At 38.0% G+C, this 72089-nt stretch overlaps 1 protein-coding gene and 1 non-coding gene across 2 annotated transcripts; both read right to left on the bottom strand.

The window, feature by feature from the left end:
* Positions 1–41879: 41879 nt before the first annotated feature.
* Positions 41880–41986, bottom strand: LOC144999142 (small nucleolar RNA R71). Its single transcript, XR_013660662.1, has one exon. It is a non-coding gene; the product is annotated as a small nucleolar RNA R71 (small nucleolar RNA).
* A 28086-nt stretch (positions 41987–70072) lies between these two features.
* Positions 70073–70396, bottom strand: LOC145046334 (putative mitochondrial protein AtMg00820). Its single transcript, XM_078994617.1, has one exon. The coding sequence runs from the start codon at positions 70394–70396 to the stop codon at positions 70073–70075; it is 324 nt and encodes a 107-aa protein (XP_078850743.1).
* Positions 70397–72089: the final 1693 nt, after the last annotated feature.

The following is a 72089-nucleotide window of genomic DNA, read 5'->3' as shown; positions in this document are numbered from 1 at the left end:
GAACCCCCTCTTCGGTGTTCCTGGCTGCCTTCTGGGTTTTGTGGTTGGGGACCACCTCCGGAGCCACCAGGATTCATTTGAGACATAGCTGCCACCATTGCAGCAGTCAGAACTGTTTGAAGTGATGCGAGATCAAATTGAGGAGAAGGAAGTGGCGGAGGAGGATTATCGTTTTTCTTCGAGCTGGGTCTCTTTCTCGGAGGCATTTTGATCTAAAAAGATCAGGAAAGAGAGGATTTTAAGTCCTCTGAATTGAATCAAGAGATATTTAACAGGGGATATCTCATCAAGACAGATATAGCATCATACTAAGCGATAAAGCAGGAAAGAGTTATCAAGACAGAACATTTTATCGCTAGTGGAATGATCAAGCAACATTGCGTATACGAGGATTTTCTACGAAGGTTTGGCTCGAGAAATACTCCCATAGTATTTCATGGTTCGCTGCAACGGCGATTCGTTGTTTGAGATATTAGGTAAGTTTTAGGCATGCTGCATACCACAGTCACTCCCAAGCACATGTTGGCTGTGTCTCGAATGAATATAGTTGGCCAGGCTATATTGACCCTAGACACGACTACATAACTGTCTAGGTTTAACCGCAGTGTACAACACCCATTTACTTATGTTTTGTTCTACTTGAAGTTATGGATTTCGGCGGTTCGGTATACTTGTATACTTTTGAAAATACTTGTAGTTTTGAGGATATTTTTAATTCAGAGCACTGAGGCCCTTTAGTGTTTATAGTTTTATACCATGTAAGGTTTGGTATACTCTGTTCACTATAAACAAGGGCTCTGATACAAATCTGTCACACCCCGAACACCAAAGGCGGAAACGTCTCCGGGGTTGACTACCATGTTGTGTATCAATTCCAATGTACATAGTAATCACATTAAACAAACATTACGTTACATATATATGAAAGTTTACATTTGTTTCAAAAGTAAAGTTATACAAGATATACATATGCATTATATTAACAAAAGTTGAGACGAGTCTTCCACACACTCCATCTTCATCAAAAGAGATCACCGGGTACCTGTCTAACTTGGACCTGAGAATACAAGCGGTTTGAAAATCAGCATAAAGCTGGTGAGTTCATAAGCGGTTTTGTTTTGTGAAAATGTATCGGTTTCCTTTAGTTTCCGAAAAGATTTGTTATCCAAGAAAATCCCATATTTTCTTATGTAAAGTTGGTTAAGTTATCATTGGTTACCAATTCGGTTATGTATTGTATTTACCCCAGGAAAATCCCATATTTTCCTAATTGTAAGATCAATGGTATATCACAAAGTATAGTTTAACACACAAAACTATATAATGAAAATCTTGGGATCACTATCCCGAAAGACATATAAGTTAGTTTGAGATATTCGAAAGTACAGGTTCAAGATCATGGGACTTTCATCCCGGACTAACACGAGATAAGTTAATGTATATATGTAAATATAGATTTGAAACCATAGGATCACTATCCCGAATAAGATACAATTTTTAGAAACCATGGGATCACTATCCCGTATAAGATATAGATTTAGAAAACCATGGGATCACTATCCTGTAAGATATCGATACGAAACCTTGGGATCACTATCCCGTATAAAGTATAATTAAAGACCATGGGGAAAGACATTCCGTACAAGTTGTAGACATAAAACCATGGGATCACTATCCCGAACTAGATACCAAATAGTTTAGTTAACACCATGGGATCACTATCCCGTATAAGATATAGATTTAGAAAACCATGGGATCACTATCCCGTAAGATATCGATACGAAACCTTGGGATCATTATCCCGTATAAAGTATAGTTAAAGACCATGGGGAAAGACATTCCGTACAAGTTGTAGACATAAAACCATGGGATCACTATCCCAAACTAGATACCAAATAGTTTAGTTAATACCATGGGATCACTATCCCGTATAAGATATAGATTTAGAAAACCATGGGATCACTATCCCGTAAGATATCGATACGAAACCTTGGGATCACTATCCCGTATAAAGTATAGTTAAAGACCATGGGGAAAGACATTCCGTACAAGTTGTAGACATAAAACCATGGGATCACTATCCCGTATAAGATATAGAAACAATACCATGGGATTACAATCCCGAACGAGATAAAGATTCTGAACCCAAACTGTGAATAAGCTGGTATTAATAGATATTGTGAGTCGGGTAACCATACTAATACGACAACGTGACCTCCTTGACGTTTGTCAGACGTCGAAAGATATCCAAAAATTTGTCACCCTAGGCGTGCCCGCCTAACTGTAGCTAGCAGTTAAGGTGTGGGATTGTCAGTCCCGAATAGATCTATTCACAATTTCCGCGCTCTCCCTCCAGGAGACTCTGGTTACACTTCCGGGGAGGATTTACTGATCATCCATAAAGGGTAGTGACTATCTCACAAACTAGTACTAAACTATTCACATGGTTCTTGTAAGATATCGACATACAGAAGATTATGAAACATAGTACCGTAAAGTATAGATACATACATGAAATTATCGGATAATACATTCAAATGATACGGAGATAAACTGAAACAGACATAGTTTATCTAATAACTTGGTATAGATATCAGTATACGATAGAAAGAACAGTAAAGACCCCCAAATTATTCCCATAATAATTTGATTAGTTTGATTGTTTCCTTAACTAAAATCCATTTAGTTGAAATCGAATAGTCATTCCTTATGCTCAGCATAATACATAAGGAGTAAAAGAGTTTATAGATTTGTCAAAGGTTGTTTGAAACACATCAATGTTGTGATTGGAAAACAGTTTTAGTTTGCTTGTATTCCCCCCCTGAAAACATTGAAAACAGTGAAAAAGTCGTAGGGGTATGAACTCACCGGACGAGATACGAGACGGTTTGGATGCTAAGAGTTGATCCGGAACTTGTAAACACACGAGGTTCCTAATTATGATGTAAAGATACACATTTGTATCTAATTAGGACTTAGATTGATTGTCGGATAGGGACCAATGCTTCAGGTCGCGATAACACTCCGATACAAGTGTTTGGTGGGACCCGGGTGGCGTTTAGGGACATGAATGACACAAGGGACATGGGAGATGAGTTGGGACATCAAAGGAACACTCCCTTTAAGGGAGTTTACGGCCAAAACACCCTTCCACATGAGTTTACGGCCGTAAACTCATGATGGGTGGTTTATGGTGCCTTTTGGACTTCTAACACTTAGGGGATAATTTCTAGACTTGGTTTAAGGACTTGGAATGATTACTAAACATCAAATAGATCCCTTTTATGGGAGTTTACGGCCTAGCATAGCTCCATGGCCGTAAACCCCTATTTTTCAAGAAAATGATGTTAAATGGTTCCAAAACAAATCACATGTGATTGGTAGAATTAATCCAAGGCCTAACATGAGTTTGCAAGGGATTTATGGGGTGTTTATGGAGTTTACGGCCCATGAAACCCCTTTTATGGCCGTAAACTCTAGTATATGGTGTTCCAAGGTGTTTCAAGGTCTAAAACTTGCATGAAAGGACTTCTAAAATTCATCTAAGGGCCTTAGGGGTGTGTAGTTTGCATTCTAACACCAAATATTTTGGAGTTTACGGCCCAAGAACAAGTCTTGGCCGTAAACCCTTAGAAACCTCACAAATGATGTGTTTTAGGCCCTCAAACTATTTTTGGTTGGTCCCTTGATTTATTCCAAGGCTTTTGGTGGTGTTGGATGGCTTTCTAACACCTTAAAATGGGATTTATGGCATGTTTTGGGGAGTTTACGGCCCAAGAACTCTCCTTGGCCGTAAACTCATCTAAATCCCCCAAAATTCATGTTTCAAGTGTCCAAATGCTAGAATCAAGGTCCTATAATTCATATCTAAGCCATAGGAGTGATTTCGAAGGGTTTAAGGGCATGAAAACCCTAATTATATGAGTTTACGGCCCAAGAATGTTCCTTGGCCGTAAACTCCTTCAAACATCACAAAAATTATGTTTTACATGTTTAGAGTCCATATCTTGAAGTCCCATAGCCATATCTAAAGTCCAAACTAGTCAAGGAAGGGTTTAAAGGCTCAAAACCCCTTATATTTGGTGCTTACGGCCTAAGCATCTTCTTAGGCCGTAAACTCACATACATTGTCCAATTTCATGTTTAAATCTCGAATTTGAAGGCTAAAGATGCTATAGATTAAAGCTAGGGAGTTACCTTAAGGATTTGAAGCCTTAAAATTCAGTTTTGGACACTAAATCTTTGGATTTTGGAGAGAGGTTAGAGAGAGAGTAGTGAGAGAAGGAAAAGCTTCAAATGAAAGCTGAAACTCGTTTATATAGTTCCCAAAATTTGCACGCGGTGGAATTCTACCCGATAGCGACGCTAAACGCGGCTTTTGGTCGCACCCGATTGAGTTTCCGTCACCCGACGGGAACATTTTTAAAACTTATGAAATAATTGTTTTTGGGCGAATAACATAAGTTCCTGAGTGCTTTAGACACGCATTAGGATAAAATAAATATATAAATTATACAAATAATTTCCAAAGAGAAATCGGAACGAATCCGATAACGACGACTTTTTCCGGGTAGAACGGGTTTTTGGCGATGAATAAATTTCGGGTTGTTACACCTGATGTTACAGTTCTCCCCCACTTCAATTAGATTTCGCCCTCGAAATCATTCCATAACCACTTATAGATTGAAATTATCAACTCGAAAGGCACTACCAAAATTATCTTCATACTACACTGATGTCTTTCTTTATGGACACTCGAAACCACATAGAACTTCCAAAACCAGAGTTTAAACCAACTCTTTCATCGCTGAAATACTCCTTCCTAATACTCGGAAACTCTAGTGGCCTAACCCGCCGCCAGACTGCCTACTCGAGTGATCACCATGATATTCGCTCTTCGAATATCAACCCTATTTACCCACTGGCTCTCTGATTCTCACAAGACCACATCCAACAACCGACTATCACTCCTCCAAAGCGATCATGCTAAATCATACGAATCATGCACCATGAATAAAAGGGTTCACACTCCACCGGGCACATCTACTAAACTGCTATTAGAAACCATCCGAACAAAGATCCCCCAACAGTTGCCCTCAGACACAAAGTCATAACCATGCTCGCTCAGAAGTGTCCTCAAAAATCACATTAATAAGCTTCAGCTTCAAATTCCATATCTCTTTTAATACCAAACGAGGTCTGACCTCAACCCCATAGTTGAACCTCCATGGTTACCCGTAACATGATCCAAAATGTCTCACTGAATTTCTCCTTGCATCAACTATCTTGGCCCAGTGACACACAAGTCACAAAGACCTCTATACCCCAAATGGATACTTTACTCTCAACTGGAATCGTCTCGTGTACCACATGGTATTTCCCGTGCCCACGAACCGACCCTAATCAGGTATAAGATATTGGGTGACAACATAACCCCCCTCCTAACATAGAATCCATCTCTAAATCCGAAACTCACCCCGCCTTCCTGACGCATCACCAGAGCCAAACTCAACTTGAGAGTTTGGTTTGCCCCAAAGTTGGAACTACGCATCCCAACAAAACAATCATCTCATAACTCATGACGCGCAACCTGCATGCAAACCACCTCTCTAATTCCCTTTGGTTGCGACAACCACCACTCAATTCGGGATATAGCGATTTCTGACAAAGACGGAGACCCTAGTCTTTTCCCTGATCCAACCACCAGGTTCCAAAAACTCAATACTTGGACGACCCAAGCCTAAAACTCTTCTGCATCATACTATGATTGGAGAACACTTCATCATCACACTTTCTTTCCATCTAGTGAGTACTATGGCTCCCCGTAACATAACGATGACCTCTTGATGACTACTGAGTACTACGACTCCTCGTAGCATCACAACAGCCTCTGACTAGTGAGTACTACGGCTCCCCGTATCACCACAACACCCTCTGACTAGTGAATACTACGGCTCCCCGTAGTATTACAACTCCCTCTCTCTGACTTGTGAGTACTATGGCTCCCCGTAGCATGACAACACCCTCTGACTAGTGAATACTACAGCTGACCGTAGTATCACGACTCACTCTCTCTGACTTGTGAGTGCTATGACTCCCCGTAGCATCACAACACCCTCTCTCATAACCCCATAATCTCATTCTCATTACAACACCACACTACATCCACTAACTCATGCTCCGCAGACTATCATAGATAGCTACACACACTTGACCCAAATATGCATCACAGACTCTGACAGCACTCGAAGGGCTCCCGCTGGAACCGTAGATACTTGATATACCACTTGGCGCATCAAACTCAAGATTCTAAAATAATTCTGAAATCAGGACATCGTACTTTGATTCCTCGGGGCACTAACACAGAATGTTAAAATGTTTTGTCCCAACCACTAGTCTCCTACTCCCATCATCTTACAGATACAACAATACATTCCCTCTGAACCCCATAATTAATTCTTCATTTTACCCAATGCACAACTTCGGTGTATCCAAATACTCAATTGGAAGACAGAGAAAACGCTAACGCTTCAGAACACGCTGATGATCTTTCCGAAATTCCTTCCTTTACTGCTCAAAACCCTTGGAATAATAAACATACCGGCCCGAAAGTTGGCTGCTTGATCATCTTCTATCTACTCCCAAAAGGGGCATATACAATCCATACTTCGACTTAGAAGTTCTCAACTACCCATACCCTCCTTACGAGCCTTCTACGCAGAATGGCCCTGACCACTACCAGGTTTCTGACCATTGACCACTTGCCGTGGAGACACTCATTCTTTCTCAGTCACGTACTAGATGTATTATCTTGCTCTGTACATCTCCTCAATCACCAATAACTCCGGTCTCATGAATTTATACCACAGGTCTCTAAATCTCACCTCCTAACCGCTCTTGAATAAATCTATGCTTCCTTCAATATGATGCTAGGTTCTCCCCCACTTAGGGTTCGAACCATCATCAATTAGCGCACAAACCATCCCACAGACTGTTTCCACTAGCAACATCGCACCTACCCTTGGAAGGTGCTACGCAACGCCCGATAATCTCCTTTAAAGAGATTAAGAAACCTCAAATACTTTAAATCTCAGATGAAATCCTCAAGAACTTCTCTTCACGACTGCCTCTCGCTGTTCAAAGTCTCATACCATCACAATACCGAATACCTCCACTGTCTAGTAATATCACTGACTCTTAGACTGAAGGAATAAATCATTATACTCCTCAACCTCAACTTCTCAACCCACATTCCAACACATGAATCATCATAAGAACAGGGACTCCACTCCCATACTCAATACCCATCATAGACAGAAGAGCCACTGCCTTGATATACTCGTCTGGATTACCCGCAGATACCGCTACCACACGCCCTACTATACTCAATTAGGGTGCAACGTGGTCCTTGACCACCTCAGTCCCGACTGACTACACACTCATGATATATCCTTACCTCGCAGCAGACATGCTTCCTGATACTCTGGTGGTAAGTCGACATAAATGTCAATCCACAGGGTTTTACTCCTACCCCTAAAACTGAAATCTCAGACCTCTTATGTTTCCCACTAGAAACGGAAATAGCACCACTTAGATCATAGAACGTGACAACTCTTCTATCGTCTGGTTGCTCAACTCAGACCACAATCCCCCATAAACGTCATCTCTACTTATCCTTGAGTTTCGCGACTACATCTGACATCTTACAAAAAATGTTTTAAAATGCTCTCGACCTCCCTCTCAAGGGATGCCTCTTCAGACTCAATCATGGCCCTCAGGCCTAAAAGCCCATCGTGTCCAATTTCCACCTAATTAATCATGACCGGATAACCAGAGAACCACAAGCATCATTCGCTACGAACCATGGTACTCAGCCCATGACATCTCTTCTCAACCTAATACGATGTATGGTACTTGAACCATAACATCACCCCTCAATCTGCTAAGATGCATGGTACTCAAACCATGACATAACTCCTCAATCCGCTACATGGCACTCGAACTATGGCATCACTCTTCAATCTGCTCCGATGTATGGTACTCGAACCATGACATCACTCCTCAATCTGCTCTGATGTATGGTACTTGAACCATAACATCACTCTTCAATCTGCTATTTAGAACCTTTAGGATACTCCCTGTATCGAGTATGGGTCCTCTACTTTCGGTAGTACGGGCCCATACGACCTACCACATCTACCCATACTTTCCACACGGACCATCCCAGAGCTCCTAAGTAGCTACTCAACCTTCTCGTTCACTAACTCCGTCATGCATGCTCGCTTCTCAGCAAAAGGCTCTACTCTTCCAATGTACTCTTCTGACTAGGGTTACTCCATAGGCTCTTCCTAGGTTCTCACACTTCTCCACCATCAGCTGCTGAAGAGCTCCTAACGATGCCAGCCATCTACCTCCTCAATATCGTCATATTCACTTAGTAGCTGACTCCCATCATCGAGAGTTCCACAAAGCACGAAGCAAGCAACATTTTGGCATAGAATCATCTCCTTCAGCATGTAAAACCTCCTTAGATTATTATTATCCACTCACTTTCCACATACTCGAAGGATATCACCGAACTCTAACAACTTCGCCCCACATGGCATCTGGCTACCCTTTCGGCATGCTCCTCCTATACTCATATAGACACCTCTTCTAGATTAATCCTCTACTCGAATCCTCTAAAAGAATTCCTGCTGAACACTCTTACTCAACACATACTCGAAATTCAAGAATTTATAAGCCAAGGAGACAGTGGGAGGCAGATTGATCTTGAAGAAATTCAAGAATCAATTGGTGAAGGAACCTCAGACACTAGCAATCAACCTGAGGAGGAAACTCTTGTTGATCCAGCTGACGAGTCTGTACCTCCGAGGCGTTCCACACGGGTTAGGAACACACCTTCATTTTATTATGGTTTTCATATTACTACGGAAGGTGATACGTTCATCAGTGATAGTACACTGGTAAATTTGGATGAACCCAACAGTGTTAAGGAAGCCATGGCAGGCTCGGAGTAATATGAAAACCAGGCCGTAAAACAGTCGGGTGCAAATGGATCTTCAAGAAAAAGACATACATGGAAGGAAAAGTGCATACTTATAAGGCCCGACTGGTTGCGAAGGGTTTTACTCAAACTCAAGGTATTGATTATGATGAAACCTTCTCGCCGGTAGCAAAGATTAAGTCTATTAGGGTTATGTTAGCCATTGCAGCATTTCATGATTATGAAATATGGCAAATGGATGTCAAAACCAGTTTCCTTAACAGAAAGTTGGCGGAGGATGTCTACATGAAACAACCAGAGGGTTTTGTCAGTGCAGAGTACCCTAATAGAGTATGCAAGCTTGAGAAATCCATTTATGGATTAAAACAAGCATCTCGTAGCTGGAATCTTTGTTTTGATGAGAAGGTAAAAGAGTTTGGCTTCTCGAGAAGCGAAGAGGAGTCTTGCGTGTATGTCAGAGCTAGTGGGAGTGTAGTTAGCTTCTTGGTACTGTATGTGGATGGCATACTACTCATAGGAAATGACATCCCAACCTTGCAGGAGGTTAAGTCCTGGCTTGGGAAGTGCTTTGCTATGAAGGACCTAGGGGAGGCTACCTATATCCTAGGGATAAGGATATTAAGAGAAAGGAGTAGAAGACTAATTGGACTTAGTCAGAGTATCTACTTGGATAAGGTGTTGAAAAGGTTCAAGATGGAGAATTCCAAGAAAGGAGATTTACCGATCCAAAGCAATACCAAACTGAGTAAGACTCAGAGTCCGATCATGTATGCTATGACTTGTACCCGTCCTGATGTGGCATTTGCTTTGAGCATGGTCATCAGGTATCAGGGGAACCCTGGAAAGGCTCACTGGATAGCGGTAAAGAACATTCTCAAGTACCTGCGGAGGACTAAGGATTGGGTCCTTACCCTTGGTGGCAGTGATGACTTGAAAGTATTAGGGTATAGTGATGCTGGTTTTCAGACTGATAGGGATAATTTCCGCTCACAGTCGGGCTGGATCTTTACCTTAAATGGAGGGGCAATTTCTTGGAAGAGTTCCAAGCAGGAGACGGTGGCTGATTCGACTTGTGAATCAGAGTATACAGCAGCGAGTGAAGCAGCGAAGGAGGCGATATGGCTAAAGAACTTCATCGGAGACCTTGAAGTTGTACCAGCTATTAAGGAACCTATAGAGATTTTTTGTGACAACAATGGTGCGGTTAAGCATTTTCAGCATGCGAGACGCATCGGGCTGAGGGACGATATTAGTTTTGCAGATTAGATAGTTGTTCCTGAAACTTGTAAAATGTAATCGACGTTTGATGATGAATAAAATTTGTGATTTATTTATGAGTAAAGTGTTACTATCATTGTCAGTTATTTACTATTGTTTCAGTTTTGCATGTTTTGACTTCAAGAATAATTAATTTATTCAAACCTCCACAATCGATCATACGTCGGAAGTAGGTATGAATCAAGATTGTCATGAATTGGGTTTGTAGATGCCTTAAAGGTGTTTAGACATGGCAATGGTTGCTGCAACATTCATGAGTACTCATAAGTTATGAGTATTGGTATAAACCCACGCTCACTTGTATCACTTCATGGAATTTATCTCGAGTGATCGTGAGATGATAACATCATATAAATCTTTAAACCTAGAGATATGAGTTGTTACCTATGAATTGGTTATGCATTGATTGCACGTAAACACATCAGTAACTTGATGTTATAAAATGTGCCTTTGTGTACAATTCAATAAGTAGTAGAACAAGCATATCAGTCGAAGTTTATCTGTTCCTTCTAGAAATAGAAGCGATATCTGCGCCCCTCGATGATTTTGTGTTGACCCATGTACCAGGATTGGTCAGAACTAAACCGATGTGTTTAGTGAAGTTCTTCGTCAAGCAAATCGAAAAGTCGAGAAACAACTGCTAGACAATAAGGAAGACATAGTTCCATGTGTTTGTCCAGCTGATATCATGAGAATAGAGGATTATGTGATCACTTATCTAAAATGGCGCTTCATAGTTCAACAGTGTCTTCATAGTTCGAGGGAGTTTTCGAGAGCTACGATTGCTGGTTGGTTCCTGAAGTTATTGGCAAATACAGTTATTAGACTTATCCAAGTGGGAGTCTGTTGGATAAGGTGTCTAAGTCCATAACTTATTTGGTATATACTTGACCCGACCGGCATGGTCCATTTGGGTTGCATCTCATCCAAACTATTATGGATAATTTTATGAGAGTTATACACATATGTTTATTAATATATTATAAGTTATAATATATTAATATGAAGTTACGTTATTTAATTAGTTTTAGTCTTAAATTAATTATGAATTAATTTAGAGATTAAAAGCAAGACTAATTAGATTATGGGCTATTTGTTTTATATAGTGTGGCCTAATACTCATTTGTTAATGGGCTAGGCTTATGTGGAAGTCCATGGAGCTTTTAACCTATGGATCCTTGGAAAGGAAAAGACATGGGTTATTAGGGTTTCACCCTAACCATGTACACTATATAAGCATGCTTATGGAGTATGAAATGGAGCCTAAGAGAAAAATAGTGGAACTAGTGTGTGTGTGCATGTGTGTGGCCGATTTTATACAAGGTGTATACTCTCTCAAAGTTTTCCAAGAGTTTGTGGTGTTTATATTCCATTTGAGGCATTCACACTATTGGTGCTTGGCCCTCAAACTCCTTAGAACCAAACTCACCAAAAGGTATGTAATCTCTCCTAACTCTTTTATGTTGAAATGTTCCCCATGCCATGTTAGATAGGTTATAAACCTTGGAAAATTATTATTTAGCATGTATTTAGACAAACATAGATCCAAGGTTTATTAGGGTTGCATGCACACTTAGGAAGTGTTAGATTGCTCAAAACCCAACAGTGGTATCAGAGCCTAGGCTTGCTTGTTTGATACTTGATGCAAAATAGTGATAAAAGTCGAAATCGTTGCTGTCTGCATGGTGGATTTGCCGAGTCCATTGGGGGGACTCGACGAGTCCAAGGCAAATTTCAACCTACTCGACGAGTTAGTTCATGCACTCGACGAGTAGGATCGAAAGAGTGCAGATTCTCGACCTTTGCTGCTGGAAATGGAATAGAAACATTACCCTAAATTGTTTTGGTGTTATAAAACTTATATTAGTTGGTGTAATGGTAGTTCTAATCCATTTGCAATAGCATATATCAAAATTCCATGATTTTATGTGTTCATATAATTCTTGAATTTTTGATGATCATGTTCATGTTCTTATGAATTTAGAAAATGATAGGAATTATTTGCTGAATTGTTTAGGATTAGTTCTTTATCATTTATGTGTTTTAATGGAGTCCATAATTTGTTCTCAAGTTATGGATTTCCAAAGGTCACCTTTATTTAACACACACTTAAAACACATAAGTTACATGAAAATGAAGAGTCTTCATTTTTATGAACCTTGAATTCATAAGTTATGAAATGAAGAGTTTTGCAAAGTTACAAAACTTGCCCTCAAGTTTTGGAATTTGTAAAGTTTCACACACTTTAATAAACTTTAATTCCAACCCTTAGAGTTTTAATAGTTAAAATTCAACCCTTATACTATTTATAACATTAATGGTTAATTATTATATATATGTATAAGAATAAGTCGTTTTACCGTTAGTAGGCCTCATTCACGAAGCCGGTCTATAAGGTGGGTATAAGGTTGTTGCCTATAAAATGGCGACTTAATGGGTGTATACTCTCACCTACCGCTTGCTTGATCGGTGGAGGGTCGTTAGCCGAACGAGTAGAACAATGACTTTAAATCCTCATTAAAAGTATAATGAATATTATAAAATAACTAAACTCTTTTAATTCCCAATCTTAGTTATTTTAGGAAAATGTGAACATGGTGCTAGTCCATGGAATTCACACTTTGTACCTTACCAAGTCGTTGGTGGAGCATGTGTGGTTAACCGGCACACTAACTAGGACTAGTAAGGATCACGAAGGGTGACTTAATGTTTGTCATAGATCAATGAAGTGTGTGTAGTTAACCGGCACATTGATTAGGTGATAATATTAAGGGTACCAAGTGAATTAGCATGGTTATTCACACCTTGTTTTGTGATCCTCGGCATCCCAGTCACAAAACTTGAAGGGCACAATCGAGATTGAAACATGCCATTGAAAAGTTCAATGAATCTCAAAAGAATCTAGGAATTTCAAATCCAATTAAACCTAATAAATCATTTCGTTTTCATGGTGGAAATTGGTGAATCGTCATTCACCTACCTTTCAAATATATTATTACTTAGATTACGGCATCCCTCTTCTAAGTGTAATATATTGTGATTGGATCCTAGCCTTAATATTACATTAGGGTGTCTTATTAAGGATTCTATATATCTAATCTAAACTTACTCTCTTTTCAGATGTCTTCCAACACTAATGCTTCAGGCTCAAACCCAACTGGTTCTTTCTCTCTCATGAATCTTTGTGGGAGCGTCATCTTTGATGGTTCCAACTTCATGGATTGGATTAGGAACATCAGGATGGTTACTCGTTACGAGGACAAGGAATATGTCCTCGATAAGGAGTTAAAAGAACTTGATGAGTCTACTGCTACTCCTGAGGAGATCGCTGAATTCAGGACTCATGAGAGAGATGCTACTAAGGTGGCATGTATCATGATGGCCACGATGACAGCCGAGCTCCAAAAGTCATATGAAGATTTCTACCCTTTTGAGATGCACCAAGACCTGATGGAAAGGTACCATCAGAGTGCTCGTCAGGAGCGGTATGAAATAATCTCCTCCATAATAACTACCCGCATGAAGGACGGTGAATCCGTCACGGGCCACATGCAAAAGATGCAAAGGTATGTGGACCGTTTGCTGAAGCTGAATGTTAACATCCCCGAGGAGTTGGCAATTGACATCATTTTGCACTCCTTGCCTTCTTGTTATGATCATTTTCGAATGACATATCATATGAACAAGGAGGAAGTTACCCTCAACAAGCTTCAAGGACTCTTGAAGACCGCGGAATCCGGTCTTAAGGGTAAAGCGGTTGTTACCCCTACTACTCTTACTCTAACATCTACCCCTGTTTTAGCTATTGGGCATGGCAAAGGGAAAAAGAGGAAGCACCCTTCGAAGGGTACCAAGGGATAGTCTCTTGAAGGCTCCTCATCAAAGACCAAGAACGGTTCTGCCACTCCTTCTGCCATTCCCAAGGATGCTGAATGCTTTTATTGCCATGAAAAGGCACACTGGAAGCGAAACTACCCTAAGTACTTGCAGGATCTAAAGGATGGGAAAGTGAAACCCACATATGCAGGTATTTACACTATATTGTCTAATTACTCAACATACTCTAACTCTTGGGTGCTTGATACAGGATGTGGTATTAACATATGTTCTGATTTGCAGGGCCTAAGAAGAAGTGAGGATGTGGAGCACGGGAAGATAAACTTGATCATGGGGAATAGGAAGGCTTCACCTGTTTCCAAGATTGGAGTTTATACTTTGTTGCTTAATAATGGGTTAAAATTAGATTTGAATAAATGTGTGTACTCGTCTGAAATGGCGTGGAATATTATTTCTTTTCATGCTTTGTACAAACAAGGTTTTACCTTTTCGTTTGATAATGAATGTGGTGGTATTAATGCTTTCTTTAATAATGTGTTTTATTTTAAAGCATTACCTTGTGATGGTGTGTATGAAACTGTGTCGATTGTAGACAACTTAGGAAATAATGTGTTGTATATTGATTCTTCTACTAGCCTAGATAAAGCATCATTGTGGCATTGTCGTCTTGGACATGTAAACAAGAAACGCATAGGCTAACTCCAAAAGAGTGGAGTCTTGGAATCATTTGACCTTAAATCGGATGATAATTGTGAATCTTGTCTACTTGGAAAGATGACAAAATCACCCTTCACTGGAACTTGTGAGAGGTGTGAGGGTTTGTTGGACCTAATACATACTGATGTATGTGGACCATTAAAAACGGCCACAATGGATGCTAATTGGTATTATGTGACTTTTATTGATGATTATAGTAGATATGGGTATGTCTACTTAATCAAACATAAGTCAGAAACCTTTGAAAGGTTTAAGAAATTCAAACAGGAAGTAGAAAATCAATTGGGCAGGAACATTAAGATGCTTCGATCCGATCGAGGTGGTGAGTATCTTAGCATCGAGTTCCTTGACCATCTTAAGGAGTGTGGGATTGTCTCACAATTGACTCCTCCCAGGACACCACAGCTGAATGGTGTAGCTGGGAAGCGTAATCGAACCTTGTTGGACAAGGTTCTCTCTATGATGAGTCGAGTTTCGTTACCAATCTCTTTTTGGGGGTATGCCTTAGAGACTGCCGCCCATATCCTTAATCTAGTCCCTACAAAGAAGGTTACCAAAACACCTCATGAGATGTGGACTGGGAAGGTTCCCAATTTGGACCACATCAAAATTTTGGGTTATGAGGCTTTCGTGAGGCGTGAAACTCATGACAAGCTTGAACCCCGAAGTGAAAGGTGTATTTTCATCGGCTACCCACAGAAATCCTTCGGTTACCTCTTCTACAGACCCAGTGAGAATGTGGTCTTTGTAGCAAGAAGAGGGATCTTTCGCGAGAAAGAATTTATAAGCCAAGGAGACAGTGGGAGGCAGATTGATCTTGAAGAAATTCAAGAATCAATTGGTGAAGGAACCTCAGACACTAGCAATCAACCTGAGGAGGAAACTCTTGTTGATCCAGCTGACGAGTCTGTACCTCCGAGGCGTTCCACACGGGTTAGGAACACACCTTCGTTTTATTATGGTTTTCATATTACTACGGAAGGTGATACGTTCATCAGTGATAGTACACTGGTAAATTTGGATGAACACAGCAGTGTTAAGGAAGCCATGGTAGGCCCGGAGTCTGCTAAATGGAAGGAGGCTATGGACAGCGAGATACAGTCCATGTATGACAATCAAGTTTGGAACATGGTTGACCATGTACCAGGCCGTAAAACAGTCGGGTGCAAATGGATCTTCAAGAAGAAGACATACATGGAAGGAAAAGTGCATGCTTATAAGGCTCGACTGGTTGCGAAGGGTTTTACTCAAACTCAAGGTATTGATTATGATGAAACCTTCTCGCCGGTAGCAAAGATTAAGTCTATTAGGGTTATGTTAGCCATTGCAGCATTTCATGATTATGAAATATGGCAAATGGATGTCAAAACCGGTTTCCTTAACGGAAAGTTGGCTGAGGATGTGTACATGAATCAGCCAGAGGGTTTTGTCAGTGCAGAGTACCCTAATAGAGTATGCAAGCTTGAGAAATCCATTTATGGATTAAAACAAGCATCTCGTAGCTGGAATCTTTGTTTTGATGAGAAGGTAAAAGAGTTTGGCTTCTCGAGAAGCGAAGAGGAGTCTTGCGTGTATGTCAGAGCTAGTGGGAGTGTAGTTAGCTTCTTGGTACTGTATGTGGATGGCATACTACTCATAGGAAATGACATCCCAACCTTGCAGGAGGTTAAGTCCTGGCTTGGGAAGTGCTTTGCTATGAAGGACCTAGGGGAAGCTACCTATATCCTAGGGATAAGGATATTAAGAGAAAGGAGTAGAAGACTAATTGGACTTAGTCAGAGTATCTACTTGGATAAGGTGTTGAAAAGGTTCAACATGGAGAATTCCAAGAAAGGAGATTTACCGATCCAAAGCAATACCAAACTGAGTAAGACTCAGAGTCCGAGTACAGAGGCAGAGATAGCTGAGATGAGCCAATTACCGTATGATTCCGCAGTTGGCTCGATCATGTATGCTATGACTTGTACCCGTCCTGATGTGGCATTTGCTTTGAGCATGGTCAGCAGGTATCAGGGGAACCCTGGCAAGGCTGATTGGATAGCGGTAAAGAACATTCTCAAGTACCTGCGGAGGACTAAGGATTGGGTCCTTACCCTTGGTGGCAGTGATGACTTGAAAGTATTAGGGTATAGTGATGCTGGTTTTCAGACTGATAGGGATAATTTCCGCTCACAGTCGGGCTGGATCTTTACCTTAAATGGAGGGGCAATTTCTTGGAAGAGTTCCAAGAAGGAGACGGTGGCTGATTCGACTTGTGAATCCGAGTATATAGCAGCGAGTGAAGCAGCGAAGGAGGCGATATGGCTAAAGAACTTCATCAGAGACCTTGGAGTTGTACCAGCTATTAAGGAACCTATAGAGATTTTCTGTGACAACAATGGTTCGGTTATCTTAGCCAAGGAACCAAGAGATCATGGCAGATCCCGACACATTGACAGAAAATATCACTTCATAAGACACAAGATTGAAGAAGCACTCCTTGTGACAAGGAGGATATCGTCGGATGAGAATCCTGCAGATCCCCTTACAAAGGGACTGACGAGGGTTAAGCATTTTCAGCATGCGAGACGCATCGGGCTGAGGGACGATATTGGTTTTGCAGATTAGATAGTTGTTCCTGAAACTTGTAAAATGTAATCGACGTTTGATGATGAATAAAATTTTTGATTTATTTATGAGTAAAGTGTTACTATCATTGTTAATTATTTACTATTGTTTCAGTTTTGCATGTTTTGACTTCCAGAATAATTAATTTATTCAAATCTCCACAATCGATCATACGTCGGAAGTAGGTATGAATCAAGATTGTCATGAATTGGGTTTGTAGATGCCTTAAAGGTTTTTAGACATGGCAATGGTTGCTGCAACATTCATAAGTACTCATAAGTTATGAGTATTGGTATAAACCCACGCTCACTTGTATCACTTCATGGAATTTATCTCGAGTGATCGTGAGATGATAACATCATATAAATCTTTAAACCTAGAGATATGAGTTGTTACCTATGAATTGGTTGTGCATTGATTGCACGTAAACACATCAGTAACTTGACGTTATAAAATGTGCCTTTGTGTACAATTCAATAAGTAGTAGAACAAGCATATCAGTCGAAGTTTATCTGTTCCTTCTAGAAATAGAAGCGATATCTGGGCCCCTCGATGATTTTGTGTTGACCCATGTACCAGGCCTGGTCAGAACTAAACCGATGTGTTCAGTCAAGTTCTTCGTCAAACAAATCGGAAAATCGAGAAACAACTGCTAGACAATAAGCAAGACATAGTTCCATGTGTTTGTCCGGCTGATATCATGAGAACAGAGGATTAGGTGATCACTTATCTAAAATGGCGCTTCATAGTTCAACAGTGTCTTCATAGTTCGAGGGAGTTTTCGAGAGCTACGATTGTTGGTTGGTTCCTAAAGTTATAGGCAAATACAGTTAATAGACTTATCCAAGTGGGAGTCTGTTGGATAAGGTGTCTAAGTCCATAACTTATTTGGTATATACTTGACCCGACCGGCATGGTCCATTTGGGTTGCATCTCATCCAAACTATTATGGATAATTTTATGAGAGTTATACACATATGTTTATTAATATATTATGAATTATAATATATTAATATGAAGTTACGTTATTTAATTAGTTTTAGTCTTAAATTAATTATGAATTAATTTAGAGATTAAAAGCAAGACTAATTAGATTATGGGCTATTTGTTTTATATAGTGTGGGCTAATACTCATTTGTTAATGGGCTAGGCTTATGTGGAAGTCCATGGATGATCCATGGAGCTTTTAACCCATGGATCCTTGGAAAGGAAAATACATGGGTTATTAGGGTTTCACCCTAACCATGTACACTATATAAGCATGCTAACGGAGCATGAAATGGAGCCTAAGAGAAAACTAGTGAACTAGTGTGTGTGTGCATGTGTGTGGCCGATTTTATACAAGGTGTATACTCTCTCAAAGTTTTCCAAGAGTTTGTGGTGTTTGTGATTCCATTTGAGGCATTCACACTATTGGTGCTTGGCCCTCAAACTCCTTAGAACCAAACTCACCAAAAGGTATGTAATCTCTTCTAACTCTTTTATGTTGAAATGTTCCCCATGCCATGTTAGATAGGTTATAAACCTTGGAAAATTATTATTTTGCATGTATTTAGACAAACATAGATCCAAGGTTTATTAGGGTTGCATGCACACTTAGGAAGTGTTAGATTGCTCAAAACCCAACATATCTCACAACAAAAAAGTAAGGGTATTTTGGGAAATCACCGTTTGGGCTCTGGCTTATTGTACACACTACTCTTTCTCGTTTTCTCTTTAAACTCTTATTTGCTTTAGAAAAATCATTTCTTTGAAAACCTTTTCTCAATTCCTTAGTTTGAGTCCATATTTACCCGAAGGTGCATCCGAATCCCTCAAACCAAGGCTTTGATACGAACGTGTAACACCGAAATTTTTTCAAAACTAAAATTTTCATTTAAAATCGCTTAATCTTAAAATCTCATTTTGATTAAACTAAAAAACAAAACTCCATATTCAATTAAATAATAATCCAGGATCCTCAAAAACATAATTCTTCCTCTGGTGTGTACAATCGAGCCAGTGTCGTCCCGTGATCCTGAGAGAAACCTGAAAGACATAACACATAACACCGTAAGCACGAAACTTAGTGAGTTCCCCAAAATACCACGTACAACACATACGCCTTTCCAGGCCATAACTCAATGGGATCTTCCAATCCAAGTGTCTTAGGGGATTTCCATCCCATAACTCTATTGACCTTCCGGTCCGTGCTCTGTTGACCTTCCTGTCCATATCATCATACTCATATCATAACATATTACATGTACAACATACATCACATTTTCATCATACACATAAGACCTTCTCGTCACACATAATTATCCAATCGGGTAAGGCATAGTGAGAAGAGTCACCTGGCAAGCAGAAAGCAGTTATCTTTACACTTGAATCTCGGAATCACCACTGCCTAGCACATAAGGCAAATATCTCTAATTAACACTCGAAGTCTCAACTCTAATTAAGTCGGCGATTACTCTTACCCTCTCTAATCGGTAGTGGGTAAAAGACCATTTTAACCCTCCAAGATCTCTATTACTTATGTTGACCAAACCCCAAAGTCAATTGAAGTCAACGGTCAACTCTGACCACACTCGTCGAGTACACAAGGGTGACTCGGCGAGTCCGTGTGTGTCTTCTGAATCCTCCAACGCCTCACTTAACTCGTCGAGTGGACCTTCCACTCGACGAGTTTTCACTAAATTCGAATTGAGGGGCAACCCGACTCGACACGTCGAGTCTTCCCATAGACTCGGTGAGTTGCTCCCATGAAAACACTCATCTGACTTTCTGAGGTCAGATCTGATCCTCTAATCCATAGATCTGGCTTCCTTACAACCAATAACCACGTAAAGGCCGAGGCTTGACATACATGCAAAGCTCACAAGGCTTTTCTTGGAGAAATGGCTCCTAAAATGGCATCAAAGTCTCATCCCCTCAATGAACAAACATAAAGCATATAGAATAAGGCTTTATGGACCCCTATGGGTCCATATTTGGGATCTCTCACACAAAGGGACCCTATACACATCACTACAAGCCTAAGAAAGGTGTAGAAACCCTAAAATCACCAATCTTAACCTAAACAAAAAAGGGAATTCGATTTGATACCTCTACAGTGAAGATACAAGCTCAGGAACTCTGAATCAACAACTCCCTTGACCTCCCTTTGCTGGAAATGACTTCTGCCTTGCAAAATCACACCAAGAATGCTCAAAAGTGCATTATCTCTCTCAGTCTTCGCTCAAGCTCTCTAGAGTATCTCTCTCTGGATTGGTAGCCGCAAAAGAGGGCTATATGGTCCTTTAACTAGGGCTCAAACCCGGACAATTATGGTTTCCCTTAACTGTGCTAACTCGACGAGTCCAGATACCCGAATTGTCGAGTCCCTTCATTAAACAGGTCACAAAAATCGCGATCCTACTCGATGAGTTGAGGCGTCAACTCGCCAAGTCTCTTCATATCCCAAAATAAAATACTGAAATTTCCAGGCCTAGATATCCGGATGTTACAATTTGGGCCCTCGTGAGGTTTTCACAGATACAGGAAAACAAATAACAGGATCAACTAGATAATTTTGTTTTATTAAGATTGTTTTATCTTTCTTTGTGATTTGAAAAACAATAATCCTAGTCTCTTTTGTTTATCTTAGTTTCATGGTGAGACAAATTTCTTCTCAACTATCTTGGATTAGTTTCGTATCTTTTGAGAGGAACATTAGGCTCCGAAACTCTAATTCCTTTGCCTTTATCATTTTGCAATGTCTTAGATGAATGCGAAAAATTCATGTTAGGAGAGAACTAAGATTTGGTATTGTGCACAGGTTTCACATGGTTTGAAAAGGATGGTTTTTGAAAAACATTTTGATTAAAAACCCGTGGAGACTAACTTCGTTGAAAATTGTTCGGTTTCAAAGGTGAAGAGAATTTCACATTTGGATTGGATTTTTCTTTATGAACAAAGTTGGGATTTTTAGATATCCAGAATTGCTTTCTTTCCTTGCGATATTTGTTATATCTTGCATTCCTTTGGCGTTTTTGAGCTACAAACAGCTCAACGGATTTATGAAACTAGCTCTAGGTTTTGGATTTCTGACAGGGGTTTCGGTCCGAACAGATGATGTGTCACTTGGAACATTCTTAGTACCACTGGGACTTCCTTTTTCGTAGCTTCAATTGACTTTGTTTAGGGATTCTTCTACGTACCAGCTCTTCGTTTTCCACGAGGTCATTTTAGATAGACCTTTGGTTTCATTTCCATTGTCAATTGGAGCAGACCAGAACAGCTCATCATAACCATCTTTGTTATCATCTTTGACCATGGACGTTAATTCGATTGTTTGATTTTTGTTTAGTCCTTTAGTTGTAAAAACTTGGGTAGGAATAGTTTGAACTTTTGGGAAAACAGTTGCTTTAGCTTTAAAAACTTTAGATTTATCTCAGAAACATGTGGAAATTCAACCGAATTCTCAAAAATTAGGACTTTCATAGGCATAGGTAGGGGTTTCGTTTGAATGGATCAGTTTGATCCGATCCAATCAAGTGAATCCAAATTAATTTAGGTTTTCAAAACATGGATCTGAATAGTCCAAATTAAATTCATATTTGATATGATCCGATCCAATTACAATTCGGTTGGATCGGTTTTTATAAATCGGTTTTCAAAAACCGAAACATTTTAAAACGATATATAATTATAATATTACTCAACTTTACACAATAAGAAAAAACAAATTATTTAGTTGTGATTTCAAATTTATAAACAACTATTAAAAATATATATTATAGTTAAATATTTTACAGATAGAAATTTTTTGAGATAAAATGGATATTAATGTGTCTTTTATCAGGTGAAAGGTTTTAAACCTATTTCAAAAAATAAATTACAAAATTAATAGATAATTATAGATATATTATAATTAAATAAATAATAAATGTTTGTTCGGTTATTTTGGAGTTTTCGGTTCTTATTTTATAAACCTAAACCAATCCAAAATCCAAAATAATAATTCGGTTTTGTTGAAAACCAATCCAAAAATTCGAATATCCGAACCAAATAGTCCAATCCAAATTGTCCAATTGGATAATTCGGTTTTATCAAAATAGTGAACAACCCTAGGCACGAGTTCTTTTTAACAAACTCAGAGCATTCAACATCATCCTCTACAGAGATTTCACTCATATCACTTTCATCGTCGAATTCAGACACATTTTCAACATTAAGTTTATTTTCTGAATTTATTTTTTGTTTAATTTCAGATCTAACTTATTCTTTGTCTTTTTCATCCAAAAGTTGTTTAAGCATGTTTATTTAATCTTTGGACTTTATGAAAATTCGATTTTGTCCAGTCCTACTCTGTATTCATCTGAGGATTCGTCTAACGAGACGATGGATTCGCAGTTGTAGCAGTCAGCGTTGATTTCGTCCACTTTCAATTCGAGAAAGGGCAAAATCATTTTGTGAATTTTCTTTCCAATCTCACAATTAAGATGCAACTGAGTAATATTAAAATAAAGTCTATTGGTAGTCAAACAAAATACGTTATGCTGTTTTAAAAGACTTAAATTATCTCTCTGCAAATAAATTGACTCGTCCCTAGACTTAGACAAATCAGCCTCCAACTTTTCAATCTACATGCGTCTCTCTTCACTTTTTGATGAAACCCTGCCGATTTGATTGGTTAAGTTATAATTTGTTAAACGAGTTTGTTTTAGACTATCACTAATACTTGAAAATGTGTATTGTAAGCCGTTCACTTCAGTTTCATATCTATACACATGAATATTCATAGATTCAAGAATAGAGTTTACCTTGTTGATCACATGCTCACACTCGCTTATCTGCTCAAGAACTGGTTTCGCAGCAAAACAACTATCAACGCCATGTCCACCATCAGGTGCCTAACCTCTCATATGTGACACTTCATTGGTAACCATCAAACACCTTCCATTGAACTGCGAAACTTCATGCTTCGCTACAAAAGTACAAAGCATCTTCATAATTAGTCAACCAGACCTCGACTTTGCCAAAGTCATCTTCAACTTTGTTTTTCTACACAATCAAAGCAGGCATGCTGTTATCACTGTTTTTCTTCTTTTTGATCTCATCCAACTTTTGGAGATATTAAGCTTCATCATCCTCTCCCTCCTTCTTCTCATTCAATCTTCTCAGCATGCATTCCTTGGCCTGATGGTTTTTGCCACGACTGTAATACCAATCATAGTCGGAGTCCCCCATAAGCTTTTTATCCTTTTCCACTTCTTCTTTCTGAGAGTTATTCGTACTCTCCTCCTTTACCTTTTTAGAGCTATAATTGCCCTACTAGTTTTGGTTCTTGTTGCAATAGAAGTTCTTCTTTGCAAATCTATTTGGATTAGAGACCATCATAGCAAATTCCTCCTTATAAAGTTCATAATCGGAGAGATTAGACTCCGAACCATCATCATTTACTGCCTCTTTATCCTTCGCAACAAGGTCCAGTGATCCCATCCCAGAAACTATCTTCTCTTATTTTGTCACTTCATCTTCATGTGACCTTATTATTCTAACTAGCTTCACAAACTTGTAGTTCTTGAACTATTCATGCACTTTTACTGTAGAAACAACAGCCTTCCATTCAAATCTTGGCTCGTTCATGAACATGAGTTTTTGCTCGATCATTTCTACTGTTGCAAAAATCCTGAGTATGTCCCGATTAATCTCTGATTAATACCTAGGTGGTACTCGATCGATTAGAGGGCGCATAGCGATTAATCATTGCTTACATAATGACTGAAGCATTATAAAACGATGAAATTTTAACATTTTGAAGAATTTTTATCTCAATGGAAACTATTTGAGGCATGATTAGTGTTGTATTAATCATATTAACCTATTTTGTTATCATATTAGTGATATTTACAAACTTTGATATGATATTAGTCATATTTAACTTTTTAAAATCCAATAAATTAGCAATTAATGGTACTCGATTAATCTCCACCTAGCCGATTAATCCCTTGACTCCAATCCACCGACTAGCTAATGTCGATCGTTTTTTGCAACCTTGATCATTTCACGTCAAATCTTGTGTTTCATCATCCTACTGAGAAGATGATCATAGAGATTGTAAGTTTGATCTAGACTCTCTTCAAGCTTTTGTACAAATGCTCCAAACTCAGAAAGAAGTAGAGTTTGAGTAGAATTCTCAAGATCAACATCAGTTGAGTATAGTACCTTCAGCCTATCCCAAATGGCTTTTGTTGTGTCGTATGAACTAACCAAATGAAAAGTTTTGGGTGGCAAAGCAAATCAGATAATCCTCATCGTTTTAACGTTGCTTATCAGCCTATCATTCTCATCTTTTGATACGTCTTTAACATCAAGAAAAATCTTGTTGTAGTGAGCTTGAGTTTTGATTTCTCTTCTTGTTCCTGTATGAGTAAACGTCTAGACAATAATGGCTTTCCATATCAAATAACCATTGTATTCAAGCCTAAGGACATAATCTTCAAAATGCAACACCCACACTTCATAATCATTAGCGAAAAGAATAGGGATTCTGGTTGTGGATCCATGCTTGAAAGATTTATGGACTTAACTTGAGAATCTTCTAACATGTTTCAAGATTGATTAAAACATGTATGAATCAAATGTGTAAACTAAATTTTTTTTAGGTAATATGAAGAACAAAGATCAACGTCAATAACAATGACGACAGCTGAATCAGATCCAATAATAGCAGAAACCCTAAAAAGTCTTTCAAACAGAAGAAATGTGTATAGAGTACACAGTCTCCTTCTCTGATCTATATTGATGACTTGAAAACTCTAAAGATAGATTAGATTCAAACAAGTAGAAACAATCAAACAGAGAATATAAACCAAGAATGTGTCGAATGATTAGAAATCACAGCCTTAAAAGAGCTCGATAAAGATCTGCTACTGTAGAGGTGTGTAGGGTTTACACAGACACGATTAACAAATACACGATGTATGCATGCAACTTAAATAGTAAAACCCTAATCATTAATCATGGGTGGACATGCCCAACTTAGATACACAAAATACTAATAAGAAGCCCAAAAGAAACTACACAAATTACCCAACACTAAGGTTCTAGTAGTATGTGATTTCCCGAATGTTTTCCCCGAGGAGTTTTCGGGTGTGCCTCCTAAGCAGAAGGTGGAGCTTTGAATTGATCTGATGCTGGGGTTGACACCTATTGCTAAGGCACCATATCGTCTTGCACCGCCCAAGATGTAGGAGTTATCCTTGCAACTTCAGGAGTTGTTGGGGAAGGGATTAATTCGACTGAGTAGTTCATCGTGGGTAGCGCCAATTCTTTTTGTCAAGAAGAAGGATGGTTCACACTAGATGTACATCGATTACCAAGAGTTAAACAAGTTAACGGTTAAGAACCGTCATCTATTATCGATGATCGACGACTTCTTTGATCAGTTGTAAGGAGCGTCTTGGTTTTCCAAGATTGATTTGAGATCTGGACATCATCAGATGAGGGTTCATGAGGAAGATATTCCGAAGATGGCTTTTCGGACTCGTTATGGGCATTATGAGTTCGTGGTGATGCCTTTCGGGTTCGCCATTGCACTGGCAGCATTCAATGATCTCATGAACCGGGTATGTAGACCCATGTTGGACTGGTCGGTGATCATGTTCACTGACAATATTTTGGTATGCTCGATGTCTAAGGAACAACATGAGGAACATCTTCGGTAGAGGTCCAGTTCGTGGGACACTTTGTTAATCAGAACAGGATTTTGGTCGACCCAGCCAAGATTGACGTAGTTATGCAGTGGGAGGTACCGAGATCCCCATCCGAGATCAGAAGTTTTCTTGGCTTGGTGGGTTATGATCGGATATTAATAGGGATTTTTCCAATATTTCCCCTCCCCCCTCTCATCAAATTGACCAGGAAGACTGTTGTTTTTGCTTGGGGGTCTGAGCACTAGGCATCATTCGATACTCTTCGCCAGAGGTTATGCGAGGCTCTAGTGCCATCCTTGCCGGAAGGAGTTGAAGACTTTGTAGTCTACTACAATGCATCGATAACAAGATTGGGTGTTGTGTTGATGTAAAGGGGGCACATGATAGCATATGCGTCGAGGAAGCTGAAGCCTCACCAGATGAGATATCCACTAAGGATTTGGAGTTGGGGGTGGTGGTATGGTGTCTGATGTACCATATACACGAACCATAAGAGCCCGAGATACTTTATCGATCAGCACAACCTGAATATGAGAAAAAGTAGGTGGTTGGATGTATTATACGACTATAATTGTAAGATCTTGTATCATCCAGGTAAGGATAATATGGTTTCCGATGCCTTGAGTCGTAGAGCAACGAGTACTCCAATTCAAGACGTATGTATGCAGATGACGTTGATGACTCCAGTCTTAGATGTCACTCACGAGGTCCAAGCAATGGCAATGAGACTAGAGAACCATAAGAGAGAGCGAGTGATCAGACAAGTTTCTGAGTTTGAGACAGATAATCGGGGATTAATGACCTTTCATGGGCAGGTATGGGTGCCATATACGGGTAGACCCGATAGTTTTTGATGGAGGAGGGACATAAGTCGAGGTTTTCACTCCATCATGGGGACACTAAGATTTATTTAGATTTTAAAAAACGATTATTGGTGGCCCTGTATGAAGAGAGATATGGCATAGGTTGTCGAGAGATGTTTGACCTATCGCAAGGTCAAGGAAGAGTACCAGCGCCCATGGCAAGTTGCAGCCTCTGGAGGTTCCCCTATGGAAGTAGGAACATATCTCCATGGATTTTTTTTACCAAATTTCCGAGGACTGCGAGGGGTGTGGATACGATCTGGGTGGTTGTAGACGATTGAGAAGGAGTACTCACTTCCTGGTTATAAGTGTGAACTTTTCCATGGAGAAAATGGTTGAAGTCTATGTTTGAGAGGTGGTGGCTCGACACGGAGTGCCAACATCGATAGTGTCTGATCGTGATGTGTGTTTTACTTCCTAGTCCTAGAACAAATTTCATGAGGACTTAGGTACCTGGTTACATTTTAGCACCACATACCATCCATATACAGATAGGCAGAGTAAGCGAACGATTCAGATGCTCGAGGTCTTCCTACGCGCTTCTGTTATGGACTTTGGTGGGAGTCGGGATTCCTATTTGCCCTTGGCTGAGTTTTCATACAACAATAGCCATCACTCCAGCATTGGTATGCCTCCCTTTGAGCTTTTATATGAGACGAGATGTCAGAATCCTATCTATTGGGGAGAGGTCAGACAGAGAGTGACGAGGAGCACCGAGATAGTGCTCAAGACGATCGACCAAGTCCAGCAGGTTAGAAAAAGGTTGCTGACGAACTAGAGTTGTCAAAAGAGTTACGCAGATCAAAGGTGTTCTGAGCTAGAGTTTCAAGTCGGCAACGTTGTTCTCCTGAAGGTATCCCCATGGAACAGGGTGATACAATTCAGGAAGCGGGGCAAGCTGTGTTCTGGATTCATTGGTCCTTTCATGGTGATTACTCGGGTAAGAAAGGTTGCTTATCAGATAGAGGCCTGAGGAGTTGAGCCAGATTCATAACACCTTCCATGTATCCCAGCTGAGGAAGTGTGTAGCTAACAAGATGGTAGTGGTTCCCTTAGATGATATTCGGGTTAATGATCGTCTGAACTATATTGATAGGCCGGTAGCAATATTGGACAAGAAAGTAAAGACCTTGAGGAACAAGGAGGTGCACTTGGTTAAACTTCAGTGGTAACATCATAAAGGTTTGACTTCGAGGGTGAAGTCTGATCCTAGTGGGGGAGAATTGTAACATCCTGACATAAGGTACACATTGATGACCCTAACTTTTATTGCGTTTGTAAAAACTAGTCCTTAATTGAGAAAAGGTGGAAATTAAATATGCGGGGCATACGCATGTGTATACTCTGTGTATTCATGTGTATATCATGAACACGGAGGCCACCTAGTATGTTGGGTGTACCACAGGGTACACTGGGCATACTAGACTCAAGGTGTAAACCCTAATGATTTGTGTGCCCCTATTTAAGGAACATGATGGCATCACTTCCAGCCTCCAACTCCCCTGAAATCCTAAATCCCGTTTCCATAGCTTGTGTGAGTACTTGTAGCTTATTGAGTGTTCTTGCGGAGTTCTTTTGTAAAGAAGGAGCCTTGAAGGAAGGAGATTTGGTGTCCAAGCTCTTGGCTATGAGTTTTTCCGTGATTGGTGCATCATCCAAAGGTATCAAGCTCGAAGCTTTCTCATTGTTTTGAATAGTTCATGTTTTGGTCAATTTCATGGGTTTTATCTCCCAAGCTTGAAGCTTTATGAGTTTCATGAACTCCATAACATAACTCCTGTCCTTTTAGGTGTTTTTAAACGTTTGGCTTCATAAAAAAAAAAGTTATTGGTTGTCAAGATATATGTGGACCTTTGTGATTATAGGATTAGAGTTTATGAGTTTTCTACTTGTCCAGCCTTGCTAACGTTTAAAGTCAGCAACTTTATGGAGTAATGGACATTATTCAGCCCAGATCTATAGTGTTAGGAACTGTCTTTATGGATTTAGACTAAATGAGTGAAAAAGAGGAAGTTTGGGGAGTACGGCGTATGTACTCCCAGCTACGCACCGTGTAGGGCCGAGCCACCCCGATGCATGCATGGCTAGTTGTACGCCCAATGTAGAGGGATGTAAACCCAACATATGCGCTGGGTGTTAACTTTCTTTAAGTTTTAGGGTTTTGGTCAAGATGTGGACTTTTGAGGGGAAAAATGGACTTTTACCCTCTTGAGGTTTTGTAGAGAAACTAGGTCTAACATTTTAAGAGTTGTTCATGTCGATTATTAATTAGAGGTATATGTGACATATGTTAGGTGGAGACTAGACCGGTAGTTCGGGGGCAAGATTTACTTGATTTATTTGCGAGGTGAGTCTTCTCACTATACTTACCTTTGTGGTAATCTATCTGTGACCAGAGGGTCTTATTCATGTTATGACCAGAGGGTCATATTTGCTTATACTGAGATATGTGTTACTATGCATTTTGTTCTTGTGATTTGTGCTATTACATTATCGTATACATATATTGAGTTATGAACGAAGAATCCATATCGAGCTGTGAGACCGGATGATCTTCACTAAGACACATGACCGGATGGTTAATACCGAGCCGTGAGACCGAAGGGTCGTCACTAAGACACATGAATGGAGGGTCCTTATAGAGACATAGCCATGAGAGGCTAATTATTTTTGTATGTGGAATTTTGAGGAACTCACTAAGCTTCGTGCTTATAGTGTTTGTGTAAAAAGTTTTTCAAGTACATCTTAGGATCATAGGAAGGCGCCAACATGATTGTACATACCAGCTTGATGGTTTGTGTTATGGATTCTGGGATATCTGACAAACAAATTTCTGATGCTTTTTGTTTGGGTAAAATTCAAATTTGGCATGAGAAACGTTAAACTATGTTTTGTGTGAAATTTTCAAATTTTCAAATTTTGATTTGTGATGATTATTTGCTAAAGGCTTTTGTAATTGTTTTTTTTGTCCTAAATACAAGAAATAAAAATGTAATTTGCTTTTGTATTTAAGGTTCTTTAACACAAACACACTTGTTATTTAATTTCAAATTGTCATTTATCAATATAATGATCAATAAATGCATTTTAATTTGGTAATTGTGTATGTAAATGTGTTTATGTTCCAATTGCAAGAAATTGCAATGTACTTTGGTTATTTGTCCCTAGTCTAAAAATAACAATATACTTTGGCATCAATAATGCATGTTGATTTAGTAATCGTGTTTATGTATCAAGCGCAAGAAATAGAAATATACGCTGATATCAAGAAATTAATGTTGATTTAGTAATTATGTTTATGTACCAAGGGCAAGAAATAGCAATGCACTTTGGTTTTTTGTCCTTAGTCTGCAAATAACAATGTACTTTGGCGTCAATAAATGCATGTTGATTTCGTAGTTGTGTTTATGTCCAAGTGTGAGAAATAGCAATGTACTTTTAGTATTTCTTGTATTTAAGTGCAAAAACTAGCAACATACTTTGATAGTTTTTGTTTATGTTGATAGTTTAACTCATAAGTTTATATATGTTGTTATTTATTGGGTAGTTGGAAAATCTTCGTTTAATGCTCAAGGACCTAGCATGTATGTATGAACTTTATTCGTTTTTCATTCGGGGAAACCACAAAGTGATGATCAAGAAGGAGATGAGGGGAATGAAGATGATGGTTCTTTGGATTAGTTTTTGTTTTGTTAGACTTGTTATGAAATAACTTTATAACATTTTTTTTGTTTATTTTGGTATTTGTATAAAATTATAACACTTTGGTAGTTAATTGGATGTCGCTCTGTCGTTATTCTGCATTTAAAGTTTTCGTGTTTTTCATGATTAGTGTCGTTACGTATTGTTTTTTCTACATCCGGAAATGGATGTCTTAAAAAAACGAAAATGATTATCAACGGTGATACTGTTACCGGCAACACATTATTAATATCGACGGCGATGTATTAGCGGAAACATTTTGATCAATAGCGATAGTGCATCAACGACGACTCATTAGTGACGATTTGTCGCCACTATTATTTTTACCGGCGACTCTTACTTTTAGCGGCGATTTTTATCGCTGCTAATAATTATGTTTCTTATAGTGGGAGTGACTTCCGACTTTGATAGCGAGAATCAGAACGTGTACTGACTTTGGCTTGGTAACTATACCATTTAGTCATTTTTGTTTTTGGGCTTGGATTACTAGTTTACTATAATGAATCAGTGTAAAAGTTGGTCCCGTCCACGAGATGGTCTTGTACGGTCACCCACCTTCCAAGCCATCAAAGATCCATGTTGGTAATAATAGGGTTGGTAGAGAATTTGGAAGAAAGCACTGCTCATTGTTTGTGACATTTTTCTTTCAAACTTTATATATATATATATATATATATATATATATATATATATATATATATATATATATATATATATATATATATATATATATATATATATATATATATATATATAATTATCACCTCTATTTCTTTTTTCTAGGTAAAAAGTTTATTGGATCACAAGAATTAGGAAGAAAACACCATGTTTTTATGTACTGTTTTTATCTTGCAATGCAATTATTCGAACTTGTCCCTTTCCTTAGCTCCACATTCATGTTAAATTTATAATGTTTGATGCACAATGTACCAACTTATCAATTTTCGGGTTTGGCCATAGCTCCACATTCATGTTAAATTTATCATGTTTGATGCACAATGTACAAGTTATCAATTTTCGGGTTTGGCCATATAAAAGTGCATCAAGATTTCTTGGTTTTACAAGGTCCTAAAAAACGATTGTATGAAACATTTCTTTCACAGCTTCTATTATATAGAACATCGACTATTTTGAAAGACCCTTTGTCGAACTACTAATTTTGTTATAAAGGGTGCAACTTTTGATAGATGATGTACAATTCGTTATTGCATGGATTTGACAGTTTGGATGCAATAGATGTACATAGGGTTTGAGAAAAGACGTGTCATGGAAATGTTGGAACATGTTTTGTGTAACATTCAAAAAGGTATAATAACACACTTGAATTTGACATTGATTGATATCACATGAACAGAAACTATAGTCAGCAATATGTGAGAAGATCACACCAAACCAACCAATGGAATACATGGATAAGCCTTGCCCCCACTAAACCACCTGAAGCAAATCATCCACGAAAAAACAAGTTTCTTTGTTAAAATGAAATCACATTCCCGACAATTTCCATGGGTTTTGTAAGTGAAAGAATTTTAATGATACTTAAAGTACTACATTAGCAAAATAAAGTGGCTACTCATGTTGAATAATGAGTAAAAATAATACACTTTTACTCGCTGAAACCAGATGGAGAGATTTGTGATTACCTTTATTCACTGAATCATTTTTAAGATCTTTATAAACAGTTTTGGGTATAATTTATTGAATAAGAACATAATTTTCGATTCGAGCTTCCTAGGTTAACATACATGATACATGGTTTTTATCTCATGAATATTTTTTCTTTTTTATTACAACAATAATAAACACTTAGCAAAGTATATATTAGTTAAAAATCAACAAACTATTTGATATTAAAGTATCTATAAATTATATTAGTTAAACAAATCAATCATTATATTTACAATTGTGTAAGGAAATAATGTATTGTGTTAACTTATAAATAGTACATTTCCAATTTTTTAATATTTTTTGTGTAAACTGAAAAAATGTTTATTAGATTATGAGTAAATTTATTTTATATATTTTAAGTTTCTAAATAATGTTTGTCGTAACTTGATAACAATGTCAAGTTTAAAGCTTTTACGAGCTGCAACGAACCACATCGTTTGTAAGTGTTGACTTAAGTTGATAATTTTGTATATAACTAATAACTATATACATTTTCTACTATAATTCACTTTTATTTATATATATATATATATATATATATATATATATATATATATATATATATATATATATATATATATATATATATATAATTTAAGACGGTATTTTCTTAAAACACGATATAAACTTGGAATGATTATATGTCATGACAACCTAACTTTTTAGTACCCTTATAATTTTACATGGTTAAAAGAAGTGGAAACTTTTTAAAATATTTGAAAAAAGAGATTTGTGATTTAAGTGAAACCAAACCACACAATTTTATGTTAATTTATGATTTTATCTAAGTTAATATATTACCTAATGATTATAATAATTATATTATTTAATTGATTACATATCTACGTTTTTAACAAATCCATTTTTTGTGCAATAAAGAATTACACAACAAAGCTTTAATAATATTTGACAAATTTTCTTTTTAATCAAAACTTTTCTTTTTTATACTTCTAGGATGTGTTTGGCATAAAGTTTGGGAGCATCTATCTAGCATTGGAAAGTATTGTTCATTTTAAACAAACAATTTTGTTTCACGTTACAAACTTTTAAAGTTTAATTAAAAAAAATCACTTCAAATCTGAAACCTATCTCACGTAATGTTTAGCAAAAGGCTACCAACTACCCATTATCACACTAACATCTAGATGTTGCCGAACACAAACTTACATCCTGTTCCCGAGTTCAACTTAATGAGATAAAAGAAATGAGCTTGGTGGAAATGAAAAGAAACTAAAATAAATTGATCTCGAAGGATTTGAAAAAAAAAAACAAAATGATTAATTTTTTCTTCTAATTATCTCATACCCGAGAAAACAAAAAAAAAAGTTTATTTTCGGTTTCTTTTTTATTTTTTTATTTTTTTTGTTTAAACTCAGGAACTAGACGTTAGTATAGAGAAAGAAAGTATAATATAAATTGACTCATTCGTAAATATGAATCAAAATTTCTTCATTAAAAATGTATGTGATTAGGTTTAAAACCTTACGCAATAATTGTAAAACTATATTGTATTATTGTTTGGCACCAATATATTTTTAATTATAATGCATAAAGTTCGGATTAAAAGAGAATACCAATGCGTACAAGGTATTTGATGAGGGCAAAGATAGACTAATATTCGCAAATAATTCACACATACCGAGCTAGTGAGGTAATGATACAGACTTGACTGACCAATATGATGACAAATCACTTGCCTATTAATTTAACAATGATAATAGTAATTTTTCAGTCTCAATCAGACAACATTGATATAGCCGAATTTTAAATACATTATGTTATACTTTTAATAAAAAAAAATGACTGATTTTTTTTTGGCCGGCCAAGGGAAACATGCAATTCTGAAAATTGAGCTGGTGTATAAAAGGATGTGTTTTGGAAGATTGCAATGATAAGGTACTTGAGGCAGGGAGAGTGTCTTCAATACCCAATAAACTCTCTTCTTAAATTCTTTAACCTCATAATGCACATCATGCATGTCCACGACTGACGACTCCAATCACTACCACACATTAAAAAATATACATTTTGTCGGGTAACATAATATAATACGATACAAACAGGGTAAGATTTTGAATTGATCAACTTCCGTTAACAAGAAAGGAAATTTTTGTAATTTATGATTTTATGTTAAAATAAATGAACATCAAATGAAACCGGTAGGGGTTGTCGTTGCATCTAGTATGTTTAGGCTTTCACCAAAGGGGGGAAGGGAGTTCACAACCAATTCAACCGACTACGAATGTTCCACCTTCGAGTCCTCCTCCACAATTTCAAGATCCTCCGCAAGCTACTCCAAAATCAACTTCCACTCTTCAAAAGCTTCCCATTAATACATTCTCGCAGAATCCTCCACCACAAGTAGACCTAGGCAAAACTCTTATCTCTAGAGAATGCTCATTGGTGAAAAATGATCTTGTCGATTTATAGATGACCGAAGGAGAATTAATTGCTAAGGCTGTCGAAGACACACATCATGATTAAATCATGCTAGATAAAGAAATAGTGTTATAGTGAGTATGACTATAGATTGTTTTGAATTCAAAAAGGCTTTCAAGTATCCGTATGATAATCTTTTTGTCCAAATTCTGGAACTCGTACATGTCAAAAGTCCTATCTTCAAGTTTCCTTATGACGAAATGGTAGACGCGCCTCTCTCGCCAAAGGCTTTTAGATATCTTCAATTGATTTCCTCAAAGAATATTATTTTTAGTGATATTTGTTGCAACGTACGATTGATTTAATAATATCTTAATCTTGATTAACTTGAGGAAGCAATTTGGAGCGTTAAGAGAATAATTCACATTGAATATGTTCAGTCGATTTAATTGTCCGAGGAAATATTTTATAACGTAATTTTATTATTCATAGGACTGGTGATTCGTTAAAAAAGTTCATTTTCACTGACGTTCCAAACATAAACCCAAGGGATCCTATCGTTTTGTTGCAGACTTATAAAAAAAGTTTTAGAGACTTAAGGGCAAGTGATTTGTTGAAAAATATTCCAAACTTCCTATGATATTACTACCATGACATGGCCTCACTTGATATATAGATCTTGTAAACGTTCGTAATCTTTTCGTTTTTCATCCAGATCATGTACTTGAGAAGATTCAAACTTATATAATATGTTAAATTTACGTATGTCCTTAGTGGGGTGTGTTCTGCATATCCAGAGTGGCGACAACCAAATCTTTCCAACCTTCTTACGTATGTAAGAGAAGCATCTTTCTGTAACTTCGTTCCTCTAGTATGTAGTTAAAACAATTAACCTACGTTGTAAGAATAAATTGAAGCTGAAGTTCCAAACTCTAGATATGTTACAATAGTATATCCATGTGTGAAATCAAATGCTACATCTTGTTCCAAATCTTCATCCGAAAAGGCACTCTAGCTACAACAAAGACTCTTGTGAAAAACTGGAAACATAGAAGACAGGACACAAATGAGGAGATTTTTGAATCTCAAATAGTTTTAATTTCGAGTCCTCGATTGTTTCGATCTTTTGTAAATAGTTTCTGTGAAACGAAAAAAACTTTTTTATTTCTGTTAAAAAATAATAATATCTTTTTTAAATGAAAAATCATTGTATATTAAAACATTTTTAGTACAAATGATTGTTTCAAAATATCAAAACCCTAAAGATGTCGTAATCAATATACAACATAAGTTACAACGAAAATACCTAATGATCATGAACATTATTGCATGTATTCTCTTTAACACTCAACATCCTATTTAAGCCTCCAACAATCTTAATACCGCTACCTATGACGCATAAAAATTGAGTGGGTAAGGGTTGGGAAAATTTAGTGAGACACATAGGTTTCCAATCCCACAATATTTTAATGATAATGAATCATAATTTATATACCTTCAAAACCAATTGTTACGCAACTACACATCTAAAATATCTAATTAGACATTGTACCCATAGTTACCCATCCCGTCATTCCTCACATACTGGTCCAATAAAAGTGATCTTATGGGATCTATCTTAATGGATCGTTGTAAGCAATGAGTTGACTATACTGCTTTGAGAAGTCTTTGGCATCATGCATTAGTTAATAAAGGAAACCATGGGGGCATAGAGTACTCGAATGAAACTATGATCCAGTCTCCTCGGATTAGTATACTTTATTTACACCACAATAATGGGTTTAGTGATGGTGATCATGTATACTCCCCCGATAGATGAATCAAACATACCTAATAGTGGTCTGATATAAACACACCCTATCCTACTGTCTAATAAGGATGAGGAATGCTATTATAGCACTTCAGTATGCACCCATACTATACGAAAATCACAAGTGTCATCGAACAATGTTCTACGCTCTGTTTCAATCTCACATCCACCCTTAATATAATGCTACCTAATGTTCAAACGTAATTGATCTAATAATCCTTTTCAACTCTTAGTATATAAGTAGGCAAGATTAATGAGTTTTGATGCAAAATATAATAGTGTTTTTCATAAAACCGCAACAGAAGCTTTAAAAATAACAATATTTTTTACGAATATTTAAAAAAAGAACAACAAAATGATCCTTTTATAAATGTTAGAATGATATTAAGAAACATAGTGTGTTTTAGAATGACAACCTTTGGAGCTTTTGAACCCACTTGGTTTTGGGGTGTCGATGAAGATACAAAGATCAAAGAACATGATCATCTCTACAGGTATCCACCATCAAGAATAACGTGCATGGAATGTTAGTTGCTTCTTATATTCTTAAGTGTCTTAAGCCTTTAAGCACTTAACTCAAATAAGAACTAAAGGAGACAACTCAAGAGTGACAACACTTGTAGGAATTTCAAAAGAACAAACAAAAGATGAAGTATCTCTCCATACTTATGGTTTTGAGAGAGAGAGAGAGAGGGAGAGAGAGAGAGAGAGAGAGGAAGAAGAGCCAAAAAACCAGCCAATAACTCATGCAAGACACTTTCTTATATACTCTTATGCAAGTTGTTGTTGCAGAGTCTCATTAGCCCTTTTGGTTCTTTCCATCGCCTCTTGTAGATGGCGAATGCGGGCCGTGTTGACACTAGTGTTGGCATCAATCTCCACTACTTGGCCGATGGCTGCTCTACCTTGCTCTACATTCCGAGCAATCCTACGAACTATGATGGGTAGGGCTCGGTCATTCGAGCCACCCTCGCTTATGTTGTAGAAGCTTCGGTCCCCGTTGTAGGGTAAGGGATAACCTTGCTCGTCACTCCAGCGATTCAAGTTTGTTGCCCACAAGGGTGTGGGACCCTGAAACGCTGGTCGGGGGTTGTTAATTAGGGCTTGACCTACTTGAGGTAGGTTGTTGACTTCGGGCTCGGAGTCAGATCCATCTATAAGCCTTCTGCGTGATGATCATCCAAAGGGATTTGATGCTTATCATTGGACTCTGCTTCAAGCCGTCCAACATTGTCGTGGGGTGGAAGTACGGGTCGCCATGATGATGGAATCCAACCATGATATCTACGCGAGAAAAGAGGTATAAGAATCTTATATAAATAGACGTACGACCTATGATAATTATGATATGATCTTTATCAATTATGTCAATACTTGTGTAGTGTATACCAGTTATATGAAATCGAAGTAGGATAGTCCTTCGAATAAGTGGTCCTAACTCCAAATCCACAACCAAACAAGGACAGGAAGTGAAGCAAAGATCACAGATTCTGAGTCTATAACACCTGAATTTCATATAACCTTAGCGTACGCATTTAACGACTATTGACCTACTTAATAAAGACCTTTTTAGTTCTCAGATAAGTGATTATAGTAACACAAAATACTCCTATAGTATTTTAAACTTATGTTCTGTTCTAGTGTTTTCATTATAGTAGTATTGGTAAGTTTATAGACTTGTTGCCATATCACAACCATTTTAGTGCATATGCTAATCACTCCTCGGACCAACATAGTTGATCAGGCTATGCTACTCCCAAGACTGACCATACATCTCCGAGCTTACTTGTGATATTCAACAATCGTAATACTTTTGTATTTCTCATTGTGACACTGATTTTAGTATAAATGTAGACTTGTATACCTAGTCAAATATTTTATTATTTAAAAGTATAGACTCTTGGTCAGAGTGTTTTAATCCTAATGTGTTTATAGTTAGTATATCTTTTATGGGTTGATATACTCAATTCACTATAAACAATGCTATAATACAAATCTCTCACACCCCAAAACCGAGAATGGAGGAAACGTTTTGGGGCGAAGGATGTCATGTAAAGTATCACAAGACAGTATAATAGTAAACAAGTAAACAACATCATCCATTGCATTAAATATATAATTTTAATACAAGTGTGTATTGTATTATATAAGACACCAAAACATGAATCAAAATATAAGATGAGTCTTGTATGCGCTCCATCTTCTCAAAAGCTGGCATCGGTACCTGTCAACTGATGACCTCAGAATACAAGTTATTTTAAAAGAGTTTATCAACATTAAAGCTGGTGAGTTCATAAGTATTTAGTGTCTATGTTTCTATCAAAATGTTTGAAACAGTGTTTAAAGTACGAGTTTGTAAACGTTTGCAGTAAAAGTATGTGAATGTTTGTAAGTGTTTGTAAAAAGTTTGTAACTCCTAGAAAATCCTATATTTTCTACTAAAAGTAGCCTTCTACTAAGGCACAACTGTTTTGTATGTTTGTTTCTTGTAAAATGTGTAATTTTCCCAAGTGTAACTATCATTATAAAAAAATAGTTTGTACATTAATGTTTAGGTGAAGTGATCACCAAATAAATGTAACGGGTAATTAATGTAGTACTGTAGTGTTGTGTTATAGGAACTACGGCTGTACTAAATACCTTAAACTGGATTTATATCAAGGTATTATGTGATTAATTGTACCATACTACCGACTGGAAAACACGACAATGTATGTCGTCAAAACGTATGACATTTGGCACCCGAAGACCTGTAGGTCCCACTGTAGCTAGCAACAAGGTGTAGGATAGTCAATCCAGTATAGATCTATAGGCGAACTCACACTCTCCCTCTAGGAGATTATGGTTACAACTCGGGCCATGAAAACGAAGGCATGCTCCGATACAGTGGATCACATTTATGTTATTGTATACTTTTATATATTCTCATCATAGTATCGTTGTATATGTTCTCATCCTAGTATAGTTGTATATGTTCTCATCATAGTATAGTTGTATATGTTCTCATCCTAGTATAGTTGTATATGTATTCATCATAGTATAGTTGTATATGTTCTCATCCTAGTATAGTTGTATATGTTGTCATAGTAATAAGTAATGACTCAAGAATGAATTGACTCTTGTATTCTTCATTGAACTACAAGTAGTAAGTAGTATAACTCTAAACTATACCTATTATGGTTTATTAGTAAACTTGTTTGTATGATTGAATGTATTGAACTAAGATAAAAGTCTTTTTATCTATACATATATACATAATATATAAGTAAGGATTGAATGACACTCTGACAAACAACTGGGTACTTTAAGACCACAACCAAACAAGGACAGGAAGTAAAGTGGGTTATATCTCCTAAGTCCTTCAAACGTAATTTATATAACTATATATGTAGTAGACATGGTTTTAACAATATATAAGTTTCAAAACTGTAAAAGAAAGGTTTACTATACAAAAGTGAATTTGATAAAGAGTTTGATATGTAAAATAGTTTGATAAACAGTTTGAAGTCATTTGTTTTGGTAAAACAGTTTAAAGTATGAATGATCCATTTGTATGCTAGTTATTAATCACATGTGATGGATCTAATAACTAACATGGTTCAACTTGTATCCCCCCATAAAGCATTTAAAAACATTTAAAAGCATTTCAAAGGTTAATTAAGGGGTATGAACTCACTTGTAGTGAGTGGTTTGTACGGAAGTGTCGGACAAGGTGCTCGGTGTCAAGTGAGGAATTGAACACACACACAATGGTCCTAGTTAATATATAATAAACATATATGTATCTAATTAGTCAATTAAAAACTAATTAATCAAGTTAAGAAATTCTATGACATTGAAACACTCTGATTCAAGTGCTATAGGTACCAAAGAGTTGCATCTAAGGGTTTTATGGCATGGCATTGGAGTTTATGGCCCAAGGACCACTCCTTATGGAGTTTACAGCCCTTGACCATTTCCCCATGAGTTTATGGCCGTAAACTCATGGTACTAAGTGCCATATTGTGTTTTGAGGTCTTATAAGATATGATTGCGCATCCAATGATCAAGTCGAAGCCTTAGGAAAACATTAGGGCACATTAAGGCTACTTTGTAGAGTTTAAGACCTAAGGATCTTATGGGGACTTGTTTTGATTGCTTTTTAAGGTTTTAAACACTCTAGGAAGGATCAAGGTTGGCATCCAAGGCTTAGGAAGGGACTAAGGTCCATTTAACCACATTAAGATGGGTTTACGGCCTAAGAACATCCTTGGCCGTAATATCCTTTGTTCTTATGATATTTGATGATTTTCAAGTGTTATCAAGTTCATATTAAGCACACAAGAAGCTAGGGAAAGTGTACTTACAAGATAAAAGCTTGATATGGTGTTTAAGGTCCAAGAACACTAATGTGTGTTCTTGGTGTTTTGAAGAACACTTGAAGTTCTAGTTAAAAAAATAATGAATGGATGAAATGATGTAGATGTTAGGCTATAACAACAAATGAAGTTGAGAAACACTTACGTTTTCGGAAGATCGGGTTAAGAACGTGATGATAGTTGAGAGAGAATGAGGAGTGTTCTTGAGAATGGAAGTGAAAAATGAGGAGTTTGGGCAGTAAACTCATGCCTAAGGCATGAGTTCACGGCCACACAAGAGTTTACGGCCCAAACTCTAAAAGTTTGGCCGTGAACTCTTTGTTAGGGAGCATTGGGTGGGTTTTCTACTTCAAGACTCGAGACGGTACTTCCTTTCCTTCGTTCGTTTGAAGAATAACCACTAAAAACGCTAAAATGGACTTTTAAATTGGCTAACAATTATTAGAAAAGCCATTGACTTTTAATTGAAGTGATTGACTTTAGATTTTGTCCGAATGAAAATTTCAGGTTGTCACAGCCGAACTCGAATACTACTCTGAATCCGAATACGAAGAAGAAAGCGACTTTGAAGGCAAACTAGATAACCCCATGGCTAACATCAATGATGTTCCCATGGGGGAATGGAAGAAGAGAATACGTAACGATACCGAACCGGAACTTGTGCAACCCGCAATTCCCGTAACTACCACCATTGAGCTTAAAGTTCACATACTTGCTCAACTAAAGGATATTCCCTTCTACGGAAAACATCACAAAGATGCCTATAAACACTTGGATGAGGTCAATGATGTAGCTGATTATTTTAATGTTCCAAATGTGCCTCACGAGACCCTGCTGCTTCGTATGCTTCCATTTACATTCAAAGGTGCTGCAAAGGATTAACTCATATCATTACCTCCAGGATCTATTACTACATGGGCTAAAATGAAGGAGTTCATTGATCAATTTTGTCCCCCTTCAAAGATAGCCAAATTGAAGAAAGTCATTGGCATCTTTGAACAACAAGATGGAGAATCCTTATACGAAGCATGGGAGAGATACAAGGGCTTACTAAGGAATTTCCCACATGACGATATTAATAGCCAACAAGAATTATCTATTTTTTATGATGGAGTAAATGTGACTACAAGGCAGCTTCTTGACTCGCAAGGACCGCTCACAAAGAAGCCACCTCTGGTGATAAATGAATTAATTAAGGAATTCTCTAAACACTTTAGAGAATATCATTACCCAAGGAATGAAGTAAGTCGGGGAGTGGTGAACACTATTAACGATAGCATGGCGGCAATGATGGCTAAACTAGATAGTTTAGATCAGAGGATGACTAAGATGGATCAAACAATCCATGCTATTTGGGTTGGATGTGAGAATTGTAACAGACCTCATCTTACTAAAGATTGTGCTTTGGATGAGAATGGAAACAAGAAATCTTAAGTATTCTATTCCAGTGGCGATAGATTTGATGATAATTGTTGGAAACCTAAAAAGGAATGGCTCTCGAATGACGAGTACAAAAAGGCAAAGGAGGTGAAATACAAGCAAAAAGAACGGGGTTTCTATCAAAAGGAGGAACCGGTTATGGAAAAGAGAGTTGATTTGGAGGAGATGTTCACAAGGTTTGTAACTGCATCCGAGAAGAGGCACAATGATATCGATATTGAATTGAAGGAGCAACGAGTAATGCTTAAAGATCATCAAGCTATGATGAAAGATCAACAAAATTTGCCTAGGAATCAACAAGCCTCCATTCATAACATTGAAAAGCAGATAGTTCAGCTTGCATAACAAATAAATCAAAGAACACACGGTGAACTTCCCAGCAATACTGAAAATAATCCAAAAATTATGCATCTAAATGTGATAACCACTCCTCTGACCTCTATTAAGAAGAAACCCGATAAGGAGCAAACAGAAGACACAAATGATTCTCCTTTTAAACCTTACAAGCCCCCTTTGCCATTTCCAATCCGAGCCATACCAGATAAGCAGATTCAAAGGTATAGAAGATTTATGGAGCAAGTGAGGACCCTCCAAGTGAACATTCCATTTGTTGAAACGATAATTCAAACTCCTAAGTATGCAACTTTGCTTAAAAACCTCTTTACTACTAGAAAAAATATGCAAGAAGTTGCTGAAGTATTGCTTAATTAACTACCGAAAAAGTGGTGTGACCCGGGAAGCATTTCCATACCTTGTCAATTCGGGAAGATAATTGCTACTCATGCATTGACCGATTCGGGTGCAAGTATTAATCTAATGCCATTGTGTTTCTTCGAGAAGCTAAATTTTCCGGAGCCAAAGTCGATTCGTATGTAGATCCATCTAGCCGATAAGACAATAATACATCCAGAAGGAGTGTACGAAGATCTTCTCATCAAAGTCGATAAATTTGTGTTTCCCGTGGACTTTGTAGTGCTTGATAGGGAAGAAGACCCTAAAGTTCCAATCATTCTTGGGAGACCAATTGTGAATATCGTATGTGTAATAGTTGATGTGTGGGAATCTACATTGACACTAAGGCTAGGGAACGATTCAGTGGTCTTTAAAGCAGAAGAAGAGAGAAAGAATGAAAGGATGAAAAACAGAGAAATTTCCTTAATAGATTTGGATGATGAAGTGTTGGAAAGAGAGCATCTGCTTTTAGAAGAAGAAAATCAAAACAAATTTCTATTACCTTCTGAAGGATATTTCGATGCTGGAAAAGATTTAAAGGAGATAGAAAGGTTACTAGAGGAAGCTGATTCAAAAGAAACAATAAAAATTACGGAAACCTCACCGACTCGCCGAGTAGCATCGACTGACTCGACGAGTCCAATTGAGAACCTCATAAATCATGAAGATCATACCCTGCTACTTACAAGTTCCCTTTTTAGCCTTGACATCCACACTTCTCCTGATCCTTTGGAAAGTCCAATAGAAGAAATTGAAACTGTTGAAAATTTTAACTTCCAGCACGCTCAATTGGCTTACCTTGACACGATGATAAAAGAAGAAGAAATTCAACTTGACATGAGGGTAAGTTTGGGAGAAAAGGATAATTCAAGGGCTTGGAATGATGATGTGAAAAACTCATCCATTGAGTCACTCATGGCTAATCAAGAGATCGAGTCAAATATAATCAAAAGAACCAAACCTCGAGCCCGAGTTTCAACTAATTATGAAGTATTTGCATTTGAACTAATGGATTATTTGACAAAAGTAAGGAGGACTCCTTAATATCATGTGATGATGAAGTGGCAACTGTACGGGAAATCGATATTGACAAAGAAGGAGTACAAAAGATGGGTCCAAAGAATGGGGTGAAGAAGAAGAAGGTTGGGAAACGAATTAGTTATGTTATAGAAGAAGATGCTACAAGGAAGAGGAAACATGAATTGCGATGGGCATATAAAAGAAAGATACATGCTTACAAGAGAAAGTTTAAACAATAAAAGATTAAGCATGAATTCCCGATGGAGGAGAACGAAGAAACGTAGAGCGGGAAGGAGTCCAGCTAGCGACTCCTCAAAAAGAAGCGCTTGATGGGATGCAACCAGTTACTAGAGTTTGCTTTCTTTTACTTTTCTTTAAGTTTTTTTTTTTTAGGATTTATCTATTTTCATCCTCTTAATTGTCCAAAATGACTACTTGAGGGCAAGCATGGTCTGAGTGTAGGGTGGGTTGGATATATTTTTAAGAGGGAATAAAAAATTATATCAAATTTATAAATATATATATATATATATATATATATATATATATATATATATATATATATATATTAATTTTTCAAAACTAATGACTGACTTAGCGAGTTGGGTGACTTACTCGACGACTTAACTCGAAAGTCGGACTCGCAAGAACACGACTAGACTCGCCGAGTCCGACCCTGACTCGATGAGTCCGTTTGTTTTTACTGAAAAAAATTATAATTTTTACATATCTGTAAAATTAGGGCTTTTTACCCTAATTGGTAACCATTACTCATTTAGTCAGCCAACACTCGACGTGCGCCTCCTCTTTCTCCCTCTCTTTCTCTCTATCTCTCTATCAAGAAAGAAAGGTGGTAAATTTCTTCTCTATTTCTATCAAAGCTTTGATTTTTAGGAGGTTGCAAGTGTTAATTAGGAAGAAAACCCGTTTTTGAAGTTTTAGAATTGCTAAGGTTTCGATTTTGACCCAATTAGAATGCTATGAATGAAGTTTCTTATACTATTATGCTCTAAATACATCCCTGGACAAACCCTTGTAGTAAATTTTAATTTTTATGGATGAAATTTGACAGACTCATCAACAGACTTGTGCAGTTCGTACGACTCGCCGAGTCGGTCTACGGACTCGGCGATACATGTGTGATGCAGTCCATATTTTATGTTCTAATTGTTCTGTTAGTTTATGGTTGTTTGTGTTACTTATTTATGCAGGAACATGTTTTCACGGGGTCAAAGCTCAATAGGAAGCCAAGGGGATTTTCCTTGTTTGAATTTTCCACAAACCGAGTCAAAATCTACGATGACAAAGTGGAAGAAGAAGCTTGTAGAAATCCGGAAAAAGGAGATTTGTGTCCCCAATGCGATTGATTGGGAATAGCTGGGGAAAGTTCGTTACGAAGAGGAGTTGGCTCCTTATTTAGTCAAGACGTTTGTGCATAATGGGTTGTCCATCACGTGTAATGGATGGAGTCGCATCTTTCGTATCCAGGAGCCAGTCTATCAAGAGTTGTGCTTGGAATTTTTCTCCACAATACATTTTCAGGGTGGAAACGATTACTATATCCCCGAGAATATTACTTTTTGTCTTGGGGGCGAGATTCACCATTGTTCTATGGTGGAATTAGCTTGGATGTTGGTAATTTATGACCTACAGTTGATCCAGACGGATGCGTTTCGTACTTTTTTGGGGCATTGCAACCAAGTATTCGCGGATGGTGTCACAAGCACAAGTTGGCAGAACACTACTCCCAACAAAGTTTACATTCCCAAATCGGAATAAAAGGGGAGAATACGATCACCTACGCACCGCCTTATTTCAAATACCATTAACCAAAGAAAAGATGATGACAAGGTTTCTAAAGTTGATGGGTTTTTTTTTATTATTATTTTTTTATTTTTTATTTTTTATCTTTGGAGCATCATTACACCAAACACCTTTTGCAACATTCCATGATGTGTGGCTTCATACTTAGCTAAAGGGGCGGTCAAGGACCGAAAAACTTAAAAAATTAATGTTGTCATGTTTGTGACACATTTAGCCCACTCTTATGGGTTGATGACTCGTGGCGCTTGCAACTTAATGACAATGGTTCTGACTCCTCTCTTTAATCTTATTCCTTTTCAAAGGGCTAGAATTATTGAGGATTATGGAGGGGGACACTTTTCTATTCCACATGAAGATGTTTTGATCAGACCCGAGGAGTCGGGTAAGAGAGTAAGGCAAAGACGCAGGCAAGCACCTCCCGATCCACCGGTTATTCCGGTGGAAGATGAAATACCCCCGAAATGGTTTAATGTAGAAGGAAGACAATATCAAGATGATTTGGGAAGGGGCATGAATTTTTCCAATCGGTCCTTTATCCAAATGTTTACCCACTTCAACATCCAACATGTGGACGGAGGCCGATTTCCTTATATACCAACTTGGAAGGAGAGGATGAACGCAAGGCAAAGATGAGCCGGTGGGAGAGGGGTAATGCATGATGATAATGATGAGGAAGAATATGAAGATTGACTTGTTTTTATTTGTCTTTTGTGTTGAACAATTTGTTTTTTCAGTTGTTTTCTGGAACTTCTAGTAATTAGGATTTTAATTTCTCATGGGTTGTTTAGTGTCTTTTCAGAATTTGAAAAGTGGTTGCCTACAAAGAGTCTCGAGAGTAATAGGAGTTTCGAGTCTAGGCAGAAGAGAGAGTGAAGTTCAAGTATCGAGTCCGGTCATGAGTAGCATACAAATGACTTTAATTACTGATGAAAATATTAGATTTAATATAATTCTGAAGTTGTTAGGATTTATCAAAAAGATTTGGAGCAGAAAACAGAAAATTTTAACCCAGTGACATACTCGCCGACTGCATCTACTGACTCGATGAGTCTAAGCGTAAACACACGAATTCTACACATTAATGACTCAAATCAGCGAGTCGGATTACCTACTTGACGAGTGTTTACGAATTTCACCTCTTAGCTCCGGGATTAAAGATTATATTCCCACAAGAATTGGTTTTTATCAAGAGGATTAATTTCTGGAGATTTCCGAGTATTTTTCCTGCATTTTTTGGAGCTGTTGCCACACGAGACTTGACACCGAAGGCATGGATGAGTTTTTCCCATGTTGAAATTCAATTGAAGATGGAGCTGTCAATGAAGAATATCAACCTCGCAACTACTATCCTAGGGGAGTTTGTTCCAATTCCCTCTTTATTTTATTATTCTTTATCATGCATGACATGCAATGGGGACATTGCATAATTTAAGTGTGGGGTACGGGGTTGGTCATTACATTAGTTAAAATTTGAAATTTTTGGAAATTTTTGCATTAAACTTGCTAGGGCTAAATTAGAAAATTTTGGTAAAAGAAATTAGGAATCATGCTATTATTATGTTTGATGATTATTTAAAGACCCAAATGTTTCGTTGAGCCTATCTACAATATATTGCATTTGTGGCCTCCTTTATTCTATTGAAATCATGGGACAAAAACACAACCTCGCTTAGTTTGAGGGATACAACATGTTTAGCATCGTGTACCAGAAATGTATCCAGGGAAATTATTATCTTTAACCAATAAGGGTTGAAGTTAAGTGCCCATGCTTAAACATGTAGGATTTGAGTGAAAAAAAAGTGAGTTACATGTGAAAAAAAAAAGAAAATTACAATAAAAAGTTGTTAGAATTTTTGGAGCTATCAAGATTAAAGTATGAAGATCGAAGATCAAAATCCCGAAAGTTCAAAAGTTGAAGATGCCGAAAAAATCAAAAGATGGTGAATTCGAGGAAATTAAAGTCAAAATTATCAAGAGTGAAGAATTCCAAAGAGTTGTATAAGGGTATCAAGAATTGTAATTTTTTAGTTTATGTATGCTTGGGTTGCTCAACCAAAAATACCTTGAGGTTAGGAGGTTTCTGTGGATGGATTCGGAGGGATGCATAAAATGAGCAATGTTCGGAATAAGTGGGCGAGTTTTTATGAGGATTGTTAGTAATTAGAATTAAGGGGGGGGGGGGGGGGTTCGATAGGAAATATTTAGACACAAATGCATGCGTTGCGGTCTTGGTATAATTGTGGGGTTCGATTGGGATTGTCTTATGTGATGCTAGTTTGTTTAAAATCCAGTTTTGCTTAGGGGAAACCAAAATTCAACTATAACCTGTAGCAATGATACCAATCTGTCACATCCCGACCAACAATGGAAATGATGAGCGGTGCGAATGTGGGGAGATTGGGCCGAGGCATATATATATATATATATATATATATATATATATATATATATATATATATATATATATATATATCTAAAAAATATATCATAAACGTTTCTTTCATTTATTAAAATTTATTTTGGGGTTACATTGTTTTAAAAGTTAAGCATGCATCTTAAACAAGACTAAAAACGATAAGCATATGAAACTAAAACTCTAGCAGCTTCCTTCCAGACCTCCTCATCCTTGAAATGACTATCCTCCACAGTCATCTCCCTGAGAATACATGGATTTTTGAAAATGTAACCATAATGTTGGTGAATATGCAGATTTGTATAGTTTTCGACTTTTATTTGGTTTTATTAATTTTAGAATCCTTTTTCTTTTAGAAAAACGTTTTCCTAAAATATTTTATCGACAATAGCTTACTATCTTTTTCAGGATATCTAGCGATACTATCTTATTATATTTTAGGATGTATTTATTAATCCTAATTTACTATATTTGTAGGATATCTAACAACCCTAACATATTTTATCTACCACTATAAGGCATCCCTGATGGTGGTTGGATCTCTAAAGTGTTCTAATATATTACCATGAACCCCCATAATCAACGCTGTTTTACTAATAATTTTCCCCACCAGAACGCTTCATCGGACGTTGAATAGTGAATAATAAGAATGTTATCATGTCGGCATTGTAGCTAGGAATCGAAGGTGGGGTTGCCAGGCCCCGTATATATCTATACATATCTTCCTAGCTCTCACAATTATAGGTACCGGGGAATGCCAAATTTAATCATGGCCTTTGCATGAATATTAATAGCTCACGAACGCATTCACTGTAGGTAGTTATCTTTTATCTTTTATCTTTTATCTTTATCCTTCCTAGGAATTTCCTATAACTATCTCAACATAAATCTCTTATCTTATATTTGATAATTATAACTTTTGATCTGATAATTACTTTGTGTGTGTGTGTGTGTGTGTGTGTATATATATATATATATATATATATATGTCACACCCCCGAACCAGACGGCGGAAACGTTCGGGAGCTGTTGTGACTCAATTGAATACCATCACAATGAATATACATGAAACATAACATCATTCATCACCAACATTTGAATATTACAACTGATAGACTTTACATCCATTACATTGTCTCAAAACATTACATTCCCAAAAATAAATTGTTCAGTTCGTTAATAGATAAACTGCAAGCCATCACTGAGTACATTTTCCTTTGATTCGCTGGTTACCTGAGAATACAAGTATTTTGAAAAAAAAAGGTCAACATGTGAAATGTTGGTGAGTTCATAAGCGATATTTAGGAAAACAATGTTTTGTATCATTTTGAAAACCACCAGAAAATCCGATATTTTCTAAAAAGAAAAAACTTTTGAAAACATTTGTGAAGATCCATAGGTATGCTTGTTTGTTTCTATATTTGTAAAAATTGTTCATTAAACTTGTATACATTTCGACACCGTATGTATTGAAAAACCCTAGGAAAACCCGATGTTTTCCTAATTCTTTGAATTCCATGAGGTTAAAATAAAGCCATTGTAACGCGTAAAGTCATTAATTCCAGGCGACGTCGGATTATTTTTGCGCATGGTTAATTGCTATAAACAAGCGTTACACAAACGACCAGTTTATAACTATACTAACGATCCCGTAGGCGTCGTCCGTACTAATCACGTTATCCAACCGCCCTGACTCCGAGTAATCCCACATCTGAAGAGAAAGAGGACACGAAGACCCCGATGTCTCCATTAACCGGTTGGGGATAAAAAAAAAAAGGGGTACGAGGGGCCCTTGACCCGCCTCGCATGAAATACCGACTTTACTAGCAATACCATAGGACCCTTGGGGACCAATAGTATAAAAGCCATTGAAAGTTCTTTTACGCTGTGTTAGATCATGTAAGACCCAACAACTCGTAAGGTAGAAGTCTTCGGGCCTTAAGATCAGGTCATTGGGATAGCTAGGCCCAACAAACAAGATTTTACACTTTGGGGCCCAAAGATGGTGCGTAGACGTCTGTGCACTCTCACGTGTATATTGAATTACCAAATGTTTTCGTGTATGAATCGAGTTATTGTCGTGTTAGTATTTTCGGATTGTTATTGATTCGAGACCGAATCAATTCGTTTAACAACGATTTTTGGTATTGTTGTGTATGGTATTACGTAGGTAGTCGCGGTTCCAATATTTGATCAAGTTGCGTGCATTGAATTAGCCTTGAAAGTTTTCTGTTTTCAGCCCCTCATTGTTTGTAAAATTTAATCTTTTCAACCTTCTAATTAAATAATTTTCCGGTTTGGTCCTTAAATCATTTTTCTTGACATTTTAACACCAAAAATTATTGAAATTAATATTTTTCAGCATATTTTCCATTGAAAACAGTTTAAGTCCCTGAAATTGCAGTTTTCTCGGTTATAGCCCCTGCTTTTCGCAGTTTTTACAATTTTGGCCCAAATTGGAAAATTTTTGCAACTTTGGTCCTTTTTAAATTGGAAAAGCATTTTAAACCTTTGAAAAGTACTTGGAACCTTAGTAGTCCACTCTTTTACAGAAAAACATAGTTTTGGCCCTCCAAAACAGATAATTTCGCATAATGGGCCCTATTGGGCCGAAATTGTCATTTTTAGCCCATTAATCTTGAAATTTATATTTTTAATCCTCCAAATGAGTATATTTTCAGAAAATATTTCATTGAAACTGTTTTGACACTCCTCATCCATCGGAATTCGTGATATGACATTTTGGGCCCTTTAACTTTATATTTTTATCATTTTATGTCCAAAAATTGAGTTTTTAGTCAAAATAAAATGTTATTAACCATTTAGCTATTTTTCTTGGAACACTTTGTATGTAGAAATATACTTGATGTTAGTATCATTAATCATAAAGTATATCTCGGTTTTTAGGGGTTTTAAGGCTAGATCCAACACTATAACGCACAAAAACACACACATAAGCATACAAATCATACAAGGCATACAAAACATATATAGATCTACACTTTCACTTGTATTCCCCCCCCCCCCCCCCCCGCACAAAACTCATAAAAACAGAAAATAAGGGGTATGAAGCTCACCTTAGGGTGTGGTTTCGGTTTTGGAGGAGGAATGGAAGAAAGTTTGGTGATTTTTCGGCCCTAGCACCCTTTGATGAAGATCTCGGCCTTGAGGTGTTTCTAGGATACAAGATCATGATTTCTCATGAGTTAAGAAGAGATTTTTGATAGATCAAGGAACCTAGATCATAGAATTTAGTATAACCTTACCTTGGAGGGTGATTTTTGTGAAAAATCTCCTTGGATTGCCCTTATTTCTCGAAAATTTTATGAAGAGAGGGGAGGTGTTCTTGGAGAGTGTTTGATATGTAAGGAGTGATGAAAGTGTGTGTGTGTGGGTGCTTTCGGCCGAGGTCAAGAAGAAAGAGGAGAGAAATGGTTGAGTTGACATTCATAGATGTATGTTGGTCCATGCATGGAAGTATGTTGGACATAAGTGAGGTGGCATGAAGAAGTCAACTCCTTTCTTCTTGGATTTGGGCTTTGTGTGACATCCCCAAAATCATGGCCAGAAAAGACCGATTTTGTTTATGCTTTATGAAAATCAGAGTACTTCATTTTATAAAAAGGTTGCGGAATTTGTTCCCAGAAAAACACGATAAATACGTTATTAAAACATTTTCGAAGAAACGTATTTTTATTCATCTTAAAACGTTTGGGATGTCATCGTTAATACAGAAACATAAGCATAAACAGAACTTACAATTGTTTACACTAGTGATCTACATCTCTTTAAATCTCTCAGTGTAATGTCACTTCATTTCATCACCTGTGATATACATAAACTGAGTGGGTCAGGTTGGGAAACCTGGTGAGTACATAGGGTTTTCAACCCACAATAATATAATTATTATGTTTAAACAATCAAACAATCAACCCAATTACCCATCCCCATTATCTTCTTTAGTCTGAAGGATCTACCCTAAGAACCCGCTATTCCTCGTTTATTTATTCCTAAGGATCATCCTAAGGAATCGACACGAAGTCCATCATTACCAAGGCTTATAGAATATATCTGGTGAACACGTAGTCCGAAACATCTTGTAAACACTTAGTTAAAAAGTAACTAGTGAACACACTTAGTTCAAAATACCTAGTGAACACACTCAGTTCAAAGATACGTAGTGAACACACTCAGTTCAAAAATACCTAATGAGCACCTAGTTCAAAAATACCTACATGTTACGAAACTGCTATCGTTCCACTGGACCGTCTAGTATCGTCCATAGTCGTCATCTATACTCCACTAGATGACTGGATCACTGACAACACTGATGTCTCCCATCGTGTTATCACAAAACAACTATTTCATCTACCCATGTTTTTCCCAACACGTTTTGTAGATATAAAATACGTATACAGTTTAAATCATTTAAAACATGTATAAAAATCTTTTACTCAGCATAGACAGCAAGTATTCAGACAATATGTACACATAGCACGTAATTTATATTAAAATACTTCATATCTAAGTGTAAGATGAAAGAGACTATGCACTCACAACACGTAAATTATATAATAAATACTTCAAATCTATGTGTAAGATGAAAGGGACCATGCACTCACCTGAGAAGGTGGTGACTCGGTACTCGGACAGCGCTTCGTTTACTTTAAAATAATTTCCTTCGACGAAACCTAGTATTATCACCAATAGATTTTAGTCTATTATTCGCCGAGACTAATTAATAGTCTAGCTATTATTACTATTATATAAGCGTTAAAAAAATTATATAACCCATAATAATAGCCCAAGTATTTATTATATGTTCTTAATAACGTTAATATAATTAAATAAAAACTATATTAAAAATAGCGTAGGCGTAGCTCACTTACAGCGGGTTTTATAGAAAACCAGGCTTTGCTTGGAGCAGCGTTTCCGAGCCGGAAATCTCTTCTTCTCGGAGCCGTTGAGCACTCCGGGGCTTCCGCCTCGTGCTAGGGAGGTTCCCTAGACTTTTCGGGGGATTTCGGGGCTAGAGAGAGGTTTTAGAGAGAGAGTAAAGAGAAGAAAGAATGGGAAAGGTGTGAAGAAAATGAGGGGGGGGGGGGAGAGGTGGTATTTATAGGGTGAAAATGGCTGAAGTTGGTGCCACATGTCACCATCTAGTGGCAAGACTTGGGGAGAAAGCAATGGCCAAGATTGTGCCACATCAACCATTTTGGCACAGCACACTTCCGACTTCTAAAATTTGTAACTTTCACATACGACCTCCATTTTTGACGTTCTTTATATCCACGCGTAGGTAAAAATAATATCTACAACTTTCATTTTGACTCCGTCGGCTAATTCTTGACCGATCTTAAATTTAACAATACGAGGCGTTTAGACTGTTAAATGACCGCGAAGAATCTGTAACTCCTTCATACGGACTCTGTTTTTGTCTGTCTTTTTACCGTTGAGTTCCTATTAATGAGATCTTCAACTCTCATTTAGGTCGCATAAGCCAAAAACCGCTCGAACTAAAATTCAAGTTTCGGGCTATACACTGCTAAGCCGAATCTTAGAAAAATCATAACTTCTTTATACGAAGTCAGATTTGGGCGTTCTTTTTATGGATTTTCTCGGTTTAACATATTCTATGACTTTCGTTTTGATCACTAAGGCTAAATATCGCTCTGTTGTAAATTCACTTTTTACGCTTCCCGGTGCCGTGCCGGTTCCGTCGCGAAACTTCGACGGGTCATAACTTCTTTGTTATAACTCGGATTTCGGCGTTCTTTATATGTACGGAAATCTTGTGACATATACTACAACTTGGTTCAAATTATTTATTCTAAATAATATTTTGTCAAAAAGTCATTTTCGATCCCTATTATCTCTAAATTGACTAGCCCGGATCTACGGGCGTTACACTTTGGGCCGAGAATTTGGAAAGAAAAGAGAGTATTGGGCTTTAATGCCCCTAAGCCCATTATTAGAATTAGTTTGGGCGAGTTTTAACATAAAAGAATATAGTATGATTTTTACATATTTGTTGGACTAGTTTAGGTTATTCATGGATCAAGCTTTTAATTCATTTCATTCTAGGCCCAATATGGCCCAAATTGTTGAAATAAATTAATGTGGGTCCAAATAAAGCCCAATTAGGTTTCTATGCCCATGATAGTCAAATTGGAAGCTTATTGGTCCATTGAGACCAATAAGGAAGTCCTACTCCAAAATGGACCTAAACAAGAACTTCTAGGGTTTCCAATTGCTTGTTGACTATTTGTAGTACTTGTATGATATATTTGATTGAAATTTTTGATGTCATATATTAAGCATCACAGATGCTCTTAAGTTTTTGATTCAACATTTTACTTGAGTATAGAGATTACATGACACAAAATTTCTAGTTGTGACATCATCCCCCCATTAGAGGGAATTTCGTCCGGAAATTTTGTTTGAAAGCTAGATTTGAGAATACTAGAATAGGTGAGGGTACTTTTGCTTCATTTGGTCTTCGCGTTCCCACATGAATGCTGGACCACGCTTTGCGTTCCACCGTACCTTCACGATCGGGATGCGACTTTGCTTAGTACGCTTCACCTCCCTGTCCATGATTTCGATTGGTTCTTCAATGAACAGAAGATTCTCATTGATTTCAATTTCGTCAAGAGGAATGACAAGGGTTTCATCTGATAGACACTTCTTCAGGTTAGAGACATGAAACACGGGGTGTACACCGTTTAGTTCTGCGGGTAGTTGTAGTCTGTAGGCTACCGGACCTATTCGGGCGACGATTTCGAAAGGTCCAATGTATCGCGGGTTCAGCTTTCCCCGTTTTCCGAAACGTATAACCCCTTTCCAGGGTGAGACTTTCAACAGTACTCGATCACCGACCTGGAATTCTAAGGGCTTTCGCCGTTTGTCGGCGTAGCTCTTTTGTCGGTCACGCGATGCCTGCAATCGAGCTTTGATTTGAACGATCTTTTCTGTGGTTTCGCGAATGATCTCCGGTCCCGTTAGTGCCTTGTCCGACATATGTGTTCTCGCTAGCTGGGTATCACCTATTTCAGCCCAACATAACGGTGATCTACATTTACGCCCGTACAGTGTTTCAAATGGAGCCACCTTGATGCTCGGATGGTAACTATTGTTATATGAGAACTCGATCAAAGGTAGGTGGGTATCCCATGACTTCCCAAAGTCTATCACACATGCACGAAGCATGTCTTCAAGCGTTTGAATGGTTCGCTCACTTTGGTCATCCGTTTGTGGGTGATACGCGGTGCTCATGTCGAGATGAGTTCCCATTGCCTTGTGGAGTGATTGCCAAAAGCACGATGTGAACCTACTGTCCCTATCCGAGATAATAGATTTTGGCACTCCATGGAGTCTCACAATTTCTCGTAGGTACAAACGCGTCAATCTCTCCATCTTGTAGGATTCTTTGATTGGCAGGAAATGGGCAGATTTCGTCAGTCGGTCGATTATTACCCATATGGTGTCCAGTCCGTCCGACGTCTTGGGTAGCTTGGTCACGAAATCCATAGAAATCCCCTCCTATTTCCACTCAGGGATTGCCGGTTGCTGCAACAATCCTGAGGGTTTCTGGTATTCCACTTTCACTTTGGCGCACGTAAGGCACTTACCAACGTAGGTCGTGATTTCCGCCTTCATGTTAAGCCACCAATAGTGTTATTTAATATCCAAATACATCTTGTCCGAACCAGGATGAATGGAGTATCGCGCTTTGTGGGCTTCCTTCATAACAACCTCCCTCAATCCTCCAATTTTTGGGACCCAAATACGGTTCACGAAGTAGTATACCCCATCCTCCTTTGCTTCTAGGTTCTTCTCCATCCCGCGCAATGCCTCGCTAGCTCTATTTTCCGTTTTCATAGCCTCCGACTGAACTAATGCAATTTGAGTGGCCAGATGAGATTGAATGGTTATCGAGAGAGTTTTCGTACGGCGATTAGAGTACTCCTTCTGACTTAATGCATTAGCTACCACGTTGGCCTTGCCTGGGTGGTACTTGATTTCGCACTCGTAGTCGTTTAGCAATTCAACCCATCTTCGTTGTCTCATGTTCAGCTCCTTCTGGTTCAAGATGTGCTGGAGACTCTTATGGTCAGCGAAGATGGTGCACTTCGTACCGTACAGGTAGTGCCTCCAAATTTTCAGAGCAAAGACCACAGCTCCCAATTCTAGGTCATGGGTCGTGTAATTTACTTCGTGCGTCTTTAGTTGGCGGGACGCATATGCTATCACTCTTCCACGTTGCATGAGAACGCAACCTAAGCCCTGATTCGACGCGTCACAGTAGACCACAAAATCTTCTGTTCCTTCAGGTAGAGATAGTACAGGAGCGCTACCGAGAGCTTGCTTCAAGGTTCGAAACGCAATCTCTTGTCGGTCTGTCCATTTGAATGGTACGCCCTTTTGCGTAAGTGAGGTAAGCGGCTTGGAGATCTTAGAGAAGTTTAGAATGAATCTCCTATAGTAGCCTGCTAGGCCTAAGAACTGACGAATTTCTGTGGGCGTGGTCGGAGTTGTCCATCCTTCCACAGCTTTGACCTTAGAGGGATCCACATGAATTCCGTCGTGGCTAACTACGTGGCCTAGGAAATTCACACTCCAGAGCCAGAACTCACACTTGGAGAGTTTGGCATACAGTTTTTCCGATCGCAGTGTTTCTAGGACTTGTTGGAGATGTTGGCCATGCTCCTCTTTGCTTCGAGAATAGACGAGGATGTCATCGATAAACACAATGACGAAGTTGTCAAGGAACGGTCGACAGATTCGATTCATTAGGTCCATAAATGCGGCAGGTGCATTTGTTAGACCAAAGGGCATTACGACGAATTCATAATGTCCGTAGTGGGTTCGGAAAGCGGTTTTAGGAATATCCTCTTCTCGGACTTTGAGTTGGTGGTATCCGGACCGTAGATCTATTTTAGAAAAATAACTGGCTCCTTGGAGCTGGTCGAACAGATCATCGATTCGTGGGAGTGGGTAGCGGTTTTTAACAGTGAGTTTATTTAACTCTCTGTAATCGATGCACATTCTGAAAGATCCGTCCTTCTTTTTGACAAAGAGCACCAGAGCTCCCCATGGCGAGTAGCTAGGTCGGATAAATCCCTTGTCCAGAAGCTCACTGAGTTGGCTGGACAATTCCTGTATTTCAGCAGGAGCCAACCGATAGGGTGATTTAGCGAGAGGAGTTGCTCCTGGAACAAGGTCGATTCGGAAGCCAACCTGTCTCTCTGGGGGTACTCCCGGAAGATCTTCAGGAAACACGTCTGGAAATTCACACGCTACTGGAATATCTCGGATGTTAGTTTCTTCTTTGGTCTTGTCCACTATGTGAGCCAAGAACGCCAAGTTGTTCTTTCGTAGATGTTTTTGTGTCTTGATGCACGAGATGTGACGAAGATTCGTGTTGGGTTTGTCTCCGTAAATTACTAGGGTTTCGTGATTTGGGAGACGAAGGCGAATGGCCTTCTCGTGGCATATAATCTCAGCATGGTGGGGGCTTAACCAATCCATGCCGACAATCACATCGAAACTCCTAATTGACACTAGCATTAGGTCTATTCGAAAGACGTGTTGGTTAAGGGTTAGGGTACATCCGATGTAGATCTCCCCAGTGGATTTGGTTTTCCCATTGGCCATTTCCACCATATAGGTTTCATTTAGCTTTTGGGGTTGTTGTTTTAATAAATGTTTAAACTTCTCGCTTACGAAACTTCGCTCCGCTCCGGTGTCAAATAAGATGCATGCATAAGTGTGGTTTAGGAGGAACGTACCGGTCACAACTGCGGGGTCCTGAACTGCCTCACCCTGACCCATAGTCAGCATCCTTCCTGCTCCTTTGTTTCCTGAGTTGGTGTTGTTAGGGCAATATCGGTGGAAATGCCCCGTCCTTCCACACCCGAAGCAGGTGTGGCTAGGCCCTGCATTATTGCCGCCGGCACTAGTGTTGTTGTTATCGCGGTGGTTGTTGTTGTTGTGGTGGTGGTTTCCCTAATTTTGGTTCTGGGGAGGATAAGTCCTGCAGTATCTTGCAGTGTGTCCCCTTCGGTTGCAACTGGTGCAATGGAGTTCCCTACATTCGTCGTGATGATGGAGACTGCACTTATTACATTTGGGAAGATTACCGGAATAGGGTCTTGAAGAATTTGAAACAGCTGAGGCTAGAGCATGTGGTGTGGCTGGAACCGGTGTGGTGACAGCGTTAACTGCCACTGACTGCTGCTTTTTAGAGGTCTCGGGGCCCTGACGTCCCTTTCTCTTGTTGTTCCTCGCTTTCTTGCCATCACCCTCCTTTTTCTTCTCAACCTCCACTGGCTTCTCGCCCTTCTTGTTGTTATGATCATACAACCTCTTTGCCAATCTCTTCGCACTGTCGAACGTTTCAGGGTTTGCAGCTATCACATTCCCTTGAATGGGTGATGTTAGTCCCCAAATGAATCGTTCAATCTTCTTTCCTTCTGATGTGATCATACCCGGGCACAGCAGAGATAGTTCACTATATCTTGATATGTAGGCATCGATATTCGCATTCTGTACGGTGAGGTTCCATAGCTCTTGCTCCATCTTCTGTATTTCGCCTTGTGGGGAGTACTCAGCCATCAACATTTCTTTCATTTCTGTTCATGGCATAGAGTTGGCTACAGGGAGCGTCATGGCTTCCACGTGTCCGTTCCACCAAGTGAGTGCTTGGTCCACAAAAGTGTAGGCCGCGAACTTCACCTTCATCTACTCGGGGCAATCGCATATCTCGAATACCGACTCCACCTTTTCAATCCATCGCTTCAAAGTGATCACCCCTCCAGTGCCGTTGAAAGTTCGTGGTTTAGCGTTTGTGAAGTCCTTGTAGGTACATGTTTTGGTAGACCCTTGGTTCATCCCGTTGTTCGAACTTCTGGCTCCTTGTCCATTGACTCCTCCATTTTTCCGTTGATGAATTTTGCGTAATCGGTGCAGTGACTGCTGCAGATACAGCTGCCTGGAACGCGGCTGAGTAAACCTCAGGTGGGGTTGGTCCTGGGTTTCCGCGAGTAGGTCGAGGAGGCATCTTCTTGTCATGAAACGGAAAGATGTTGAGTGTATGTGGTTTCTGTGAGGTTGTGATCCTACTGACTAGGTGCATGGTACGAACTTAAACACTACTACCATTGACCAATCAATCATACTTTCTCAACACATAGCAACTTGTAATATCGTAACAAAACACGTAAAAATTTATTAATATTATCCGCATTTGATACATGAAAATTTTGCTCGTAAGAGCATACAAGAGTGATACTAGTTCGACAGCATAACGACTCTATGAGTAGTGTAGTCACTTAAACATAGAGTCGGAGTACATAGCATATTTCCTAACGACCTACTTAGATAAGTCTATCCCTAACCGCGATGAGCTGTGTCCGGAGGTGGTGCCGAGGATGTGGATGCTCCCTGAAGACGAGCCACCAAGCGTTCTGCGTCCCGAAGTCGAGACTCCCACCGAACCTGCATCATGTGAAACTCTCGAAGGACGTCACGCGTCTCCTGCTCCGCACGCTCGACCCTAGTCCTCAACTGGCGCACCTGATCAGCAGTGTCCTGGGCAAGGTCGCCCGTATTCCGTAACCGTTTCACCACGACTGGACGGGCTCGATCAGCCGGTCCTCCGTCTCTCAGGTCAAAGAACTCGCGTGACATGTCGTACGGGGGTCGCTGTCCCTGCTGTCTACTCCATCTCCAAAGATCAATACCCCAGGGAGGTATAGGACCAGTGGGGCCCACACGATAAGCAGGCACCCTGATCGGGTAAGGGGGCTTGATGACCTCGGACTCTGCGTCCGAATCACCCCCTTCGCTGTCATCGAGCTCCTCTTCGAAATTTTCTTCGTCTTCTTCGGGTTCGACAGGCTCGCCCTTGACTTCTGCCTCCTGTTCCCCGTCAGATTCCTCTTCGGGGTCTTCCTCAGGTTCCTCTTCAGGCTCTTCCTCAGGCTCCTCCTCCTCTAGCCATCCGTTGTTTCCCTGATTAGGGAAATAGGGGTCTCCAGGGTGATGAAAACCAGCCATGCTGTCTGCGCGAGTATGTAAATATGCTAACATTATTCCTAGGATGCTATGTCTATTGTACGGACTAAGCAAGCGTTCTCTTTTTAGTGATAAAGGGTATTGTTTTAGGTTCCCTAGCTATCCCGATCTCATCAAGACGTGTGTTAGTTTTAGTTTGGAGAGAATGTAGTTGATCAGGCTGCATCCACTCCTTGGTATCACTAAGAACAGTCCCGAGTTAACCGAGATACCAGCATTATTGTGTTTGATTCGGCGTTATGTTCTTATTCCTAATGCAAGCAAGCGTGTTTTATTTACTTGTTTTGTTCAGAGTTATGTTAGTCCCTCTTTTTGGTTTATAGTTGCATATCAATGTGTGGCTCGACATGCTAGTTCACTATAAACAAAGCTCTGATACCAACCTGTCACACCCCCGAACCAGACGGCGGAAACGTTCGGGAGCTGTTGTGACTCAATTGAATACCATCACAATGAATGTACATGAAATATAACATCATTCGTCACCAACATTTGAATATTACAACTGATAGAGTTTACATCCATTACATTGTCTCAAAACATTACATTCCCAAAAATAAATTGTTCAGTTCGTTAATAGATAAACTGCAAGCCATCACTGAGTACATTTTCCTTTGATTCACTGGTTACCTGAGAATACAAGTATTTTGAAAAAAAAAACGTCAACATGTGAAATGTTGGTGAGTTCATAAGCGATATTTAGGAAAACAATGTTTTGTATCATTTTGAAAACCACCAGAAAATCCGATATTTTCTGAAAAGAAAAGCTTTTGAAAACATTTGTGAAGATCCATAGGTATGCTTGTTTGTTTCTATATTTGTAAAAATTGTTCATTAAACTTGTATACATTTCGAAACCGTATGTATTGAAAAACCCTAGGAAAACCCGATGTTTTCCTAATTCTTTGAATTCCATGAAGTTAAAATAAAGCCATTGTAACGCGTAAAGTCATTAATTCCAGGCGACGTCGGATTATTTTTGCACATGATTAATTGCTATAAACAAGCGTTACACAAACGACCAGTTTATAACTATACTAACGATCCCGTAGGCGTCGTCCGTACTAATCACGTTATCCAACCGCCCTGACTCCGAGTAATCCCACATCTGAAGAGAAAGAGGACACGAAGACCCCGATGTCTCCATTAACCGGTTGGGGATAAAAAAAAAAGGGGTACGAGGGGCCCTTGACCCGCCTCGCATGAAATACCGACTTTACTAGCAATACCATAGGACCCTTGGGGACCAATAGTATAAAAGCCATTGAAAGTTCTTTTACGCTGTGTTAGATCATGTAAGACCCAACAACTCGTAAGGTAGAAGTCTTCGGGCCTTAAGATCAGGTCATTGGGATAGCTAGGCCCAACAAACAAGATTTTACACTTTGGGGCCCAAAGATGGTGCGTAGACGTCTGTGCACTCTCACGTGTATATTGAATTACCAAATGTTTTCGTGTATGAATCGAGTTATTGTCGTGTTAGTATTTTCGGATTGTTATTGATTTGAGACCGAATCAATTCGTTTAACAACGATTTTTGGTATTGTTGTGTATGGTATTACGTAGGTAGTCGCGGTTCCAATATTTGATCAAGTTGCGTGCATTGAATTAGCCTTGAAAGTTTTCTGTTTTCAGCCCCTCATTGTTTGTAAAATTTAATCTTTTCAACCTTCTAATTAAATAATTTTCCGGTTTGGTCCTTAAATCATTTTTCTTGACATTTTAACACCAAAAATTATTGAAATTAATATTTTTCAGCATATTTTCCATTGAAAATAGTTTAAGTCCCTGAAATTGCAGTTTTCTCGGTTATAGCCCCTCTTTTTCGCAGTTTTTACAATTTTGGCCCAAATTGGAAAATTTTTGCAACTTTGGTCCTTTTTAAATTGAAAAAGCATTTTAAACTTTTGAAAAGTACTTGGAACCTTAGTAGTCCACTGTTTTACAGAAAAACACAGTTTTGGCCCTCCAAAACAGAAAATTTCGCATAATGGGCCCTATTGGGCCGAAATTGTCATTTTTAGCCCATTAAGCTTGAAATTTATATTTTTAATCCTCCAAATGAGTATATTTTCAGAAAATATTTCATTGAAACTGTTTTGACACTCCTCATCCATTGGAACTCGTGATATGACATTTTGGGCCCTTTAACTTTATATTTTTATCATTTTATGTCCAAAAATTGAGTTTTTAGTCCAAATAAAATGTTATTAAGCCATTTAGCTATTTTTCTTGGAACACTTTTTATGTAGAAGTATACTTGATGCTAGTATCATTAATCATAAAGTATATCTTGGTTTTTAGGGGTTTTAAGGCTAGATCCAACATTATAACACACAAAAACACACACATAAGCATAGAAATCATACAAAGCATACTAAACATATATAGATCTACACTTTCACTTGTATTCCCCCCCCCCCCCACAAGACTCATAAAAACAGAAAATAGGGGGTATGAAGGTCACCTTAGGGTGTGGTTTCGGTTTTGGAGGAGGAATGGAAGAAAGTTTGGTGATTTTTCGGCCCTAGCACCCTTTAATGAAGATCTCGGCCTTAAGGTGTTTCTAGGATACAAGATCATGATTTCTCATGAGTTAAGAAGAGATTTTTGATAGATCAAGGAACCTAGATCATAGAATTTAGTATAACCTTACCTTGGAGGGTGATTTTTGTGAAAAATCTCCTTGGATTGCCCTTATTTTTCGAAAATTTTATGAAGAGAGGGGAGGTGTTCTTGGAGAGTGTTTGATATGTAAGGAGTGATGAAAGTGTGTGTGTGTGGGTGCTTTCGGCCGAGGTCAAGAAGAAAGAGGAGACAAATGGTTGAGTTGACATTCATAGATGTATGTTGGTCCATGCATGGAACTATGTTGGACATAAGTGAGGTGGCATGAAGAAGTCAACTCCTTTCTTCTTGGATTTGGGCTTTGGGCTGAGAATTTGGAAAGAAAAGAGAGTATTGGGCTTTAATGCCCCTAAGCCCATTATTAGAGTTAGTTTAGGTGAGTTTTAACATAAAAGAATATAGTATGATTTTTACATATTTGTTGGACTAGTTTAGGTTATTCATGGATCAAGCTTTTAATTCATTTCATTCTAGGCGCAATATGGCCCAAAATGTTGAAATAAATTAATGTGGGTCCAAATAGAGCCCAATTAGGTTTCTATGCCCATGATAGTCAAATTGGAAGCTTATTGGTCCATTGAGTCCAATAAGGAAGTCCTAGTCCAAAATGGACCTAAACAAGAACTTCTAGGGTTTCCAATTGCTTGTTGACTATTTGTAGTACTTGTATGATATATTTGATTGAAATTTTTGATGTCATATAATAAGCATCACACATGCTCTTAAGTTTTTGATTCAACATTTTACTTGAGTATAGAGATTACATGACACAAAATTTCTAGTTGTGATAATATATATATATATATATATATATATATATATATATATATATATATATATATATATATATATATATATACACCCTAATTATGGTTACTTGAAAACATGATATTTGGGCAGAGTAATAATTAGGTATTGTGTATATCCCTCTATTTGACCAACATAACTTCTAGGTACTAAATTATCCCAAGGATTTGGCCATTATAACATCTAGGTATGATGTCTTCCTAGACTATCAGGCATCATATCCTTTAGGCATAATATCATAGCTTACAACTAGGCATAGTTTATATCGCTACATTATGATAAGGATATAAACTTCAAAAATGATTTGATATTTTTAAACACAAATATAATTTAAAAACCATTTGATAAACATTTATTCCCCTCCCACTGAAACATTTAAAATACTGAAATAAGGGTCGTGTACTCACGCTAGTCATGCGAAACCTCTGATGTTGGGTTGAATCGGGCCCGGGCCTCCAAGGACTGAAAAGGTAGCAACTTCAATATGAGTGTGAGAAAGAAGATTGAAGGCGTGCATAAATGGAATGGCACTACATTCTATTTATAGTCGAGTTTTGGAGGTGAGCACCGTGAAAATATTTATGTGTGCCAGACGTGATCATCATGGCTCCACATGAAGTTGTCAAGTATCAGTCCTCCACTTGGCCACATCTCTCACAATCTACTCAAATGTAGTGTCAAGTGTCCGACACACAAAGATAAACACCTGAACGTATAAAAAGATTTCTCAAAAAACATAACTAATTCGTGAGAACTCCGATCTAATCCCTCTCTCTATGTATGTGATGATCCCAATAGGTACTACAACTTTCCTGTAGGTTGTTTTAGCTTGTTTTGACTTTCATTTTTTCCCAATAAGGGTAAAAATAAATGATTTTAAAAAAATCATATTTCTCTCATATAGATCCCGTTTTTGGCAAAAATTTTCCTAAAGTTGATATCTTGAGTAGTACTATTAAACTCATTTTTGCACTTGTATTGAAAACTCAACCAATCTCTAAACACCGTTTTGATGTAATTAGCTTTATTATGTGTTGATTTCTATACCTATAAAATCCACAAATCTTTGCTTTGGAGTCAGATTTTTACGAGTCTTATATCCGTGAGATCACCTTAACGAGTACTATCCACGTATGTTAACCAACTTAGAAAACGATACCACTTTTTGGACGTTAATTTTTGAGCCTAATGGACATTTTAAAAAAGAAATTTAATGGCACATTTGATTCATATTTTCTTAAAAATGAAATATTACGATTATAATTTATTACATATATTTTCGTACTCTTTCCAAATGGTGATCAGTGACGGAAACATCTCGGTTGTCACAGAGTGTGTATAGGATGTATGTGTATCCTACTCGTGGGTTAGTTTCGGGTAGTTAGGATGATCCTTTGAGATAAATACAGGTTGGTATGGAATGTAGTATGGGACCATACTACTGAAAGCACATGACCCATATGCATAGCAAGGAAATCACAAACCCCAAGTGTTAGTCTCTTCATGATGGTTGTAATAGTGTAAATTGTGGTAATTTTGATATATGTTTTGATTAATTTTTTGTATGGTGTTCATGAGGGGTTAAATATGTATAGCTGCTGCCCAGGAAAAGTCGAGGTTAACTGATGATCAAATATGGGAGATGATTGATGCTGAGGTGGCTACTACTATTTGGAGTGCTATTCCAGAGCTGTTTGGGTCGATCAAGACCGTTATGATTGAGCTGTTTGATGATAACTATGTCGCCCTCATTGAGACTAGTACTGCTATAGCCACCGCAACTGTCACTACTACGGGAGGCCAAGGAGGAGGTTTATTCCAGTACCGGGCCTTTAGCAACTCTAACCTCCCCTGAATTCAACTGCCTGATTATGGCTATGAGATGCACTTCAGATGTAGAGGGATGTTTCTTCACTAGATACTATCCAAAGGACTAGAAGGTCAGATGCGCCCTGAATCCCCTTCGACTAGGTGTGAAGGGCTGATGGAAGCTGGTGATCAGTTCCTATACTCCTCAGCAGAGGACTATTGTTACCTGGGAGCACTTCTAGGAGATGTTTCCTATGAGGAACGTTCCCTTGATAGATAGGGAGGGAATGGATTAGGAGCACCTGGATTTGAAACAGACGAATGAGACGGTAATCAAGAAAACCAAGATGTTCATCGAGAGGGATCCATTATATCCAGAGTTTGTTGCTTCAGAGAAAGCTTAGATGAAGCGACACTTGAGCATTCTTAAGACTGATATTATTTGGTTTGTGTCTACCTAAAATTATAGTACTCTGTCTAAGCTTTAGGAAGAAGCCCAAAGACGGGAGCTTAATATTGAGATCCAGACAAGGGAGTGGAGGCAGCTTCCCTTTTTTAGCAGCCTATAGGAAAGTGGTTCAATCCCGCTAACACAAGATCTGGGGGAAAGAGGGGCCACAGTTATGGAAAGTATAAGAGAGCTCATGAGGGGATGTGTTGATCATCTACAACATGGCATAATTACGGTAGGGATGGATGCTTTGCGAAGGAGTTTCGCTAGCAGGCTCCGCCACCGAGCATCATGGATTGTGACCATTGTGAACAGGTGGGTTGTGTGAAGGCCTATTATCCCTTACTTGTTACCAGTCTCGTGCATGTACCAGCTAATTCTATCCTTCACATTGGTGCTCACCGTGCCTAAACTGCTTGTATGTAATGTTGGCGGAACAAGATTTTCAGAGCTTCCTTGGTCTAAAACAAAGTCTGGCCTCGAGTGTGTTCTGGCTAGGGCCTCTGAATAGGGCCCTGCAGTACAACTGCTTTTTCTTGTGTTTGTGTGACACGAAGAAGAATGAAGTTCAACTCCTCGAGAGAGAGAAAGTGCAAACGTGTAGCCCTAGAGACCTTAGGGCAAGCATCGACATCTCATTCACTTAGGGATCCAAATTGGGCTTTGTTTCAATGTTTTGATGAAACTGATACACTTAATATAGCAGAGTGGTTAGATTGGGTCTCTGCGGGTGAGTCAACGTTGACTCGAATGGTTGCGGGAGTCTTTTGCGAGGCTCCTACATCTGCAATATTTTGCTTTTGGCCATGACTTGGGGTAAGTTTCATATTTTTTCATTCTAAACTCATCTGTGAAATTTAAAAGCTCATTTAAACTATCACCGATCACATTAACTGGAGGATCATGAGCCTTGAATGGAGACAGTTGAACCTAAGGAGTGGACTCTATAGGATTAGCTTTTTTTCTTTCTTGGAAGCACCCACACTGTTGGTGACAACGTTTACAGGTGTTCTCTTAATTTCCATGTATTTGACCCTTTTAGGTTTGGGTTGTCAGTCTTGGACTTTAGTTGAATGAGGGAGGCTTGGAAGGGTAAGGCGGTATGGCGCAGTACCGCTCGTATCCAAAATGTGATCAACCACTAAAAGTGTAGTGAATCCAACAGTTTGAAGAATATGAAGGGGAAAATGTCTAGTAGGACCGAAGATGGATTGGTCTTCGGATGGAATGTACCTTTTCAGATCTCTTGTAGATAAGAAATTGGTGTTGCTGTGAAGACCGAGGGTTACGTCTTAGTGAAGATACACTAAGCACAAGGACCAGAACCTTGCAAAAGTGAGTTCAGTCATGCCTTCCTCTGGGGCACCTTTGGATAAGTATTAAAGAAACTACTTATAGAGGATATCCCCGTATTTCATTGGATTGCCTGTGAATATAATCAAAACGAGGTCAATAAGAGGTTTGCCCATGTTTTTTGTTCATGCAATTCTTCCTGATAAGCACCTAATCACATAATGATACACATATTCCCAAACAGAAGGCATTTTCCTTTCTTGAATTCTGCAACACCTTTGAGCTTTCTTGATATCGCATTTGGTATAATGTGGATAATATATCTTTGGTACTGGGAGAATAGAACTCCATTGATCATTAAACCCATAATTTGTGGCTTTAATTTTTTTTATGGTCCAAACAACCACGTAATCATCGATTACTCGGATATGAATTTCTTCGGGTTTGTTGACAGGCCTAAAAGCAAAGAAGGCACATTTGAACCGAACGAATTGAGGAAGAGAATCAGTGATTGAATCAAAATCACTAACAGAGGATTAATGGGAAGAAACTGGATCATGATCTTGATGGAGTCACTATGGCTTTCACAATCATCGAAGATGGCTCTACAGTTACTTGCAGCTATGGAAGGAGTTAAATCCTTCACTATTGACCTGGATCCAGTAGGTTTTCTAGAGCAAGATGCCTTGGATTGTTCCTTTGAGATTCCATACTACACCATTGTTGCAGAAAAAGTTTTGAAGAATTTGTATGTAAGGGTTTTTGCAAGAAGGGTGAAGAAGAAAAAGATCGTCTGAAACGGTTCACAAAGCATAAAAAATATCAGTTTAGAAGGGTGAAGAAGGGTTTTTATACCTCCAGATTTCAAAATTAATTAATATCATTTTAATTGCAGCTATTAAAACAAAAAACTTTGGGGTTTTACCATTATCAGTTAAAATTAAATTAAAATTGTTTTCCATGAAAAGAGGAGCATTTAATGAGTTTGCAGGCCCATGATGACATGATGTACAATCATGGGGGTGAAAATGGTTGAGTGAAAAAGATTTTAAAAAAGGATTTAGTTTAGGGAGAATCATTTTATTTATCCTTTATCCAAAAATAGGTCTGATTGAGAAAAGTCTGAATTTTCATATGCGACAAATTGAATGTTGAAGAATGTTGCAACTTCATTAAGTAGAACATAATGAAATTTAATGTGTCTGAGGACTGATGACTTCGGGTTGTTGATACATCTACGGAAGATGATAATGAAGAGTAACTTATTTGCAGGGTTAGAAATAAAATGAAATAAAGAGACCCGAGGAGTATATAGATAATAAGTGGATTCAGTATACAAAGTATATTGAGGAGAAACCTATAAAGTATGTACTACATCATTTATTCTAGAAAAGGATAAGATTAGTAAAATGTTTCAAGAGTTTTGTTTTGATAAAAAAATAAAAGAAGCAATTTAATCACACACGAAGACTATGAGGACTTCAGTAGTTAACCACTCAAGAAGAACTGAGAGTCTGGATTCATAATTTATAACATTTCCAAGAACCTATTTACTTTTGTTGAATCAAGTGCCTTGGTGAAAACATCCGTTATTTCCTCATGAGTTGGAACAAAAATTAGTTCAACATTACCTTTGAAGATATTGTTTTGATGAAGTGATAATGTAGCTCTATGTGTTTCGTCTTCGAGTGGTGAATGGGATTGTGTGAAATGGCTATTACACACTCTGAATCATTATAGATTGGAATCCGCAACATCCTGTACCCGTAGTCCAAAAGTTGTGTCTTCATCCACAGAACCTGAGAGCCATAAGTGGTTATTGCCATGTATTCATCCTCTTTATTTGAAAGTGAGTCACAATTTTGTTTACTTGAGGACCAACTTACTAATCTTCCGCCTAGAAACTGGCATCCTCCCAATGTGCTCTTTTTATCAAATTCACACTGTGCATGATATATGTCAGTGAATGCCTATATAATGAAGTTGTTTTCCCACTGGGACCAGAGACCTAAGGCCTTACCCACTTTGAGATACTAGAAGATCTGTTTGACTGTGCTCAAGTGGGATACTTGGGGATCAGCCTGGTATCTAGCACATAAACCCATAGTAAAAACAATATCTGGTGGGCTTGTAGTGAGGTACATTAATGAACCAATAATTCCTCGGTACGTGTTATGATAGCCTGACTCTCCAGTAGGATCAACTAAGATTTTATACGCGAAGGCCATAGGGAACTTTGCTAAAGAGCGATTATCCGTTGATAATTTCTTTAACAACTTAGCGGTATATTTTTCTTGATGGATAAAGATCCCTTGAGAGATTTTTTTTACTTGAAGACCTAGAAAGAAATTAATCTCTTTATTGATGTTCATTTGAAACTTTTTGGTCATGAGCTTTGGAAAATCGTCCACCATTCCTTGATCCGTTGAGAAAAAGATAATATCATCCACATAAATTTGAACGAGCATCAAGTGTTTATCATTTGCTTATCTAAAAAGAGTGGGGTCTATCACACCTCATTTTGTACCCACAGTTGACAAGAAACTCTAAACGAGTCTCATACCAGGCTCTAGGTGTTTGCTTTAACCTGAAGATGACTTTCACCAGCTTTTAACAGTGGTTGGGAAACTCTGAACTTTCAAAGACTAGAGGTTGTTGCATATACACTTATTCTTTCAGTTCACCATTAAGGAAAGAATTCTTCACATCCATTTGATGGACCTTGATGTTCTTATGAGCTGCATATGCTATAAAAATGTGTATGGCTGCTATCCTTGCAACTGTCGCATATGTTTTATCATAGTCAACACCCTGTAGTTGACTGTTCCCTTTTTCAACCAAATGGGCCTTGGTGCTAATCACTACACCCGATTCATCTAACTTGTTCTTGTAAACCCATATGGTTCCAATTACAGTGTGGAATTTAGGCTTTGGTACCATCATCCAAACCTGATTTCTTTCAAACTCAACCAATTCTTCTTGTATTACCATTATCCAATAAGGCCCAGACGAGCTTCTTTTGTTGTTATGGGTTGATCGATGATAGGAAAGCTTCATAATGACAATAATTAGTTAAGTCTGTAGAGGAACAAGTTTGACTATTTGTAGATGGATTTAAGATGATCTGGCATGTTGGGTGATCTTTCGTGTAGATATGTAGACGAGATTGATAATGATCTGCAGCTGCACTCAAGGGAATATCCTTTATTTCAAAGGAGTATTCAGGTCTGTTTGAAATGGATAGTGTTAGATTAGATGTCTAAGCCCATAAGTATTATTGGTATGTATTCGACCCGAGAGTAGCATGGTCCATTTGGGTTGTACTTCACCGGAACAATTTATATGGACAGTCTTTTGAGAATAGTCTATTTAGGCTTTGTATTAATATATTATAAGTTGTAATATATTAGTATGGAATCATATTATTTAACTAGTATTGATCAAGAAATAATTTAGTGATAAAAAAGAAACTAATTAAATATGGAGTCTTATATATATATATATATATATATATATATATATATATATATATATATATATATATATATATATATATATATATATAGCGTGGGCCAAGTTCATTTAGGTTGGATAAGCTTTCATGGATAGTCCATGGAGTTTTTAACCCATGGATCCTATGGAAATGAAAGTTCATGGGTATTAGCATTTACATGAATGTAACCCTAATCCTCCATACTATATAAAGAGCTCTTTGGCACATGAAATGGCACTAGTGTGTGAGTAAACAAGAGTGGGCCAATTTCTAGTGTGCTTACTATTCTGTCAAGTTTTCCAAGGTGTTTTTGGTGATTTGTGATTCCACCTGAGGCTTCTAAGCTATTAGGGCCATGCTCTTCAAGCTCAAGACTTCAAGCCACATCAAAAGGTATGTCTTCTAACTAGACTTTTGTAGTATAGTTGCTTCATAATATGTTAGATTGGATAAAACATTGGAATATTGAATATTTTCATGTATAATAGAGAAAACATAGATCCAAGGTTTATAGGGTTGGATGTACACCATAGGTGTGTTAGAATGCTCAAAACCCATCAGTGGTATCAAAGCCTGGGCTTGTTTTCAATTATACTTGATGCTATTTCCAAGAAAAATCGTTTTTTTTTTTTTTGGAATCTGCCACTTCACCACGAGGTGGTGACTGTTCGGTGAATTTTTTTTTCGTTTTTTTAGCTAGTTTTGGATTAGAATCATTACTACAAATTGTTTTTCTTCATAAAACTTGATTTTGATGTTATGGCAATGTTTATTCTCATCCAAATAAATGATAATTGTCAATGTTTTAAGACTTGTTTTAGTTTATGTGATTAGCTAAGTTTTTGAAAATTGTTGATATGAATTATCTTCACTTATGAGTTTGATCTTGTTGATAGAAAAATTATTTGATTATTGTGTTAATTGGTAATTTGATCTTAATGGTTTTTTTGAACTCCATAACTTGTCCTCAAGTTATGGAAAATGACGAGTTTTTCTTTTAAAGTGTCATTAAAAGTCATAGATTTTTAAAATGGAAGATTCTCTAATTCGAAACCCTATAGTTTTTAAAGTTAAAATTCAACCCTTATACTTTATAGTATTATAAGTTAATAATATATATATATATATACATATTTATATATATGTATATATATATATATATATATACACACACACACACACACATATATA

The sequence above is a fragment of the Lactuca saligna genome, chromosome 5 (assembly GCF_052625555.1).
Source record: "Lactuca saligna cultivar CGN05327 chromosome 5, ASM5262555v1, whole genome shotgun sequence".
NCBI lineage: Eukaryota > Viridiplantae > Streptophyta > Magnoliopsida > Asterales > Asteraceae > Lactuca > Lactuca saligna.
Note: the sequence above shows the minus strand (reverse complement) of the source record. Positions and strands in the feature narration are given on the sequence as shown.

Bases quoted from the DNA above. Each gene is read 5' to 3' on its own strand.
- LOC145046334 (XM_078994617.1), bottom strand. From the start codon at position 70,396: ATGGTAATACAAGAAGAATTGGTTGAGTTTGAAAGAAATCAGGTTTGG.